Here is a 72089-nt window from a genome sequence, read left to right as displayed (position 1 = left end):
AAAATGAATTTAAGAATACTAATATAAATACATACGTAATGGGGGGTTCAAGAAGTTATTTGATTTGATCACTTTGCTGTGTTGCCTGGGAAAATCACTAGACAAATGAAAACCCCACACACATAAGGTAAAAGGACACAGGTTTAAGGTTTCTCATTACTGTGCTTGTCATTGTGTATCTTAAAACCTTCAAGTGCCCTCATATCCATCTGAAGAATAGAGGAGAAAAGTCAATCATACATCGTCTAGGTTTAAGTTGTGTTTTTCTTTGAGCCTCTCCCTGTTTGAAGCACTAGAAATTTAAATCATGTTTTAAATCCATGCGATTAAAATAAACACTGTATTAGACTAAAAAGTGTGTCAGATATGTAAGTGATTGTTTTGCTTTTCTGTTGCCATTTCTATATAAGCATCTGAGTTTCAGAAACCAAGAAGGAATATTCTGACAAGAATAAACAGCAGGGCAGTTGAAGGTGGTTAAAGGTGTGTATGTATGACAAACAAAGACCTGCAACTACAGTGATGCATGGTGATGAAACTGTGAATCTGAGTATTGCATCTTTCAACTAGGGCATGTTATTTAGGGGGAAATAGATGATACCATGACAACTGCCAAGATAAAGTTAGTGCAGCTATGTGGATTAAACAAGCCTAGTTCAACAGGAGTTCAATCAACAAAAGACAACGACCCTACAGAATATTTGTTTTTGTTTTCCAACAGAAGATTTTTTATTCTCTTTTTAGGTTTACTTATATTTTATGTTGGGAATCCTCAATTTTGAAAAAAAAAAAACCTCCAAGAAAAAAACAAAAAGACATATCTGTTCTTTTGATTCGCTAGGTCCAACATCATCATGTATTCAGTTACATTTCTCAAAATGTTTGGCATTACAAGCCTTGTTCTTAAAGTTGCAATTTAAAAAACATTAAACGTTTACTGTGAATGCACTTACACACGACACAAAGGGGACATTGGATTTTGTTTTACTTTAGAGAAAGCCAGGTCCAGCCAAGGGAAGTTAAAAAGGGCCTTGGCGAATCCAATCAGAGAGATTGTTACAGCCACATTATTTATTTATTTATCTATTTCTGTCTCTTTGGTTTTATTTCTCACGTTTCTTGGTTTGGAATCAATCCTGAGTTATGTTATTCTTCTTTTACCAACACAAGGAGCTATGTAGTACTTATGCATGATTAAAGGGATTTTTAAAGCAGTACTGTTGAAATTAATCTTACTTAATCACGTGTATTTCAAAGCACTACAGTGTAGGTCAGAGTATGCAGTAAAATGTCTATTCGTATTAAATATGAGTCTTCGAATGGGCTTAGAACACTTTTGGCATTGCACCAATCAGTCCAGTGTGAAATAATCATATATTTGCCAATAGATTGACAAGTCATATTATTTGATAAATAATTCCACTTTGGCTCATTTTAATTAATTGCTAGACAGATATTTTTTGAGAAACAAAATGTAGCTTTTAGAATGTAACAATAGGACAAATGTACTTCATTTTCTGTTAAATTTGTCTCATATCAGTACTACAAAAATTACAAAGTCTGATTCCACTGGTATAAGCAATTGTTCAACACAATACTCCTCCGGCTTTTTTTGTTCATTTGTTTTTCAAAAACATAAATAAATATTAATTTGCAAAAGGTTACCTGATTTGTTATTTTTATATTTAAACGAGGAGATAAAACTGCAGACCATACACAAATACAGTGCTCTCAGCTGATCAGAAAACTGGTCAGAATTGTAATTTAGGAAGAGAGAGATTAGATAGAGAAATTAAATGACTGCTGGGATTAGGCAGTAACCTCTCCCGCTCCTGGGTCTCCCACAAGACCGTGCACTACAGAGTCACAGGAAGGAAACGATTTAGGAAATGTTAGGAGAATCTTCAAGAAGGTGTTGAAGTGAGCTGCAGTGATGAGGCAGATTTATCACCCACTGCCGCCACACCTTCCCTGGGGAGCCAGTGAGAGCTACATCCCAGGCCCAGCACAGGAAACGGACAAGTGCTGTAATTCAAGCCTGCATGTTGCTCTAATGTTATTCTACCTTTGCCATGTGGATTAAGAAACACAGAGTTCATTTCAGTGCAGCGAAAAGGATACAGTTACAGTGACATGCCAACACAAAAAGGAGTTTACTCCTTATATAAGATTATCTTGGATGCTAATTAGAAAAAGGTGGATGTTTGTTATCTGTAAGGAATTAAGGTGAGCCAGGCCTATAATTGAACTAAACTGGCTACAAATATTTCATATTGGGACATATTTATCTCAGAGATTTAGGGCTAGACCAAATCAAAACATTCACCTATCCGTGAAACAAAAAAACACAAATCTGTACCCTGTTGCAGTTTAATCTATTGTTAGAAGCCACTTTACACTATTTATAAATCTACAACTTTTTAATTTTCGATTAGTGGGTCATTTAAAAAAAAAAACAAATAGCCCTAAGCTTGTTTGGCAAGCACAGTGTTAGATCTAGTTCATGAGCAAGATGAAACAAATATTTAATACAATTTATTTGGCTGAACTTATATATCATATATATCATATGTTACCATCATCATCAGCCCAAATAGATCAATTGCTGGGTGAAGGCCTCCCAAAGATGTTTCCACTTCCAGCTTTGTACAGCTTCTCTTTTCTAGACTGGACTGGAATCTTTGTCACGCCTGCAAAGTTTATTATGCAATCTTCCCATCTTTTATGTAATTCTATATCCATTTGATAGCTTACTTTGTTCATCTTTGATTTGTTCTTCTTGCAATGTGTCTGGCCCATTGCCATTTTAACATTTTCACTGTTCGGTGAAGTCATATTTGTGATTGTTCTCGGATCCATTTATTATTGTTATTCCAAGCATATATCTTTCCATGCTTCTTTGTATCGTCCACAGTTTCTGTAACATTTTTGCATTTAGTTACCAGATTTCACAGCCAGAAGTGAGCACTCGTAGTATACATTGATCAAATATTTTTCTCTTCAGGTAAGTGGGTAATTTTCTCTCAAAAGCATGCTGTTTCCTCCGAATGCAATCCAACCAATTTTTACTCTTCTTTTGATTTATTCCATATCATCTACATCTGCACTGATTTGTTGTTCAAGATATACATAACTTTTGAAGTCCAGTATGTCTTGAATGCAATGTGTTAATATCTTTGTAAATACTTTGTATAAAATGCAAAGTAGACTAATGGGCCTATAGTTCTCCTTTCTTGTGAAGAAGAATGATGGTTGCATTGCTCCACTTATCTGGTATTTGTTTAATTTTGAGACACTGTAGAGGTGGGCTGGTGGATTATGGAGGTAGGTACAGAGAATCTCGGCTCCTCAACCAGGGCACAGTAGGTGGAAGAACGGGGCATGACAGATACACTGCCCCTGACCACCGACGGAGGACCCAGGAATGGGTGTGGTGGAGTCTAGCACCCCCAGAAGTCCCAGGGTATTGCCGAGTCAAGGATACATTAGAATACATGCCTTGTGTTCACCTCCCCTACAAAACAGCCCCCTCCCCTGATCGGACGAAAGCAATGGAAATTTACAGGGAGGACGCAACATGGTTTGTCAAGTCGACCCATTGAGCAGTATTTGTGATGGCAGCCTTTCTTTTCCTCTTGACCACAGCGGGTGAATTTCTGTAGCTGGGGCTGGACTGAGCCAACAGAATAATAACATTTAATAATAACAATAATAACAATAATAATAATAACTACAGCAATTACCTTACATTTTATGCTTATGGCTTGATTGGGATCAATAAAGGCCCTTACACGGCCAAAATGTTTCTTAGCTTCTTGTTTATAGAGCCAATCAACCACCTGATAAAAATGAATATTAGCTATATTAGTATTAGTATAGTATTTTATTTTCTATACATTTAATTACACTATAACTTGAAATTCGATTGCCAAGATTTCCAATATCAAATGGATCAAACTACCGTAGCGATATAATATAGTACTGTAATTATATATATTAGAGAGAGAGAGAGAGCGAGAGAGAGAGATGTGTTGATTGGACTATTAGATATAATTTTAGATTATTAGATTAAATGTGTTTGACCCAGCTTGGGCTCATTGCTTGATTAATGATCCAAGAACACAATCAGGATTTTGAATTCTGCCAGTAGCTCCAAGTGTTCTCTACAGCATAACTGTGTGTCATTTGCTTGAGCCTGACAATGGTCTTTCCTGTTTGTAATGCAATAATGACATATGAATCAAGTAAAAAATACTACTACTACTGTTAAATTTGGGTTCTCATCTCAAAAGAGATGACATCTCAAACATCTCAAGGTTTGTGCTTATAGGTCTTCTTATAGTGTCTGTTTACATTATTTTACACATTCTTTTGAGAAATTAATATGCTTTCTGCAAAAATAAATCAATAAATACATAATTTAGGAAGTCTGTTCCTTTTTCTCCCCCGCCTGAATATTTATTTTGGCAGTGCAGTAACTTAGCAGAATTGTTTATGGCCAGTTAAGTTTAATCTTCAAATACTTGTCTCTTTACGAGCCTTTGATTTTGCAGCTTTGGGTCAGTTTTTTCATGCACTTACAACTTCCACTCTTAATCTCCTGTGTTCTACATATTTTGTGTTGTTCTTGACATAAATCTATTTTTTAAATATGTTTTTCAAGGCAAATCCACCCATAAAATCCAAACAAATACTGTGGACAAGAACAATAAAACATGACACATGTACTGCTAGTTTCTACACTGTAATTAATATATTTCACTCACAAATATTTGTGTGGTTCACATTTCAAATACATTTGTATGCAGTAAATTATTGTGTAACAAAGTTTTCCTCCAAGCAAGTTTTGTCCCTTTATATTTTCTTTTGTGTTTTAAGCTATGACTAGCTATGTATACAATAAAATGCATGTGTTTTTAACAGTATGGCAATGCACTGTTTTGTAAATGTGAACGGCACATGAAAATACATTGTATTTTGAAACGGTCTAACTATATGAGACAACAAAGTTTTAGAGTAAAATGTAATTATCTAAATGTACAGATCACTTAATATTTAGGTATAGAGTTACCCAATTCAATAAGTACCATATTTCCAGCCCAGAAGAATCTGTCAATAAGAACTCAGAAGTAAACTTGTACGGTGTGTGTCCAAAAGCTATACCATATGCCAGGGCTCTGGTGTAGTCCCTCTAAAGTGATTGCGTATAACCGCTTAGGCCCACAATTAATTCACTGCTGCCTAGGAAACCAACCAAGCTGCACTCATCCCACAACTGCTGTTCGGGTGCAACATTACTTAACTATTGCCTTAGTGGAGTAAGGTCTTTATGCGGACAACACATTGTATTGTAATGATACGATTACGAAGGAAAGACCAGAGATACACCATATCAATCCGTTTAGCATGTTAAAAATTCCAGGCCATTTCAGTTACTGTATACTGTGGTGAGGTTGTGCATTGGGATCAAAGAACATAAAGGATTTCTTAGTTTCCTTTTTGACCCCTCTTGCGTGTGCTCCACCACATGTGTACCATGCATTTGTAAGACTTTGTTAAATAGCAAAACAAATAAACACTGTAAAGTAATCAAGAGATCATCCCATTAAAGATTCTGAGGTTTGCATATTATATGTTATCTGTTTTAGATTACACCCAGACAACATTTGATCCCTAATCTGAAAACTGATGAAGGGAAACTTTCATGAATATAGAACTGACACCTCATTAATGTCTTCAATGTATTGCAAAACAAATCAACAGACACATAAATACTTTGGTTATTTTTGGCCTGCGAAGAATAAATGAAACAGCCAAATTATTTCTGTCTGCATGCCAAAGGCCTACAGGCCTGAAACTAGTTGCTTCCAGGAAACCTCGAAGTTAGTTGAGATTTATGCTAATCCTATTGTCATCTATGGAAATATTTAAAATGACTGTTTGTACAAAAGTTGACATGGGCCCCTCCAAACATTTAAGTAATGCAAATGATAATGCTTGGTGTCTGTCTATAGGGTGAACTTTGTTGTCAGACCCCAAAGCCAAACACAGCTGAGAAGTAGATTCCACTGATGAATGAAGACTGTGAGTAAAGATCAACGATAACGCACCAGCAATGGAATTTCAAAACACCAACTCTCTGTGGCACATACACCTGATAAATGAAAAACCTTAACAAGCACCAAACATCTGCCAGTGTGAACTTATGACTGAGAGCTCAAAAATAGCACTAGCCTTCTCCACTTTGATATATACTGTTGACTTATTATTGTATCATTAATCATTTTACATGATAAAACTGTGGTCCTGTAGGAATCTCTTTCACTGCTATGTTTGCTTATAGTGATTTTTTCATCTGCTTTAGGGGCTAAAAGCAAGGTTCTTGAAGAACAATGTATGGTAAGTGAGGTATTACATTTGAACATTGATTCCAAAGCACAGCTACTGTCATGATTACACCACACTTCTGTTCATGACCAATAGATGTCACTCTCGCTCCAAATTTCCCTTATTCTCTACTGGGTTTCTGTTTACTTACTGATTACTGAATCATCACCTGCACCTGCTCCTCATTTTATGGCTCATTACTCCTGCATTTATACTGCTTTGTTCTTGTGCTCCTTGCAAAGTCTTGTTCCCAGCATTGTGACAATTCTGAGCACTCAATTCTAGCCTTACTGACCACTTGTGTATCTGACTCATGTTTCCCTTTTTTGACCTTCATTCTTGGATTTCCCTGACCAGCCCATTTACCCGATCCCTTTCCAACCTCGACTTTAGCCTTGCCCTCGTTGAAACTGTTTGCTGGCCTAGACCCCTCGTTAGTCCTGACCTGACCTTACGCTCTGCACCTGGGTCCACCTTCCCTGGTGTTTCCCGGCGTTACAGAAGACTTCACCGCTTTATGGATCCAGCAGAGCTCTCTCGTCTTCAAACCGCTGTGCTTAAGCAGGAGTCCATTCTTGGTTCACATGTAACGAGGTTTCAACAGATCGCTGAGACTCTTGACACACTGATGACTCTCCCACAGATTGCACCTGCTGCTGACTTGGTCCCTGCTATTGCTACGGCTGCTGCTCTCCCTGTCTCAAATCATATCCCGGTTAGCCTCCCCATTCCCGATAAATACGACGGGGCTCCGGAACATTGTGAGGGGTTTTTCCTGCAAATGCTCACTATATTTCTCCCACCACACTTACGCTTTCCCCAGTGAGTTTGCTAAAATTGCTTTTATCATCACCCTCCTCACTGGGAAGGTAATTCAGTGGGTGTCTGCAATATGGGTGCAACAAGGGGTAATCACTCAGTCCCTCTCCATTTTTCTAGACCATTTTAGGGAAGTGTTTAATCATCCTGAGGAAGGAAGGGAGGTTGGTGAGCAGCTACTCATTCTTCATCAGGGATCCTCATTCGCAGCAGAATACTCCCTTGAATTTAGGACCCTGGCTGCCAGCAGGAGGTGGAATGAGTGAGCTCTCAGCAGGGATGATGCACTTGGTTTAGAAGAGCTGATTCAGCTGGCTGTGCGCCTGGACAACCTGCTGAGGACTAGAAGGAAATATCCTACCCTCGATCATTCAAGCCAACCGAGTACATCCTCCTTAATATCCAGCTCCGTCCTTGAATCAGAACCCACTCAGACCAGCTGAACATGTCTCTCAGCAGAAGAAAGGCAGAGGAGGATACACCATCTCCTCTGCTTGTATTGTGGTCAAGGTGGACACTTTCTCGCTGCTTGCACTGTCTGACCCAGGTGCTCACAAGACCCCACTGTTGGTAATGGGTTGTGTCCCTTAATGACATGCTAACTGTGTCTCATTCGTGGTAAAATCACATGGGATTCTAAGAGTGTCTTCATTTCGGTGTTAGATTCCTCTGTTAGAAATTTTATTCACCGCTCGACAGTAAGACGGCTTGGGCTTCCCCTCCTCTAGTGATTTCCCACGCTCCAGGTCAGGGCTGTGAATAATCAACCTATTGGCGCTTATCCCGTATCACAAAGGACCATTCCCATTAGCCTGCAAATAGGTCTTCTTCATACAGAAGAGCTGTCATTTCTTGTTATAGACTCTCCCAGCATGGATATCATCCTGCGACTACCCTGGCTTGTACACCATGACCAGACTATTTCCTGGAAAGATGCAGAGATATATTCCTGGGGCCGTCAATGTTTCTCTCTATGTGTTTCCTTACCCTGCCTGGTGACCAATATTGAAAGCCCTCTTCTCTCCACACCTCCAGAGTTTCCGTCCGAATACAAAAACCTGGCAGCTGAATTCAGCAGGTCCCAGGCAGCTCAATTATCACCACACTGTTCCTGGGACTGTGCAATTGACTTACTTCCCAGCACTGCTCCTCCTCTGGGGCGCATATATCCCCTCTCGCAACCAGAGTCCAAAGCGATGGATGAGTACATTAAGGTAGCATTGGATCTCGACATCATTTGACCCTCTACTTCCCCAGCTTCTGCAAGTTTCTTTTTTGTGTCAAAAAAGGATGGAGGGCTTCACCCTTGTATTGATTACCGAGGACTTAATGAAATAATAGCCTTCGTCAATGAACTATTAAGGAGCTTTCTTAATATATTTGCCATTGTATACATTGACGACATCCTGATTTATTCCCCGATGCTTGCCAAGCACATCTCACATGTCCAACAAGTCCTACAGTGTCTCTTAAATAATGGTCTGTATGTGAAGGAGGAAAAATGTTAATTTCACCGACAATGCATAGCCTTTCTTGGATATGTCATTGATTCCCATGGAGTGTATATGGATCAAGATAAAGTGCATGCTGTCACTAACTGGCCTCAGCCTCATACTATCAAAGAACTGCAATGCTTTCTAGGATTTGCCAACTTCTACAGGCGTTTCATTCGTAACTTCAGTTCCATTGCCTCATCACTCATCTCCCTTCTTAATGGTTCCGTATGCACTCTGTCCTGGTCAGCATCAGCTACAGATGCCTTCCATTGCCTTAAAATGCTTTTCATCACAGCTCCTGTGTTGAAGCACCCTGATTCCTCTTTACCATTCGTAATTGAAGTGGATGCCTCAGAGTCCGGAGTGGGCGCTGTGCTTTCCCAGTGTCATGGCCAGCCGCCCAAACTCTATCCATGCTCTTTCTTCTCAAAGAAGTTCTCTCTCACGGAGTGCAATATGATATAGGAAATTGAGACCTCCTGGCCATCAAACTGGCATTTGAAAAATGGCGACATTGGCCAGAGGGTGCTAAACATCAATTTCTTGTATTGACAGATCACCGAAACCTAGAATATATCCAGTCAGCAAAAAGACTGAACCCACGTCAAGCACGCTGGGTGCTATTTGTTACCCACTTCTACTTTTCTATTACATATCGCCCAGACTCTAAGAATACCAAAGCAGATGCCCTCTATCGTCAATTCGATGCAGATACTGTTCCACTCTCCTCAGATCCCATTCTCCCTCGTACAAGTATCCTGGCTCCCATTAGATGGGATATTCTGGACCAGATAGGACAAGCTCTCGCCTCTGACCCAGCTCCTCCCAACTGCCCAACTGACCGCACATTTGTTCCCTCCTCTGTTTGCTCCCATCTGATTCACTGGCAACATGCATCCCCAGCTTCGGGACATCCCGGTGTTCGTCGCACCCTAACTCTCATTCAGAAAAAGTTTTGGTGGCCCACCATCATTCCAGATGTCACACGATTTGTCAAAGCCTGCCAGTCATGTGCCCAGTCTAAATCATCTCACCAGCCACCGGCTGGTCTCCTGGAACCACTACCCATTCCTCAGCGACCCTGGTCCCATATTACAATAGACTTTATTACCGACCTCCCAAATTCAAACGGCTATTCCAAAATCCTGGTAGCTGTAGACAGGTTCTCCAAGTCCTGCAGGCTCCTTCCTTTGAAAGGGCTTCCCTCAGCACTTGAACCGCTGAATTCCTGTTCTCTCAGGTGTTCCGAGTATATGGATTGCCAGAGGATATTGTTTCCGACAGGGGTCCCCAGTTCACATCTCGGGTCTGGTCCGCCTTCCTACAGTCCCTTAACATCAATGTTATTCTGTCGTCAGGATATCACCCACAGACCAATGGCCAGACTGAGCGACTTAATCAGGAGATTGGCCGTTTCCTACAAACATACTGCAGTCATCACCAACAGGACTGGAGCAGATATCTCCCTTGGGCAGAGTATGCCCAAAACTCGCATGCGTGACAGCTAGCTGCGTCAACCTGCTCTCTGCTATCGATGTTATCAATGTCGTTGAGGAAGATAGGACACAGGTGATCTTCAAAATGTACATTGATGAGACATCCTCCTCCTCTCCTCTTGTAGCACTGTGAGTCCCAATTTGAAACAGACAGTGGGCAGACACAGCTCTCAGGTCTCTACACACAGAGGAGGCACTCAGCCATCCACATCACTGGTATACAGAAAACAGAGGCTTCCTGCACTGCTCCATTACATACCACAGCTAGTAATGTCATACCCCAGACTCCTGCAGTCCTGCACAACATCCTCTGTAGCAGATTTCATCTAAAACAATTATTGAGGAGTAATATAGCAGCAAGAAACATATATCAGTTTAACCAGTATATCACAGTTGCTGCCAAACATCCTAACATACTTTTAACACTTTGACAATAATAGGAATGCACAATGGTCATTATAAATGGTCTATTGTATTATTATTATTATTATTTTTTTTTTATTATTATTATTTTTTTTTTCTTAGCAGACACCCATGTCCAGGGTGACTTATATAATACTTCATTAAGAAACACTGAAAGTACATTTTTCATTTTAGATTTTTCCATATATAGTACAAGCCCAACTGTTGAATATGTACAAGCTCTGAAGACATCTGAAAGTAATAGAACATAAGGAAAACCCATAGAGAAAATGATTAAAGAACAATTCAGGACATGCCATTACCAAAATACAAATAAACACCACAATATATTTCAGGGAAACATTTATAAATATTTATTTATGGGTACATTTTCCTACAGTATTTTTAATTGATGTTAAAACAGGTTATAGTTAAACAGATAGTTTCAGTGGTTAAGGGAGAGCATCAGAACCTTAAGTGAATGGTACTCCAAGATCCAAAGTTACAATGAGCAGCATTTTGGCAGCTGTTGTGGTCAGGCACCAGCAGGTTTCAATCTGTGGACATGTGGGTGATCCCGGTGCACAAACAGCCCCATAAAGGCATACATATGTGCTCTGTACTTTGTACACAGTAGCAATAGCTACTCCAGAGAATTAGACACAGTAAAATGAAGATAAAGTCATCACAAAAAAACTATAAAAATGTCATCCAGATCACCAAAAGGCCCTGACACCATATGAATCCAAAATGTATCACTTCCGGAAACATTATATATGAAAGGGGTGATACCCTGATCTGCATAAAACATGAGCAAAAATAGCATATGGTCCATCTTTGGTGTCAGCCTTAATCCAAATTAAACAAATCTTAAAATCTGAATTATAAATCCAATAAATCATGATGAAGACTTATCCCTTGGTATTACAAGTCCACAAAGTATAACATTAGGACCATATTTGTATAGCTAAATGATGTGGCTTACTCATCTCCAATAAGAGAAGAGGCCACCCTTTATTAAGTATGTGTTGATTTGGATGTGTGAACTTATGTCCTTTTTGCAAAAAAACTTTGTGTAATATTACTTTATAAGTTCAAATAACTTTGGCTGTGGCTTTCGTCGGTTTAGATTTTATTACATGGTAGGCATTAAAATTGTAATATTCATAGAATTTTCATGGATTTAAATTAAATTCCACTAGCTTTTTTGTATTTCATATTTCATATTTTAAATCTACATTCCTAGGACCTACCAAAAGAATGGTCACCTTTTATCTACTTATGTTTTATTAATTCACAGAATTAATTTGTGTATCACCTTTGATTAGTTTCCTTGTGTTATTACATGTATTGTAGCTCTTAAATGTTTGTATGTTTTACACTTTTCAGAGATTGTGGTCGGGGTGGTGGTAATTAATATTAATAAACATTTCCTGTGGAGGGACAGAAACTTGAAGACAAAAAAACTCTCTATATATTTTTTTGTTTTTGATGTAGTTGAATTACTGTATGATAGTCTTCTGTTGGATACAAAAAAATAAAAAATAAGCTTGTGATCTCAAAATATTTTTTTCACTTATAAAACAACAAACACAACCTTGAACTTGAGTTGAATGCTAAAAACATCTAAGCAGCATTTTGTTTTAAACTTCCTTCATTATCCACTGTTAACATATCAAATGTCCACCTCATACATCAGAAGACATTCACACTCTCAAAAGTTATAGTATAATATATTTTAGATTTGAAGCCAGCCCCCAGACCCAGAACTAGTGAATTCTGGAAGGTGATCAAAATAGAACCTTATCAAACTGAGCTAAACATATTGCAGTTTTAGCATCTTGAATGAAGGACTGCAAATAAACACTTAAATGTCGTGTTAATTTTATTTATACACTCGGAGGTGGTTAACATAATGGGGACACCATGGATACATGAATACATAATTATATTTTATATCCTGTGGAGCAATAGCACATGTACCATATACTCTTCTTCTATCAGATTTCAGACCTTGTGTTTATAAATGTGGACAGTCAGCTTCTGTCTGGTTCACATGGCTGTTATCCGAGTGAGTTCAGGCTCTGAACCTTGCCTGTTGCAACTTCTAACATGCAATCTTAAAGGAGCAATGGTTTCATGGGAACTACCAAAGTAAAATGCCAGTCTTACATATCCAGTGCTACCATTTCTTTTGAAAAAGGAGAAATGTGGAATATGGAACTTTTGACTATTGTTGCTGTGGTGTAACATCTGAGAGCTGCAATTGTGAGGATGGTCGCATTCTGCTTTCCGTGATTCCTTCACTAAATTAGTTTTGGTTCTGTTGATTCCTGTAGCTTAAGTACAGCATATAGGAACATGTCTGCTGAGCTAACGGACAGTGAACTTTTAAAGCTCTATTGTTCCTGATATTGGATACTTCCTTGCTTAATGAGTTGTTGTTTCATTCAAGAAGTGACCTCAGTGTCGATGACTGCTTTTATTTTATGATGTAGAAATGCTTGTGTTTGTGTGTTTTAGAAGTTAATACTTTCTCGTGACAGTTGTCTGAAATATAAAATGGCCCCATTACATGGAGAAATTGAATAAACTGTTGTTTTTATTTCCATTTAGAAGTCACAAGGAGCGCTGCATCTTTTCAAAATGACATTTGTAGAATCTTATTTATGTTAGAACAATAACAAAGTAGATATTGGGAAATGGTAATGGGCATGGATTGCTCATAAAAACAGCATTGTTGAAGATTGCTTTGTATAACATCTCTGTTGCATACTGAAACAACTACATTTTATACTTTGCTTGCTTGGAAGCTAGCCATGGCACTTAATTCATCCAAACGAGGAGACATAAACTCTCCCCCTGACCCTTGTCCTTTACACAAAGCAGAGAGATCAGGATTACTTAAAGAAGCCTTAAACGATTTCTTTTTTAAGTAATTGGTTTGATAGGTTTGCTTATATGAAAGAAAAGGGTAAGATACTGCTTTTATTTGATCCTTATTTTCATTCCTGACTCAGGAAGCTAAGTCAATTATCTTAATCAGCCTGGATATTCTGGATTCAACCTCGGATCCATTATCACTTCATATGCATTAATTTAAATTCAGTAATTATACACATACACATTATAGTAATGTACTCTGTTATTGAATACGTTGGCGGGAAAATTATAGGTTGCATATCTGAAAAAGAAAACCCAATGGGGACAGTGGGACACATTACTTATGCAAGTGATTTAGTAAATAATTCAATAACAGAGCTGCTGATAGGCCCCTGTGTGCTGATACTCAGGCAAGCCCTCCCCCTTATGTTTTATATGACCCAGTGTACATGTTCACTTCCTCGTTTGCCTGAACCCACGTTCACGAGTGATCTTGCAGCTTAAGGTGTTAGGTCCCTATTTCAGAATTTGCAACCTATCATATAACGTTATGACACAACACATCTTTGAAATACTGACGGAGCATACATGCTGAGTTTTTACATCTGCCATTATTTGTTGAGTTTTAAATGTAAAAGTTGCTTATATGATCTGGAACCATGCATAAAACTGTGGTTTTAGGTTGTGTGTTTGTTATGGTTTATGTGAATATTTCTAAACAGCAAGAGATTTAATGTGTGCAGTTAAAAGTTACTTTATCATAAATAGTCTTACTTTTTTCCTTCAGCTTAAAAATAGAATTGATTATCAGCATGTATCAATAATAATAGCCTAGTCATCCAATCTATATTCAGTGTATCTGGGCATCTCTCTCTCTCTCTCTCTCTTTCTCTCTCTCTCTCTCCAGTCTTTCCACCCATAACAGACAGAAAAGGTTTGTGGCAGCAATCTTTCAGCTCTCATAACCTTTCCTGCAAACTATGTAAAATCTCAAGGTGGAGCTGTGTCCCACTTGTAGAGAGTTTGTGATGATTCCTTTGCTTGAATAAAGCCAACAGGGATGTATGTCCGCAGTGTTAGTGGAGCATAACTCTTCTGGCTGGGCAGATACGGCTGTTTCACTGGCTGAATAATGTAATGAACTCCCCTGCAGTGTAGTAATAGATCAGTGTGCTGTCACTTGGTTAACAGAGCCCCTGGTTTTCTGGCTACACATAGCGGACATGTGCCTTGAAACCTGACAATCTATGTTCCGTTCCCACTACATATAAAGCTTACTGCACCCAGTGCATTAAAACAGTTCCTTACAATCAGTTTTATTTTTTTAACCCTGCTACACTAAGTTTTAATAACAAGCTGGTGACACAGGTTAACATGAATCTTTATATGTGAGTAATGATTTTAACCTTTACTTGTACTTTCGATTTAGTAATAATTGATACTAATTCTCCAAGGTTAATCCTAAATTATATGTGGATGACAAAGATAAAGGAAACACATGGACATCTCAAATGTATAAAGTGCAGGGTAAAATAAGTCAAAAGTAAAGATAAATCATAAGTAAAGTTGGAGTAGTACATCAGTGCATCCTGATGAATATCTTTAATAGATTGAAGTGATGATTTGTGTCTGGTCTAATAAAAATGTTCTTGGAGAATCATATAGGTTTTACTCTATCTTTACTTAATTTTAAATTCTACCCAGTCCGAGTCGAGATTTTGAAGTGTGCAAGAAAGAAAATTTTGCAACTGATTAAAATGATCTCAAGTGGAAGTTTAAACATTTTAAATGTCTTTTTGCAGCCAGCAGTGACAAAGAAGCTGAAATTACAATTTTCCCACAGGGACCGTTAAGACAACAAACCCCTACCCACTTGTTTCTTCTTAAAACACTTTTAGTACTTTCCAGAAATAAAAAGCACAAGCACTGTATATTTTATTAGGCTATGTTAATTTACTGTTTCGAGTAATTAATGTAACCCTCGAGTGCAGATACAATAGCACAGATGCTCGTAGGTAAGAAAGAAAAATCCAAAGAACACATATTTTTTGAATTATGGGGTTTGCAATGCTTGATTGTTTTCCTTTTTAAGATCATTTCCCCCTATCTGTAAATTACATTGCAAATGCAATATTTGCATTGGGCCCACATCAGAAGTATTAATCACAGAAATTCGACAGTGTGTGGTGGAGCTATAGGACTGGTCTTCAGCTAGTGATACAAATACACATACCCACACATATATTAATTACTGAACTTGATACTTCACCAAGTTAAACAAAATAGTAAAAAAAAAATCCCAACATTCTTATTGCAAGATTACAGAGAAATAAGAGCCATATATTTACAGTGACACACACACACACACACACACACACACACACACACACACACGCAAACACACACACACATATATCCTCCTTGAGACTACAAATTTAAAGGAACCAGCAGCAGTGAAAGACCCAGCCAATCAGCAGCCTTTATTTCAGATTTTCACACGGCTTTTTGTCTCAATTTGTTCAAAAGCTGTCAGTGTCCCCCTAAGTTATAAGGGAAGGTGTACTATTACAAGCAATAGTAGTTTCAGAGGAGTAACCATGGGAGGTAAAATGTCAGTAAAAATTATCCACCACTATGTTGTCTTTGGAAATGGGTGATAAACTTTTGCCTAATCCAGTGGTTTATGTTTTCTTTTCTTAATAGGACTTCATTAAGATTTTTCAGGTGCCTCCTTAATTCAGCCAGTGTATATATATGATACTCATCTTTTAGATTTCTTTATGGCACTGTACCAAATTACAAAGTCAACTTTTTTTCTTTTGTTTTCTTTTTAAAAAGCAGAGAAGCTCTCATAGACACCTCCCAGTCAGGGAGTTATGTTTTTTCCAATTAACCTAGAAATTTGATGTAAAATGTGAGAATCAAACACACCACTGTTGACCAACTTTGAACTCAGCACATTGTTTAGTTTCATTTCAAGCAAATAGTAAATCATCATCATAATTTATATTTGTCTTGGTTATAACTCTGAAGGGAGGGATTGTTTCTGGGGTTTAGAAGAGTTTAACAAGAAAAAACAAGAGGATTACAGCAGTTAATAACAATTACAGCTATTTACTTAGTCAATTGAGTCTTACAATAGTCAAAATACAGCTGCACATGGATGAGCCGTGAGTTTCTGTGTCTGGTCTCACTCTATCTGTAGGTCTTGTGTTTTGTGAGTGGCATCATATATATTTTCTGTCAGATCCAAAGGCTTTTTAAGTTAGAGATGTGAAGTTAGTGCTAACAAAGCAACCAAATGTGACTGTTAAGCAGGAGAACTGCAGTTTATTCACCAGGGGAACTCTCTCTCTCTCTCTCTCTCTCTCTCTCTCTCTCTCTCTCTCCCTCTCCCTTGCTCTCTCGCTCTCCCTCACAGAGAGCTAAACAAAACAGTCATGAATCAGGATGACCTCTGTATACTATTTCAATGCTAAGTTAAAAGCAGACAGTTCTTTTCTGAAAAAATAAAGAATTCAACCACTCTCAATCCAACTGATTGTTTACAAAAGAGACCTGACTGGAAACAGAATCAGATAAAGGGTGTTTTAGTAAATACTGATGCTAGTAAACTCTCACTTTAATTTACTTTGTATTTTTATTCACCATCTATGGTACCAGGCTGGAACTTGAGCTAGGAAGAAAATACAAAATATGTTTTCCCAACTATGATACTTTTTTCAAGTGCAAATGAAGTAATCCAACTCTTAGACAAATGAAAATCTGCTACATTACCACTGGATAACAGAAGGACTGTTCTTTTTAAGACTCATATCCTTACCCCCAAAAGACACACGAAGAGTAGTTGCTTTCTTATAATTTTCTTATTAATTGTCAAGTAGGCAATAGATTGTCATAAAGGGACAGTCCTTAAAAGCTGAGAAATGATTTATAACCCAACAATAAAGTGGTTAATGATGTTTTATATCCCTTTCACCTTGAGGGTCAAGTATAAAAGACACAACTTTTTATCAGTGATATATTTAATAACTTCCTGTGGTACAAAGCTTTGGCACTGTAGTTCATAAAAGAGTTCATCTTATCCCTTTCAGACTTCAGACTACACGGGGTTACTAATGAGAGGCTTCAGTGTCCATGATGAACCTATTTTCCAAGAATATTTCTAAAAGGCCTGTAACCTTTGGCTGACACCCAAGGAGGCTATTAATTTAACCATGAGATGCACTCCAAAATGTTAAAAAGTCAGCAGAACATCTTTCTCCAACCAGCTCATAACCTCCGTCAGGAACTCCCTGAAACATGGAAAGAACAGATTGAGGGAAATCAAATATAATGGCTCACTTATCAACTTCCGATGGCTGGCATTGCTTCAGCCTCGGCTTGTCTCAACAATGCTGTCGGTACAGCGAATCCTGAATCCTCGTTTTAATGTCTATCTGCCCTATGTTCTATAAACATGTATCATCCATCACTAAATATTTATAAGCGAATTGCAAGGGTCGAGTTTCGTGCCAGGGGTATGGAGGATTAATTCCTTTCAAGGCTGTCCCGTGATGGATATTTCTATGACATAAACATCCGAGAGCAGCTCACACTATGCCCATAGCATATATAAATACAGTGCAAGCTTAAATCCAGTTGTACACTTTACAGATATTCACGGAGGTCATCACAAATCAGTGGACAGCTTTTTTAAAGTCTCTTTTCTTTTTGGAGCAGTTCACTTAAGAGTGAGGAGGAATGCTGCATGAGTGGAAGGATGATGTGGAGTCTTTGTAGGAAAACGAACAGAAAAACAAAGAACAACAACGCCTTTGTACTCAATATGTATTCAGTTTTAAACTCTTTAACATCCAACAAATTGGGTTAGTTTCTCATCCACAAACACAGAGTTCATGAAATAGAGAATGCTGTTTTGACTACTTAAGTGCGGCAGTGTTTTATCATGACTGCAATGTCAACGGGGAAGCATTTGAAATTCAAGGGTAAACTCCCATGTTCACAAGTTGAGTGCTTCAGGCCTTTACAACCTGGTTTTATCATCTTAATTGTTCAATCTTAAAAGGTTGATCCGTATTTCAGTCGCACTTAAAACTTTATGAATGCATTAAGATTTAAAATGTGAACTACAAAAAAGGTAAGCTTTATTTCCTTGAGTAAGCATGTATAAAACTTACCTCAAGTATGTGAATCATTTTTGTTCAGCAGCCACTGTACAAGCTTTCCAAACTTAGCAAAGGATATCACAACATAAAAAAGGGACAGCAACAACTAGGTTGGGGGGGAAGACAAGTGAAGGAAAATGAAGAAGTCACCTAAATAGGATCTTTATTTTCTTTTTAAACATACAGTCAACCTCTTGAGCAGCCAGCAGTTGAGCTGCTGATAGCTTACACTCTCAACCCATGCTTAGCAGTGTAAAAACCCAGCACAGAGTCTGCTATGCTGTCAATAGAAAAGACTTATGGCTTTGCGTTTAATACCCTGACCCTCACACCCATCTACTAAGCTTTAAGAGTGTAACCAGGCATATAATTGCTGTGAGATTCCATGTCATGAAGAATCATCTAATCAGCAATGGCCTGCCACACCCCCCTGCCAGAAAAATAAACAACTCATCAATATTATGTTAGTACTGATTGCCAAAACCTTAAGATAGGCCCTTCTAAGTCCATCCATCTTCAGTTGCAAGTTCCAAACTCTTCTTTCGTTTTACTTACAGTGTCATACAGTAAAATAAAATAAGTCCCAGTCAAGCAGAAAGAAACAAATTTAATTTAAATACTTGCAATGTAATTTCTTATACTTCATTCAGGACACTTGAACTTGCTTGAAAGTGCTTTATATACATGTATAACGTATCATGTATTCAATGTATGCACTGTTAAAACTGAATAAAGAGATTAAGTTACATAAATCAGGCTTTTAAACTATACTATACTATAACAACACATAAAGACACGTAGAACCGCGATTTTAGAACTAGCTGGACCTTTTCTTTAATGCATGTCTTTAATTGCATGGAAGAAAATGCAGAAAGATTGCATTTAAAATATATATTATTCTATTTACCAAAATATTCATCTCATTGCAAGCTGTTTTCAGACTAAGCTGCTGACATATACTCTACTCATTGTAATTCATGATATTACCACTCATATGCTGTAATGACAAAAAGCATAAGAATTGCTGGTATAAACACTGACAATTTCCCACATCTTTGTTTATAGTAGGGTCTGTGATTTCTAAACTCTTAAAAATGGTTTCTCAATGCTCATAAATCTTTGTCCTTTTAATCCATTGCCTCAGTATAAACTGGGGGAGAGGCTGCAGGTGTGCTTGCAAAAATGGGCTTGCTAGCTATAAAAATGTTTTAATGAATTGGCCTGCAACAATAGCTCAGATTTTTCCTTCTGAATCATAACCAAGTGCCAGCACACACACATGCAGATGTATTTCTTCTGCTTCATGGTGTGAATCTGTGAAGTGTGCCTTTCAAATGGGGAACTGAATTATCAAAGAAATAACTGAACATATACAAACAAACATATACATACCTTAATTTGCCATTACAAACAAACAATGAAAATCCCCATACAACATACTATACAATGAAGCTCATAAGTGTGCAGTTTTTACAAGAAAAACAAGTATTATTTTGTGATTTATCAGGATGTTTTGACCAACAAAAATGCTTTGTATGCTTTTTTTGTTAAATATTCAAACATTCATTAGTTGCCATATTATTGTCAACCTCTGGCTTCTTTAATATATAATCATATAATAAGTAATTTTTCAAACTGTTTTTCCAAATTCATGAGACAACATGAATACAGAGAGTATCAGTTGAAGTAGGTATTAATTCATATTCTTGGGATAATTGCGGTTGAATACGATCTTGTTGTGCAGGTCAAATTACTGATGTGCCATTTAATCATCTGATTGACTTTCTATTAATCATAATTCATAAGGTAACGCCAGCCAGTCAACATCACTCTCAATATGCTGTGCAGCACATGCAGATGTTTCTGTGTGGATCATATGACGGATTTGGTGAAGCGCACCAAGATGTCCACCAATATAGGATCATCTGTACAAGATCTTGGATGAAGCATGGGATCCCATTCCACAATGTCGATGGTTTCGCAGAAAAGGGTGTAAATATATTGATATTGTGATATAGTGATATTGGTTTATATTGTGTATTGATTTGGTTATTTGAATTAGATTTTTTTTTATGTGCATTGGCATTGAACAAAAAAATGTAGTCGGCTCATGCATTAGAGTGGACAGATGCAACATGTTTTAAGATGTTGTGCAGCTCAACTGAATCCCTTGCTTGATATCCATGGAGCAATTTAAGTATTAGAATGCTCTGATTAAATTCCTTGCATCATTTACATTCTGTAGAATTGAAACATTCACTTTCTCTTTTAGGAACTAAACATTCAATGCAAGCAGCTGTGTGTACTGCACTGAAGACGGTGCAGAGTTGCCAATAAGAGGGTGAGAGGGTCACTAAGTGGCCTCAGGCTAAAACCGGCTAGTCAAGGGGGAATGTCCTCATAACTGTGAAACACAAAGGGCTAATAAATAACAAAATAGCAAGTAAACTCTGACTACATTAAATACTAAATAACAGATCTCTGATGTGGACCCAATATAAACAGTAAAATGAGGCCCTGGTGTGGCAGCCCAGTTTAAAGGCAAAACCGAGGTCAACAAGCCAGATCAGAGAAGAGATATAGGCCTGCATTGAAAGGTATGGCAATGAATCCAATGAAGGAAAGCCTTTAATACAAAATGTCATCTTGATGTTACACTTCCAAAAATCGAACAATAAAGTGTCCAGATCTGTCAATTAAATCCCTGTGTTCTTAGAGATGCTAAACTTCAAGTATTTTTCTGTGTGTCCAACAAATGTAAATCAGTTGCTTGTGAACAGCTTCTATAACCCCAAACATTTCATGGAAAACATTGCTTTGCATCTAAATTTTCACGGACTCTTGCAGTAAAATAACAAAACGTTTTTCAAATACAAAATGTAATATAAAGTTAAGAGCAACTTGGAAGCAGATCTGATTTCTATCTAAGTTATGTAAGTGAGAATGATATCATTGTAATGTATATATATTACACAATATATAACACATCCTGAATTTATTGTAGACTTTATTTATTATAGAATACCATCTGTACCAACTGTTTATATATTTAGTTTTAAAACACTAGAAGCATTCGGTATATTATAATATCTTGTATATGTTGTATATCTTTCTAATATTCACTTAGTTCATCATCACTTTTAAGGTAAACATAATTAGAAAAACAGATATTATTGAGTTCATATTTCAAATAAATTACAGTATAACAATTTGAGTAATAACCATCTTCAAAGTTTGTTCTTGTATGAGTGAAAATATTATTTATCTGCCTTAATAATCTCTGAATTATAAATCCTTTCTTATGTTGAAATGTATATTATTTGATCAATTCATGAACAATTCTCCCAGTCTATTTCACAAACAAGGTGTAATATATGTTTCATATTTTTTTGCCAAATTAAATGTCTTGTTGATCCATATTTTTTATCAAATGTAGCACCAAGCTCAATAAAAAAGGGGCAATATGGTGAGAGGAGAAAGGCTGAAAGAAGAAGATTAAAATGTTAGCAGCTATGAGGTCTGGAATGTCTCTATTTCTTTCTTCGATTGTGTAACCCACTTTAAATCTCACTCTTCCCAGTAAACAACATGAAACATCTCAACTGGCCTATCAATGGTGAATTTATTTTATTTACGGAAAAAAATATTTCAGTAAGACAAGCCCTTGAGAAAAAAAACATCTTGTTGCCAAGGATGTCCAAACAATGAATCATTTTGAAGTTATTTTTCTTTTTTCTTGTTTTTGTTTTATTTTTGTTTTGTTTTTCATTTTCGGGAAGCAGCCAACTTCTCAAGAGAGAGAGGCTTTATAGTGAAACAAAACAGGTCAGAAAGGGAAAAGTCGAACGAGAAAATTCAACTGAAGGGCACAGGCTACAGCCAACAGTCAGCCTACATCATTGCATGCTTATATTTCTATCAATGGAGGAAAAAATAAAATGTACTGTAATGTTAAGCTACTGTCTTCATATGTCATCAGCCCTTACAGTAAACAGATCCTTGAATACACTGCAACAATATTAGTCACTAAAAGTCTGAGGAAATAGTTGTCATTGGATATTACTTTTAACATGCATTAGGTTTTTGAATTTAAACTGTATGACAATGTAAAGATTGCCTTAAATCAGGAATGACAGCATCTGTGTTAAGCAGACTGGAATAGTCATTCTGCACTGACATTCTATTACACAATTATTATTATTATGATTATTATTATTATTATTATTATTATTATTATTATTATTATTATTATTATTATTATTATTATTATTATTATACAACGACAGGAGAAAAAACAGGGTAGAATAACACAGTAGCCTCCAAAGAGTGACACTAAAATCAGCACAAAGTTTGGCAGTCTTATAAAAACTAATTTATGAGTGGTACTGAGTAAATGTATGAAATATTGTATTTTAGGAATGAAGGTTCTTCTTTATTCAATCATTTCCCCAAATCAGGTTGTGCAGATACTGTAGAGAAAATTGTGATTCTGAGAATATACAGTACACCCTTAAATAAGTATGGCGATGTGCATTTTGTAGGAAAGCTTCCTCATGATAAAGTAGCAGAATATATAATTATATGAAGATAAAGTGCTTGTGCAAGTTCTTATTTGAATAATATGAATATGAACACATTACACATTATTGTGCCATGTGAACATTTGCAACTTAATTTATGTAGGTGCTAGATCAGAAAGCTGATTACATAAAGTAATTCGATTCAAGAGATTTAAGATCTTAAGAAGCAATTATGGGATGCAAAATATACAAACCAAAGCACACAATTTAGTGTTCAATAACGAATATATTTGACCCTATTAAACAAATGATTTTGGAAAAATGCATCAGCAAATTTAAGTGTCTCTTTTACAACTACTACTAATGCTGTTACTACTACTACCAGTAATGCAGTCTATTGTAACAATAGCCTACTATTTTCTGTGATTTTAAATATTGTTTTGAGAAGGGGGACGGGTGTATTCACCAAGAATTTTAATCCAAAGCACTATTACCAGTACTTAATAATAATAATAATTAATACAAAAATACGCTGCAAAATAAATAAAAAATGACTCCTTAATACAAAGCACACTAATTCAAACTGTATGTGCTGTGATGTACATGTGCTAGCTTCATACCATTTTATACAGTTTAGAAAAAGTGTCAGTAAAAGTGAATATCTGTAAACCCCTTGTTGAATATAGGCCATACAATCATTGTCATATCAGTCACACTTCATTAGATTAGCCTATCTTTCTCTGCAGGAAACAAAATAATAATTTACTGAAATTGTATCTGCATGAGTAAACAATGCAAGCGGTGATGAATGAGAAATCTTGGAAAACGAAAAACACTGTATGACTTGTTTATTTGCTAAATCGGGAATATGTATATGGTATTCTGCTTATGTATATCAACTGTCTTTGCAGGAGACCCACAAAATGTTTGAAATTGACTTTTCCAGGTAGTAAGGTCTGTATGCAGTAGCAAAAATAACTGAATGAAATACTGTATATTTGTTGACAAGTTTAGCAGCTGTAAACTCTCATAGACTATTACCACTTAAAAATGTTATATGTGCTACTTGGAATCAACTGTTAACTCAGAAACCACAAACAATGCACAGAGAGGCCAGATGCTTCTATGTAGGATGAAGCTGTTTATCTGAACCACTGTCATTGTGACAAGGGGGAAATAAATAGTCTTGGATATTAATGTAAACTTTTGAGGTGCATTCTGGCACACTGGGGGCGCTTCTGATTCCTATGGCCTTGTGGAAAATTAAACTCGACCACAAATGTCTTATTTTTCAAAGCCAGAAGACTTTTAAATCAAATCAAATGTCAAATCAAGTTGGATCCATGTGTTTCTCAACTTGCAAAGTCACTAGTTATTTCACTTTGACAAACACTGATCCACAGTTATTTATGTACATTTATACGTGTGTGTGTATTATTATATATTATATATATTATCCTGCATTTTGCTGGATTACTCTCTCTTTTTTAAAATCTTGCACAATTAGAATAATACTTCTATATTTCATAATATTTACTAGGAACTGGCTTTCATGACTACCAGGAAATTTGGAATTTGGACAGCTTTTCACCATTTAGTGAAAGATGGCCATGAGAAATTCACAACATAACTTCTGGGAAAGCAATTCGACTGATCTGTATCTTACAACAAGGTGTGTAGTGGGAGCAGCCAATCAGTCTGTCTTCAGATCATGTTTCATTATTCACCATGCCCAGTGAATCATAATTTTTCAATTATCCTCCACGCCATACAGTATTGTATATGTGGCATATGGGTTGAACAGTAAAAACATCACACTCCCACGAAACTTCCATAAAGATGAGATTTCTTGAATTAAAATTCTCCTCTCCGGTTCCTAAGTGATGTGCTGTATTGTTTCATTCATACCAGCAGGTGGCAATATAGCTACCTAGACTACCCTGGACGTAAGATAGGGTCTGTCAATGCTACAGAAGAAAGGAAAACACAGCAAACACCAGTTTAAGAGAGTGTAGTATTTTCAATATAAGAAGTCTCTTTTATCTGTTACAGATTCTCTAATAAATGATTGAATCACAAGTCACCATAATGCTCCTGCTACACTGAAACTTGCAAGATGTAGTGTCTTCACCAAGGTTGAGCTGTTCCATAGCGGAACAACCACACACTCCCTCTACATACCACATAACCTCTGGCTAGGCATCAGGTTGGTTCATGCTAATCAGAGGACTTTGTGGAAAAGCAGCGGTACACAGATAAAGTGATGGACTCTACTCCCACCAATACAGTGAAACATGTTTTTTCTCAAATTAAACTGAAAAACATTGTTCAGGAGACCTATATTAAATAGTTTTTTGTACATGTCCATGTATATTATTGATTTTATTGTTTTAATACAATACCATGTGATGCTGTCACAATACACTACTATAATTTGCCAAGATTTCTATACACTGTTATCATTTGCTGTATATTACTGTATTCTTTACCGTACAATGTGATGTTTATACAGAATGTTACAGTAAATACATTTCTAGGAAAACCAATGTATGTTATGAAAGAGAGCATTGAGCAGCAATGTTAACATTTTAATATTATTATTATTACAGTAAGCCAGCTGTTTTCAACATATATTTTGGAAAAACTATTGGGCTTGCTGGCTGGCAAATGAACAAATTTATGGGATATCAATCATTCATAACATTATAATGTAATGTAAAATATAATGTCTTCCCTAGCGCCATAGACTGATATAATGGCTCAGTGGGAATGACACTCATTCCATCAACCTAAAAGCTAATTTGATCATTAATATGAAAAATGTGTCTTTTGAAAAGGAACTTCCTTTAAGAAATATTTGATAGTGCATATTCATGAATCTTATAGCCAGCAAGTAGTGAAAAAGTGTCTAAACTAGTCAAACCCTACTGGATTTGCAGTATGATTGATGATGGATCATTTTCTATCTGCCAACACATAAAGTTGAGGCCGAATGATAATAACCCACTTGAGCTCAATGTGGAAGTACTATTCACTCCCTTCCAAATCAGCAAAAAAGGCAGCATCTATTCTAAAAACAAACAAGGAAAAAACAAACAAAAGAGCTTCTTGAGAGCGTGTGCTGTGTCTTGGTCAATGAAACCAATAGATTGTTAATTTTGCTCAGCTCAATAAACAATAATACAAATAGTCTCTTCTCTGCCTTTTGTTCTGATTCATTCTCAATTCTTATTCAATCTTTTCAGCAACTATGGTTTAAAATCTCCTTGGTATGCAATAAACGCACTGTGTACTTCCCTTACACATTACAGTTTTGTGTTTTGTTTTCTTGACTGTAAATTATAAAGGAAAACCCCATATGGTAATTAATCAATGCAATTGGAACATATGCTGTTTTTTCAGAGTGATGCTGTATTATTACGCACCATAGACCATAATTTGTGTTTTGGTATGCTATACTCAAGGTGCTGTAAATGTTTTGACTTTGGCACTCTGCTAAACTAAGTAAGCCCTGAAATGTTAGTCCTTCATTCAACTGTATCATGAATCAGGCTGTTGAAACACCTAACAGTAACTTCCCAGTAATTTGTTATTTAATCTGTTTATTTTATTTCACAACAGAGGAATGAATGAATAAATAAATAAATAAATAAATAACAGAAGAACAAGCAGAACGTCACAAAAATACATATAATTGCGAAAAAGGACTTGCCCGAGTCCTCCGGCTCCACTGGGGGGCGCTAGTGTTTTTCTCCCAGCTCTGAATCTCTATTTCAAACACATTTCCTGGTACTGCTCCTCACAACAGGAAGCAGCTCGATTACGTCTTTGTGTGTTGCCGAAGATGGCTTTTGTTTTATGTGTAGAAGCTGTACCCTTTTAGGAAAATGTTTGTGTAGATCCTTCCACAACAAAAGCCTCTGAAACCAGGTTAAAGCGATAATGCACCTCTTTGACTAGGCCTGTGTGCTGGTAATTGCAGCGCAATGTGTAAAGCGCGGCGGTAGTTCAATAGCTGTTCAGTTCATTCTCTCAAGTTTAATGCAGAGGTAAGAAAACCATCCCTTAGTGAAATGGAGATGATTTGATGTGGTTACTATACTATACTATCTTAAGGGGGAAAACATCAACAACATAAACGGTGTATGTGATTAGATTGGTAGGGAATTGTATTCCATCTCCGGCCAGGTAAATATCACCTGCGAGAAGTCAATGTTGATCATGGTATATTGTGATTATGTAGTTAGTTAACCCACATAATACATATATCGTATATTGTGGGGTTTGTGTGGCTTTTGCAAATGAAATAACAACCGCATTTGGTCATAGCTGCAATATTAATAACCAACAATACCGCAGCAGGTTTAGGTGTGCAAAAGCTTGCTGATGGTTGTGTTACACTGACTAGTTATGTATCTTTAGCCAGAGGATTGTTGAAATCGCTTTGCAATGGTTTCCAGTTGAAACCCCCCGATTTCATTGTTTGGTTGGGTTAGTTGGCAATAGTGTAACCTTGGGGATCGTGCAAGGTGAAGTAGTTAGCAAGCACCCAGGGCTGCTGGGTTCACTGCCGATGCATTGCGAGTTTACTTTGCAACAGTACATTGATGTCCAACCGCAGCACATCTGTTTCATTTTTCAGTCTTATTTGGGCGCCAAGACGGACCAACGCCGTAGAAAGGAGGCATGAAGTAGGTGTGCTGGGTGCCGGGACACGGATTGTAGCTTCATCGGCCCTGTATTGTGTGTGGATGAATGTGTCTGTTTCTCTGATCTGAACTGCAAGCGCCATCACCACTGCGCCACCAGCCTCGAGAAGCGCCGGTTGCAGTTTAAGCACAATCATCCAGGAGCTGAGCTGAGCTGAGCTGAAGACAACACGGGTAAAACAGCTTCAGCTGGCACAAAATTGCATCAGTGATAAGTAAATTGCAGGCTGTTTCCAGTATACAAGTCCCTTTTCCATAAGTTCTCCTTAAGGTTTGTCATGTTTTGAATTCCTTCCATGAATAAGTGAATCCATTATAGTCCAGGCCTTTCAGATAATGTGCTGTAAGTGACATGCCCCATTATACAGTAGTAATCCAGGGATGTGGGCATGACAAGGGGGTGTGATGAGACAAACTTCTGACAATGGATGTTTGCCCCTGCAGGATATCGTGGCGAGTCGTGGCATGCATCTCTGAAGAGCCGAGCATCACCTTTCCTAATGGAACCTGACAATGATGTTGCTCTGGACATTATCATTACCAACGTGGTGGCTGTGTTTAGGACAAGGTGCCATTTAAACCTCCGAACAATTGCGCTGGAGGGAACCAATGTCATTTACAAACCAGAGGTAGGGGTAAGTGTCTCGCTTCCTGACATTGTAGCCTGGTCATGAAGTTAAGCTATTATTAAATATATGTTGACCCAACAGGCTTGTTTTCTGATCTCCCTTAAGAGTTTCCTTTTGTATAATTCAACTCTTGTTGCACTTGTTGTTTTTAATAGTACTGTGCCAATCACTTAACAGGAAAAAAAAAAAGCTAGTGAAATGTGCCTTAGCAGGTTGCATTAGTGTTATCTGCAGTACCAAAGTACCCTCACACATTCATTAAATTCTTCTACAAAAGCTGAAGCTCTTTTCATGGAGAACTGAGCATTTTCTTAACTGTCCGTATGGATCCAGGCCGACGTTTCGACTGAGGTACTCCTTGCGTTTCATGTGATGCATCAATGCAAATCCAGTACTGATCGGTCAAAGGTTAAATGTTCCTCAGAGTAGAAGCCTGGTCTATTCCAAGGCTCGTGCATTGTTTCTGGACATGGAAACAGCCAATGTACAAGATTACATTTTAAATTCTCATGTACAATTCTCTTTAGAGCTACCAGTAGCAAAAATATTAAAATAACATTTTTTTAAATGACAGATATCTTAATTTCATATTCTTATTAATATAGTTAATCAGAATAAACACAATTGAGTACATGAGCCTACAATGCAGCAAGCTTTCTTCCAATAAAAACCTGCACAAATAGAGAAACTAGGGCTTCAGTACTTGCATTCGCCACTCGAGGTCACACTTCCCAACGATAATACTGATGCATCAAGTAATGGGCTCTGTATGTATGCATGAATGAATTTTTATTTAAAAAATCTAAAGTGTATTACTTGACTAATAAATATATATATATATATATATATATACGATGTAGTATTTTAATAGCAAGGGATCAAAAGTACTTGAATGACTTCTAAAATAAGTCTAAAGAAAGTGATTCTACTGGAAAATAAGTCCTAAAGTTGTCAATTTCACCAAGAGAACATTAAATGGTATAGTTGTAGTATCCAGTATGTACTGCATGTTGTCAAGTCTCCAACACAGTTTAAAATAAAGGTGCATTTCATGGTGGTAAGAGAAAAGTACAGCTCTGGGATAATACCGGACTAAAACAAGATGGTTCAGTTTCAAAACTTGACTAAAAAGCTCATCAGCAGGCAAAATTTAGTAGACCATGTGTAGACCATCGGCTATATGTAGAGTAACTTGAAGTCTACAGACTACTTTGCACTGGATTTTGTGCCTTCATCTATATTAATTCAATCTATTATTTTCAGATAATCCAATGTGGAAAATTATATGTATTGCCAGTTATAGTTGTAATTTTTGTTTCTGAAACCACAACCATTAAAAATAAATAATAGAAATTGGTAGTTTGGACTTTTCCAAGAGTACAGCTTATCTGTGAAAAGTTACCCTGAGTGTGCCTCATAAAATACTTTGAATATTATTTTCTAACCTGACATTTCTGGGACAGCTTTCAAGAGCTCAGTTGTTCTGAGTTTTATATTTATGTATGCAAAGGCATTTGAGTTTTGTCCGTTGTGTTTTTCCTTTCCATCTGCATTTAGCCTAACAACAAATAGAAAGGAAATCACGCACTGAAACAACCCTGTAGTTTCTGCAATCAGTCTTAATTTTTGGAATTCACATCATGTATTATTGACTCCCTGAAGAATTCCACGAAAACATATTGGCAGTTCTACAGTATGTCAGAAGCATATTTAAACACTTTTCTGCTTTTTTTCACCAACCCCTTTACAATGAATAAGGGTGAAGTTGTTAATGGGGTAGAACCAAGTACTTCTAGTTACATTTTTAAATACATTTTCAGTTGTTTGTAATTTTAAATTTAACAGTTTTCATAATTTATAAAAAAACATTGTTTGCCTTATGTTCTAAACAGATATGGTTGGGGAGACAACCTTTATTTGTTTCTAGTACTTTATAATGAGACAGTTACATTTAATTCCCATCCTTGATTATAACTGCATTATCTGTTTCACTTAACTATACTGTATATATGTATATTCCTAAATATGTTTTTCTTCTCAACAGAAAGTTCTAATGAAGCTAAGAAAGCCCAGAATTACAGCTTCAATATGGTCCTCAGGAAAAATAATTTGCACAGGAGCTACTAGGTAATAGGTTATTTTATGAGCACTATATGATATGAAATAAGCTTATTGAATTCTTCCATTGTACATTTTGAATGTTTATTCTTTCTTTGTCATGTGTGTTCTATCTACCCTGGCTTACAGTATTTATAAACACAATATCAGTTACCATATTCATGGCTAATTGCTTAACCGCTGAACACTGTGAAACCTCTACACCCCCTACCCAGAAAGGGGAAAACATTTGAATGGCAAATGTTAGGTGTAGCTCAAGCAAATATTATGAAAACCTGTATTAAGGCTCCATCCTGGCTTGCCCAAGCTGCATTAGATAATGAATTTTCACTGGTATTTTACTATTTTAAGGTCAATAGGAAGATGGAGATATTAACCCTGAAATAAAAATGTGAAATGTGGTATTCTGTTAACTTAGATACTTGTTTTGCCTTTCTGACAAATATGTAGATAAAACTAAACAAGAAAATGCAAGGCAGAAGGTAGTGCAGTCTTACTGGCATTTGATTTCACTTTCTAATATATTAAAAAATATTTAATATGTATAATTTATTAATTTGCAGTGAAGAAGAAGCTAAAATTGGTGCCAGAAGATTAGCGCGTTGCCTACAAAAACTAGGTTTTAAGGTAGGTCACATTCTTCCCTTAAAGTGCTAAATGATCTAAACTGATTACTCAAATTGTGAAAGTCAATCTCCTGCCTTTAAAGATGCTAGAGTTATAGAGTAACAATGTGCCAGAGTCCACCACTGATTTAATCCATTTCTTAAATTAATGATGTTTCATCAGCTTTACTTGGGGGTAGCCTTGCACTTACATTTTGCACAACTGAAATAGTGTAGTTGTTTTTTTCTTATAGACTACTGTACCTCTAGATTTCTACTCCAGATTAAAACATACATGCATCAATATATTTAAAGTTAGTTTAGCCTCCTTGCATTTTAATATATCATATGATAAGCATATTGAAGAAAATAATGCAAATCATTGTATTGTGCAACAATATTGTTGGTTTCATTTGATAAAATAAGAGCTTTTTTGTTTTTTTATATTTCTCATTAGGTGAAATTCACAGAATTTAAGGTTGTCAATGTTCTGGCTGTATGCACAATGCCCTTTGAAATCCGACTTCCAGAGTTTACAAAGAAAAATAGACCCATTGCCAGGTAACGTTTGGAATTGTTCTCATTCTTATTGTCAAACATTTTGAGTGGAATTTAAATTAGTAAATAATTATCTGTGTATTTCAGCTATGAACCAGAATTGCACCCTGCAGCATCATATAGGATTAAAAATCTCAAAGCTACACTACAGATCTTCTCCACAGGCAGCGTCACAGTAACGGGTAATGTGCTTTCCATTGTGGGTACATATTTGTGCTGGGATTAACTAACTGTACTATTAAGATATTGTATAGAATTTATAAATATTAGGAACCTCATGATAGTGAAAGATCTGCCAATGCAGAATATTTATAAACTTGATTATCAAACTGAACTTGACACTTTTGGTTGTAATGCAGAATATTGAAAGGTAACCTGAATAGTAATAAAACTACATTTTACAGAAATCTGATATTTTTTGCCACTTTGTCATGTTTCAGAAAATATATTTGACACAACACCCTGTTTATTAAGCAAGTCTGACCAAAACTTTTTTAATCTTTTGACAATAGATGAAACCAATAAAATCCACTTCATGATGGTATATAACTTTACAAATGTAGAGGAAATTCACCTTCATTTGAAATGTGGTGATTCATTTAGTTCGATCAAATTTCACAATGTGTCAAACTGAGTCATCTGAGATTCATCTGAGAATTGATTGAACATCGGCTGTTTAAATCTTTAACTGCTGCTGTTTATTTCAGCTTCAGAAAATAATCACTTAAAGACTTGGCTATGACTTTTTTTTTTTTTCCATAGGATAAATCCAAATGTACTCTTTAATGTTTAACAGGGTGTTGTGCATTGCCGCCCGATAAGAGTGTTGCTCACGTGCCTCTTGGCCTAAGAATATCCTTCCTGATTCAGATATAAGGCATATTTTCATTAGTTATTGATTGATATTTAGGGATCATACTGTAGTAATTGCTTAACTTTTTTTTTCTTTTTTCCTCCCAGCTCCAAATGTACAGTTGGTCGCCACTGCTGTTGAACAGGCCTATCCTCTGTTGTTTGAAAGCAGAAAAACAATCCGATAAAATTGAGAAATGTTGGTTTTAAAATGAAAGCACCTTATTCATCGATACATTTTCAGAATTAAAGTCAGGCTCATACCTTAAAATGTCAAGTGTCAGTAAGGCACATTGTTTTTACCCGATTTTCAATAATACCTTTCATTAAGAATACTCTATTGTTCAGTGTTAACATGATACAGAGCTCCTGCTTACAAGATGTTGTCCTTCAAGTAATGTTTGTTCAGTAAGACTGAAATGTAATATAGTGCACTTCTCGGTCAAAACAGCCACATTCTGTATGTGAGCATGTGGATTTAATTTTAAGTCTTCAGATTTTGATGCATGAACACCAAAGAAAAACATGTTTTTAAATCACATTCTTAAACTCTCTGAGTACAGAGAAGCAATACACCAACAGACCTACATATTTGAAGCAAGAATTTTAACTAGTATTTTTCAAATAAATCTGAGACATCTCTCCCTTGCATTTAAACGATGCTATCACTCAAAAACAAAAAAGAGTTACACTTAATGTTTATGCAAGATCAGTGTGAATAGTCTTTATGGTATAGTTATCAAAATAAAACCTGACTGAATAACTGAGTATTTCCATGAGTAACTGTTGCTAACCTGTTATCAGCATCTTGACATGAACATTTGAGTTGCATTATGAAGGAAATGTTTTCAGTATGTTTATGACTTTTGTATTTTGTACAATAAAATGGAAGATAAAATATTGTTATGGAAGTACATTTTTATATCATTTCACGTTCCTCAATTTCCCTCTAATCAAATATATCATATCTACCATCCTACATATACGGTGCCTTGCAAAAGTATTTTAAGTTTTCACATCGACACAATCTGCTCCCAACTGGTGAAGCTAAAAAAAGTACTGATATGTAAATAAGTTAGACTTTCAAAGGAAATTAGAACATTCTCAATTACATAAATATTCAGCTTCTTTGCTATAGCAACCCTTAATCAGTTCAGGTGCAAAAGATTTGTTTGAAAGGTTGCACAATTAGCGTTATGGTTTCGGTATAAACAAAGTGGTTTAACTTGACTTCAGAGTTAATTTAAGCCACAACTTGCATAGTAATATGACAAACCAACCATGAAGACGAGTAGTTTTCTAAACAAGTCAAGGAAAAAGTGGTAGAGAAACACCAATTAGGAGAATATTAAAATACAATGTCAAAGTCACTGAATACAGTGTGCACTATCAGTAAGACGTGTGTTCACATCACCCAATAACTACCCAGATCAGGCTGCCTTTCCAAACTGAGCAGTCAGGCAAGTAGGAAACTTCAGGGATGCCACTGTGCAGTCATCAGAAAGTTCTATGAGATGGGAGTCTGTTCATACATCCATATTATCCCATTCCCAAAAAGAAGTGGGATTAATAACTGAATTGCAGGAGTAAACTGCCCCATTCCAACTATCCACTTTGAATAAACAATAAATACTGTTGTCTAATGTGCACCCCTAGTGTCCGTTGTTTTGAAACCCACCTCCTCTGTAGTTCCAGCCTCTGTAGCAGCTCATTCCCGTTAGCGGGGGGGGGGGATTGGGGGGTGCCACGAGCGACGAACCAGCCCATTCTACAAGGCTGTCGTTCAGTGAAAAAAGCCAAAAGCTTTATTTAACCAATGGCTCACAGTAAATGCTAGATTGGGGCTGTAAACTACTGAAACTGGCCTGTGTGAGTGAGTGGCAAGACAGCAGACATATCTGCAAAAGTCATATCTCATATGAGGTTTGTGACAAAGGGTGTAAATCATGCAGACATTGCAGAAGGTTCTGTAGTAACGAGACAAATTCAAATATAATATCTGGCATAAACCCAACATGGCACATCACCCAGTCAACACCATCCTACCTTTCAAGCATGGTGGTGGCAGCATCATGTTATGGGGCTGCTTCTCATCAGCAGGGACTGGGAATCTTATTAGGATTGAGGGGGATATGGGTGGTGTAGACAACAGGTGAATCCTAGAGGAAACCCTGCTTGAGTCAGCCAAGAATGTTGAAAAATAAAATTTCAGCAGGACAATAACACAGCCACACTGGAATGGTTTAAATGCATGGCATGAAGTTTGCAGTTCATTAACCACCCACAACAAACTTGTCAGAACTGGAGGAATTATGCAAGGAGGGATGGGTAAACATTACATCTTTCCAAAAAGACTTGCAGCAGGCAAAGTTGCATCTGCCAAGTACTGATATATATACCCCCAAAATAAACAACCCAAAATGTCAGATATGTATTTATTGCAGGATGGAGTGTCACCATTGGCATTTATACTAGATTGAGTAATTTCATTTCATTGTAGTCTATGGGGATATCTGATACAGTGCAACAAGGAATTCTTTCAAAAATTATGCTAAATCCCTTTGGAAATAAATCTGACACATCTTCCATTCACAGCAGCTGCTACACTGTGTCATTTGTGTGATGACCCTCTCCCTGAGTCTGGCTGGTCTAAAATGGTCTACCTAAGCTACTCAAACATTTACTCACACCACCATTGATTTCACACATAAACAATACACAATATGCATTGCACACTCAACATTTCTTCCTAGGGGAACATAAAAAACAACAACTAATAAACAGTATATAACCATTAGGTTGGTACATTGTTAGAGACAAGAAAGGATGAATCTCCCTTCACAGGTCAGCTTATTTTAAACATGAACGAATACAAATTTCTGTCTTCACACACACACACATATATCTATATATCTATATATCTATATATATATATTTAAGTGAAATTTCCCAAAACAAATTGAGGTAAAAGTGGTTAATCAATTATCACATTTAATCTTTGAGGTTTCAGTTTTAGGCTTTGTCCAATAGCATCTGTCTTCAGAGTTGTTCCTGAAAAACAAAACAAAAAACGCCTGAATACACTATGGTGGAACTTAATTTAAACACCAATAATACATCTCAGGAATAACTGTTCATTAAAATAATAAATGTGTACATTCCATAAAGTTTTTTATTATCTTATCATACAAAAGTATTTAATCAGTGAATTCCCTATAACCGAATTATTTACTGTGGGGTTTTAAATTCAGTCTGTTCATCATATTAATGGCTTAATTACTGAGTATTTCTGTAAGTACTTTGGTAATTTCAACCTCAATGAATCAGTGTGAAGATGTGAAAATGCATGATCACATCTGCCAGCAACTGACAAATGATAAGGACATGAGTAAATTAAGTGGCACAATTGCAGACAATTGCAGGTTGTCAATAATGTCTATTTTTAGTCAAATTGACAGTCTGGCTTATTAATTCATTATTTGATGGAGAGGGAACTTTGTTCTTAAATAAGAAGCTGAAATATCTTGGATTTTCTATCCTTTGTGTCAAAAGTGTATTAGTGTTTAGTGTTTTTATTAGCTCTGATACACAGTTTAAAAAGCCAAGTCCCTAGTGATATTCTACTGGAAATCAGAATTCTTGTCTATGAAATAAAATGTATTAACCATCATGTTTTTCCAGCTTGATTATTTTGCAAAAAGAACCTTCTTTTGCCTTTGGGAAAACTATGGTCAAACTTCCCATTCCATACTAAATTAGTAACATGTTGAACTACTTGACAACTTGCCCACAGGAAAAATCAGGCCTACTATGTTGTAAAAACAGAAGTCTTACTTTTTGGCAAGTTTCTTTGATATTTCTTCCAGCGATTGTCCCTTCGTCTCTGGTATGCACAAAACCACAAAAACCAGAAGTGCAAAGCTCATCGCTGCATACGTGAATATTACATTTGCGAGTCCAATTTTTTCTGAAAAGAAAAACAAATTACAGAAGCAGGGCCAAATTTTAAATGTTAAATTTTCTTCACAGTAAAATTTGATGGGAAAACTATAATGGACAACATAATTTATACATATCTTCTAAAATACAAGGACTGTGAATATAAAGACAATTCTAAAAGTAACAGTTCAAAGATGAAGCATTATGTTGTTGCATTACATTCCTTTGATTAGTCTGCCAAAGTATAGAATTGCAATTTCCACAAAATTATTATTATTACTAATGTTTAAAATGTTGATGTGAAGCCCAAATGTAATTAACAAAATACATATTCAAACAGGTTGCCTGAAAGAGCTCAAACAGCTAAGTGACATGGAATGAACATGGTAGACAAAATACAAACAATTAGCATGTTTTTCCTATCTAATTATTATTATTACACATAATTACATGATTTAATTGATTTAATTATACCAAGTGTATATTGTTTTTCTGCTTGGTAATGTAAGCCTTTTTGTATATGTGGCTAAACATATACAACTATACTATACACACTACATGCCAAAAGCTATAAATATGTACAGGCATAAGGGGATCTGGATGATAAAGTTGTTGGTTCTTCCCTCTCCTCCCTGGATTATGATTATGATGAGTATTTTTGTGGCCAAACAGGCACCTCTCTAAAAATAAATTATAGACACTACTGATACAATTTTATCTGGTTATATTAATGTTAAAGTAAGATTTTTTTTTTTTTTGTGGCTTAAAGTGAACATTATTTGTTGAAATGGCCTAGTTTTTGGCGACACTGTAGAACATGTAATTTAGATGTAAAATTCCTTACCTGTTACAGTCAGAAATGTCATTGAAATGATCAGGTTGATACCCCAGTTTATTACAGCAGTTGCAGACATTGCCTTGCCTCTGATCCCCATTGGAAATATTTCACTCAGAACCACCCACACCACTTGAAAATAAACAAAGAACAAGTGAGATTATACGAGCCGGAAACTTGAATAAACGACAACATTGTGACCTACATCTATAGCATGGTAAAATGGATTCCCATTCATTTCAATTGAGTTTCATGATCTACTTTAAATAGCTCGGCTAACCAGACATCAGATTTGGGAAAGTAGGTCACTGTGAATTTCAATACCACTCCCACGATGTGTACTGTGAACTACATTCATGGAAGGTTTTCTCAAATGATTAAATACAGCTGAGTCAGCACTCATTTCAAAAGAGCACACCACTCAGTATGTGAGTCAAAAGAAAAATATTTTTAAAACACTTACTTGGACCAAGACTTATGGAAAATGCAGCAATGTAAACCAGCAGACTGACTAGGGAGAGCCACTTTAAAGTACCAGACACTTTTTTAATTTGTAAACCTGTGTTAGGAATCTTAGCAGGACTTTCTCCTGTTGTATTACTCCATCCATCATCATGCATCATCAGCCTGTTGCCTGAGGTGGGGTTTCTGAGTTCAGGTGTTGCGTTTACAGTCATTTTAAAGACCCCTTCTCCATTGATTGCAAAGTCTGTAGTTGCATTGTATATCCAGTGGGTTTGGTTTACACTGGCGTGATTCTGGCAGATGCTGATACAGTTCGTGTGGCTTTGGAAAGTCACGACCCCCAGAGTCGCCAGTGAAACTGTCATGGCAATGGACCCAATGCACAGGAACGTTTTGCTTCCCACGCGATCCACCAGCAAGACCGCCGGGATAGTGCTGGCCACTTTCACTGCTCCAATACCCGTAGATGCGAGAGTAGCTGCCTCGTTGCTGTGAAAGCCAACCGATTTCAGGATAGTGGATGCATAAAACAGCACATTGGGCTGCCCAGTAACTTGCTGAAAGAAGACCAGTAATACTCCGATCAGTAGCCTAGTCCTTATGTTGTCCTTCGACCTGAACAAGTCCGAAAAGCTGTATTGGCTTTCCTCTTTCAGAGCCGTCTGAATGCTCTTCAGTTCGTCCTCCACCGCAGAAGAAGCTCGCAGTCTTTTCAAAACATCACTAGCAGCTTCACTTTGACCCGTCTTGATCAAGAAACGGGGACTCACAGGCAGGAAAAACATGGTTATGGCTTGTAAAACTGCTGGTGGGATCACAATACAAAACATATATTTCCAGCCATTGGAAACAGAAGCAAAAGCATAACTGAAAACAAAACCTAAGAGGACCCCAATAACGACCATCAGTTCATACAGGGACACTAAAAGCCCCCTTTTATTTTGTGGGGCGATTTCTGCAAGGTAGAGGCATGATGCAATCCCTGATAGTGCTATGGCTATTCCCACCATGACGCGACCAATGATGAGTGCTATGTAGGAGACGACGCATGTCATGATTATGTTTCCAAGTATGATAATGAAGGCAGTTACAATAATAGAAAACTTTCTCCCATATGTGTCCAGTAAGAATCCCCCGCCAAGTGAAAGTAATAGGGCACCAAATAAAAGAGCACTAACCACCATTTCTTGTCTCTGACATGTGAGGGATAATACTTCCTGTAACTGCAGCAAAGCCCCAGATATCACTCCCATTTCATAGCCGAATATGAATCCACTGATAGCAGCAACTACTGAGGCCAGAAGGATGAGCGTGCCACATCCTATAAAAAAAAAAAAAAAAAGTTAAATGAAAGACATGAAATATTAAGAAAGATCCTTCCTGCAGCTGTGTCCTTTCGGCAACCTTCCCCAGTCTAGAGCCAAAATGTTCAGATGTTGTCATGAATTAGTGGAAAATGCACAACCAAATGAGCAATGCTACTACAAGCATTCTTAAAGGATTGTGTTAGCTTTTCTTCACCAGGAGAAAGATATGTTTATGTTTTTTGAGGGAACAAAAGAGTGCTTCTCCCCATCTTGTAGAAAGCTGTACAATTTGTTCTGCACAACTAAAAACATGTGGGAGTTCATGGGGAGTCTTCTCTGGAAAGTTGTTTTTAACTCTTGTGACCAGGATTATTTCCTGTGGGGGTACAAATCAGCTCAGACCACTTTCCCAGCAATCTGCAGTCTATCATGTTCCTGTGTCCCAATGTTATTCATGTTTAGTCCCCCCCCATCCCAATTACTTTGAAGACTTAAGACACTAATATAAACATATGCAGTACAGTATAATGTTTATTGAAAGGTTATATAAAGGACACTACTGATCATTCCAGGATTACCTATTATTCCATGATTTCCTTTTGTCCATTAGGTTACACTAACACATTTTGAATTTACATTCATTATATATATAGGTAAGGCAGGGGGAGGAAATTACCGGGGGAACAGCTGAGCCGAATAAAACAAGAGGGCAACAGTACAGGTACTAAGGAGGTCTGGTGGACATGGTAAGGGAAATTAGGTTGTTGTCAGTATTCATGGTCATCTTCTAGTTCAGGTCTGTATTCAAACTGGGTCCTCAACACACAAGAAAGGGTTCAAATCCAGTAAATCAGAAAATACTTCAATCCAAATCTAAGCTCAACAGCACTCCGAACGCTGCAGTGCAATGTGTCTGAGGGTGTGTTGTTCGTTTATACAGTCCCTGGGCAATAAAGCAGCAGGTGTGCTCGCCTGTCTTTGCTAACAGGTGTCTGGTCAAACTCTGTTCCCCTGGGGGGTTTCTGTGGTTGCTTCTTATGTAGTGTACTTCACCCCATACTGTGTCACAATATAAATATAAATATATTTGCAAATCCAGCAAGACAAAATGTAGATGTGGAAAAGAGAAAAAACTATAGGGTTTTTTTTTTTTATGGATTACAATTGCAGCCAGATTTTATTTAAAATTAAAAACAGTCGAGCAAATATTGCACTGCTGTAAAAAGATGTGAAAGTTGTTTTGTAAAATTGCTCAAGCTAAGCTAGGGGAGACTTAACTTGAGGGCTTAAAAATATTGAATAGAATAATTAATGCTAATCACAGCAGTTATTTCAAGCTTAGTTTATCCAGACGAATGTGGGGACAAATGGAAAACTAGTTAGAGCAGAATGTCACAAGAAAATGTCCATTAACAAAGACGGGCTTATGTGTGGAATAACCAAGTAATTGTTTTCAGTCGATACATTATTATTATTATTATTATTATTATTATTATTATTATTATTATTATTATTATTTATTTGTTGGCAGAAGTCCTTATCCAGGGTGACTTACAAAATATAAGTGCAATACAAATTGCATCCTTTAACAAATTACCAATGTATGCCTAGATTGTGTATATTTGTGTGTGTTTTGACTGTTAGATACACCAGTATCATATGATGAACTCCACTACTGAAATGTAATTAAAGCAGCCATAAGTCCACTATATTACTAGGTCACATCTCCGTGCATTTTAAATGACCCCCAACCTCTTTAAGTATATATTAATCAGGCCATTAATACGATTCTAATCCCAACACAGGGGTTGAAAGGATTATTTAATAAACTCCAAGTCAGCATTGAAAATCCAAACTATACTGCTGAGCCAGAATATATTTTGAATGCTATTTGCTACCAGATAGTTAATGGAAAATTGCAGGACTTACCTTTCTTCTTGGCTTCCAGACATTTCTGGGGAAAAATCTCCAAAGTGCGATCTTTCGCAATAGGCTGGTATTCATAATTCACCTTACCACAGCCATCAGGGTCCATTCTTTTCTGCTAAAATAGTTGTTGAAAGGAAACAATAAACAAATGATCACATTCACTATAGATAACACCTTTAACAGCTAATCTAGAATGCCAGATTTATAAGACATGCTAAATTGACTATCCATTTCAAAGTCAAATTTAATAATGGATATGCTTTTTAACATTTTACCTGAATTGCTTTCAGAGGATTATTACCCGTATAAGTGCATTCTCAGAAAAAAGGGTGCACACAATTTCTAAAACCTGAACTACAAAATAAAAGCCTGAATAAATATGTGACAGGTAAGCCTGGCAATTGCTTGGGTAATTTGCTGCAGGTTATTTTAAACACGGTGCCTGAAAATGGATTTTAGAGTGAGTTACCATGGCAGAGGAAACACGATAATCAAAACATGTGAGAGTCTGTCAGAATATTCTGTATCGCCGAGGTTAAAATACATAGATGTGGTGATACATTTCGAATGCACAACAGTGAGATATATAAAGGTACTTTGCAAGGATACAATATATTGCATTATTCAACTTTATGCAGCAAGCTCAGGCAGACACTAGTTCCTCACATTAAAATGATCCTAAATACATAGACTTTTGTCACCCAACAGGTGTGATTGCTAAAAATAAACAAATTTACAATTATGAAAATTTAGCTTACTTTTGACAGGTGGGTTGACATTTTGATATAATCTGAGATATTGCTGTATATCAGTTAAACTTTCCAAGTGTCTCTCATGTAGCCTCATCCTGAAAAATATTACTGCCGTAGACAGATTTTCACTGATGGAACTGCAGTGCTTTAATAAATGTATCCAATGCCTTCTGGTGGAAATGTAACTAAACCTATTATACATAAGAAAGGAATAGATATCTCTTTATCGTAGACCTGTCATGTACATTTGTTCATATCTTAACTTCACAAGCAACAAACTGGAGAGCTTAATGAAGTTATATTAAAATATAATTTTCAAAACTGGCCACCAAATAAAAACCTAAATATCAAAATGCAGCTAAGGGATGAAGTGAAGCAATACAACGTGCAGCCAAGTTCTCCTTATTTGCATAGTTTCTGTGAACAACTTGTATGGGCTTTACAAGGCCTTTTGGTAAATGTTACTCACACACATGCTTTCTATTTACTGTCAGAGAGAGAGAGAGAGAGAGAGAGAGAGAGACGCTTATAACGTTTTACTTTCATTTTACCCTCTCCCTAGATACCCCCACAAAATCTTGTTTTACTAAGCAACTTTAATTTACATACATAACAACACTTTATCGTTTACTATCAAAGTGTATGGTTATAGCCTACATCATTTTCTCTCACATTGTCTTTACTAGTAATAACGTTCATGTTACACGTATTAAACGTGTCCATTGGCGTCATTTGCATAATTAACCGATCCCTTTAAACTGAATCCTGATTCTCACAATAATGAAGTACCGTGGATGTAGGCAAAACTATTTTCCACGTTAATTAAATGTTGATTAGCCATTAGCTGAACAACGTCATATACATTTTAAACAACTCATTCTTGATAACGTAACTGTTGAATGTATAGTTTTCTACAGGGTGCAAAAAGAAATGCAATTTGCATCCAAAGAGATTAACGTTTGCGATAATACAAAAGTGCGCATCTCTCGCAGGGTATTATTATCATATTCATATTGTCAGTGTGGGGAGGAGATGCTTTTCCATTTCCAAAAATAATACTATACATATAACAGACCTAACCTCACGTCATTTCAAACAATACAAGCAGTGCTCTACCATTACATCTCTGCCACTGATGTGTGATCTTGAACTGCTTCAGACCTCTATTTAATGTAACCATCCACTGTTTACAGTGCTTTGATTAATTACATTGCATTTGTGCCAAAGATGGGTTTAGCAAATCAATCGCAGTAACTGAAAACGATGCCACTTATCGCGCCACTGACGCGAGACAAACTATTAGCAACTGCAGGACTTTTTCTTACCTAAGACTTGTCTGTCGTTTGCAACACTAATAGTTACTTGTTAAGCATCGTCATCGCAGTTTAGACTTGTTGCACCTTCTTCTGCAGAACTTTTAGTTGTCCTTCAAAGCACATACAGGTTCCTTGTTTTTTAAGAGCTGTGCCGCAGACTCTCCGCCCACAGTATTACTGCACGTATAACAGTGCAACCTTGTTACATTCAGATTATTCAGTACTAATGCCAACCTTTAGTCGGCTCCAAAAACAGCCGACGTGACATTAGTTTAAATATGAACACAAATAAAATAACAAAAATGCTATACAGCGGCAAGACAGCTTCTAATTTTAGTTGCATCTATGGACAGAAGATTAGGTCTATATATGGTATGTAGGCCTTAGATTTTATGTTGACCCCAACACCATCCCCTTTCTTCATATTACCTTAACTCATATATACGTCTTAGATGTAATTTGATAGAGGCCGTTTTGTCCTATCTCCATATTAAAGCCTCAGATGTCAGTAAGATTACAGATGTCAGATTAATGACAATTCCAAAATGTATACTCATTGTACTTACATCATTTTTAAGAGACAAACTGAACGGTAATATATGTTTATAATTCCTTATCTTAAACAGTATTCAAAAGTGTCTGTATTTGTCAGGAATAAAGTCTAAATATAATCTTAGAAATTGAAAATTGAAATACTAAATTCCAAGCCATAGATTTCATACATAATACGATTTACCTCTTAGACAACCTGCAAATTAACATAAAGTACCTCATTTCCAAAGCAGGCCTTACATTAATCCACAGAATGTATCTCCATGGAAATGTTTTATGTACACATCAGGGCTCCACTTGAATTGGCTTGAACTCTTGTTAAACTGGTCACCAAGGGCACCAAGTCTTCCTTGGTCATTGTATCTCAAGTAAAGTTGTTGTATTGATTGTATAGGTATATTGAAAGCACTTACATACAGTACTTGCTCACAGAATTGTTTCAAGTTAGTCAATCTCTGTAGGAGAGAGATGTGAATCTATCTTTTACATAACCCTCAAACTTGTACTGTTATTCAAGCTAGGACATTTCTGCCACTTTTAAAATGGTTGTATGTCTCCAATTTCTGTATTAAAAAAGTCTAAAATATACACCGATCAGCCATAACATTATGACCACTGACAGGTGAAGTGAATAACACTGATATGATAATCGTGTTATCATGGCACCTGTCAGTGGGTGGGATATATTAGGCAGCAAGTGAACATTTTGTCCTCAAAGTTGGTGTGTTAGGAGCAGGAAAAAATGTCAAGCGTAAGGATCTGAGCGACTTTGACAAGGGCCAGATTGTGATGGTTAGACAACTCAGTCAGAGCATCTCCAAAACTGCAGCTCTTGTGGGGTGTTCCCGGTCTGCAGTGGTCAGTACCTATCAAAAGTGGTCCAAGGATGGAAAAGCAGTGAACCGGCGACAGGGTCATGGGTGGCCAAGGCTCATTGATGCACGTGGGGAGTGAAGGCTGTCCCGTGTGGTCTGATCCAACAGACGAGCTACTGTAGCTCAAATTGCTGAAAAAGTTCATGCTGGTTCTGATAGAAAGGTGTCAGAACACACAGTGCATCGCAGTTTGTTGCGTATGGGGCTGCGTAGCCGCAAACCAGTCAGGGTGCCCATGCTGACCCCTGTCCACTGCCGAAAGCGCCTACAATGGGCACGTGAGCATCAGAACTGGACCACGGAGCAATGGAAGAAGGTGGCCTGGTCTGATGAATCACGAGTTCAAGGTGTTGACTTGGCCTCCAAATTCCCCAGATCTCAATCCAAACGAGCATCTGTGGGATGTGCTGGACAAACAAGTCCGATCCATGGAGGCTCCACCTCGCAACTTACAGGACTTAAAGGATCTGCTGCTAACGCCTTGGTGCCAGATACCACAGCACACCTTCAGAGGTCTAGTGGAGTCCATGCCTCGACAGGTCAGGGCTGTTTTGGTGGCAAAAGGGGGACCTACACAATATTATGCAGGTGGTCAGAATGTTATGGCTGATCGTTGTATATTCCCTCAAACAAATTAATCCTAAATAAAAGCAATTCTTTAAAGTGAAGACAGAACAGAAGATGTTGTTGCTTTGTAATGTAATACAGAAACAAGGTGTGTGAAAGTGGAAACAAGTTAAGGATTAACCAATTTAGATAATAAACAGTTTTTTTGGCATGACTTTTGTGTATTGTGCCCTGCACCTCCCCCACAGCTCCCTACCACTGTCTGTGACTTTCTTACTTTCATCTCTCAATCTTGACAGGTATGCCAGCTGTGGGTTTTTTGTTTTGATTTGTTTTGTTTTTAGTAGTGAATACAAGTTGAATTTGGAGCCTATGTTGCAAGCAATGTTCTCTTTCAATTCAAAGGCAGTTTTCATTAGGGGAAATGCCCCCTACTCGTACGAGGTTCTGAGACTTGATGTCAAGCTTCCATTCAGTGGGGTGATGTAGAAACATTCCTGTCTTTCCTGCTTCTTTACTGAACCCCACTGAAGTAACTTATTTTGGTACTGAACTTGGCCCAGGGCTCCTGTTGTCTTCTTCACCATTTCGTGCAGATCCTGTCAGAGTTGTTGTTGCTAACTTTCAGCTGAAAGCATAGCATTAGACATATTTGTCTGTTCTGTCTTAAATTTGATTTGTGTTAGTTTTGTTTACTGCAATGATTATCTTTCTGTTAAGACAGTGCCATATTGTGTTCATACTGGAGAATATATTATACTAACATTCTGTGTTCCTTATTTTTTCTTGTTAAAAAAATGTATAATACTATATTATTTGGTTGTGTCTGCTCTCTCTGGTTGTGTCTGCTCTATCTGTTAAAGTGCTTGGCTCCTCACATACCCTTACAGTGCTCAGTACTACATAGCACTCCAGCACACACATTACTGAAGCTCATTAATGCTTAGCAGCACATATATTTATACATCCTTGTGCTTATACTGCACCGCAGCACAATCACTTGGTGTGTCATGCCAGTAGTGCCATACATTTCTGTTATGAATAAGAAAAAGTAAATTCTGAGATGGATTGAAAGTCATATTCCCCTCTCTGTCTCTGTGTTTGTCCTCTGAATGGAGCCCGCATGTCTGTCAGGCTAGGCGATAAAACCCTCAGGCAAACCCTTTTGTTATCTTTAAGTACCAGCTTATGTAAATATAAAGGACACCAGGACACCTCATCTCAGCAGGGCTGCCTCCAGAATGGTCTCATAAACAGGTAGATCAGCCAGCACCCATTGACTTGATACCAGACCAGTCAGCAATGATGGGCTATACATTGCCTTAGATTACTGTCCGTGAGTTTGAACAGTTCAATCACCATGGACAAGGAAAGTATGAAAAGAGCTAGCACGTTCAGTTTGAAAAAAGAGATTTAGGAAAAGGTCTACACACACACAAATTCAATAGCAATTTGCTCTCGATAAAACCGTAGCTTCTAACTTCACACTTCCTCTGAAGGCTGCTGTACCTCCAAGAAAGCCCCCAATGAAGTCAAACCACTGTAGAAGCTGTTAGGACCATCCCAATCCAAACAAAGACAATCCAGCAGCAAGTCTCGAGTTACAGCCAACATACAGATAATTTATACAAGGTCCTTTTAATTGCAAATGCATTCTTCAAACAGTCCTCTGATAAATGGACACCTAACAGTTTAAAATATTCACTCACCACCTATGAAAGACACAGAGGACATTCAAACCTTAAACTAGCCTAGAACTAGGAACTTATCACAACTTCTTAGAAGGAGTAAATTGATAAGAATTTTAAATATTTGTCGTCTTATGAAGTCGAGACATAAGCATAAACAAAGCAGCAGGGTGGAGTAGTGGTTATGGGCTCTAGACTCCTGAGTCTAGGTTGTGAGGGTTCAGTCTCAGGTGGGAGCTGCTGTTGTTATACCCTTGAGCAAGGCACTGTTCCTGGATTGCTCCAGTAAAATACAACAACAGCTCTATAAATGGGTAATTCTATGTAAAAAAAATATTTTTAGGTAATTAGGTAATGAGACTGATATAAAGATTTTAGACACAAAATATTAGCGCAATTAGATATTTGTATAAGTAACAATTTTAATATTAAGATTAATCTTCTTCTTAATGAATTATTGCAGTCACTAAGCCCCCCAAAATACACAAGGAATATACTATTAGTACTTTTCACCTCTTTGTATTACTAGTTTAGTTGTTGTTGACTAAGGAACTCCCTATTTTCAAATATAGTTAGTTTATTGCCACTTTGTGTTCACCAACACTATACACCTCTGCTGCTGTGGACCTGATTGATCCCGGATACTAACACTCCCAGTGTACATACATAGCAGGCGCTTGGTACGCCCAGCTCTTTCTCTCTTACTGATACTTGATCATTGGTATTTTGGTATTGCACAGCTCTGTCAACATGCCTGACTTCCAATGTTGATTCTCATGCCTGTGACCAGACCACAGTAGGTCTGCATTGCAGGAGTGGTCAGTCTGTGCAGTCTTTGTGCACCATTCCAAGTCCTCTCTGGACTGCAATTTGATGAAGGAAAGTCCCTTGTCTATACTTGAGGTTTTCCTGGCAACCATTTCTGCTGGCAATTGCTGGAACAAAATAGGTTATTTGATTTGAATGTATCATTCATGTATCCCTGAGTTGTAACATTGACTGGACTAGAGGCATGTGCCATACTGACCAGACTTATGTGTGTCATGGCGCTAAAACACTGAGTCAGGCCATGTCTAAACAGAAGCTGTCCCATCATTATATAGTTGACAAGATAATTCTGACTTGTATTTCTGCTGGCTGCTCCCCACCAGGTGAGGTCATGGGTCATTCTACCAGTGGTGTAGCAACATCCTGTGCCCTCTTTAGAAGTGCAGCCTTGTCTGACATTTGTGCTGTAGCTACCAGGGATATGCCACATACCTATATACAGGCCTATATCCCTTACTGATTATTGCTTTTCAAACTTCACTTTATTGTAAACGTTTTCATGAATTTCACAGGCATCACTGATGAACTGTTAATAAATATTATGAATCAGAACTAAAGAAGCCACATGGAATATTTGCGCATAATACAGCAAACATAGGAAGACATCATTTAGAGGATTATATTATATTATATTAGATTAGATTATAATTTGAAATAAATAGACCTAAAGAATAAAATGAATAAATTTTAAGATTACTTCTGCTGGAAGTAAGATAACATATAAAATCAGGATCATTTTAATTCCTTTAAGCAAAGTGATGGTTTCCTGTGCATTGCTTATTGCTTTAATTATATTATTTTGACTAGTGTATTTCTACCATTTTAGCCACCAGGGGGCAAAACAATACCGTGTAAAACGATCTTTCAAAAACCCATGAACAAACATTCAATAGAGGATTTTATGTATTTATTTCAAAAATGTATTAATATGGAAGTAGTGATACTAATAATCCTTTATGAAAGGTTTCTTCTTAAATTGCATATGGTTCCATTTTAATCATATCATAAAAATAAATTGATTTGGAAGCTGGTTGCTCTCAATTTGTTTTAAAAGTTGTGTATGCCTTGCCTTTATTGAAAACCATTAGGGTAGCCTGATAATATTTGCTTTAATTAATGAATCTGAGTGTGCTCTCAGTGTGTGAAAGGGGTTAACCAGAGTGGTTGGGTTCCTTCGAGCTCTTCTCATGTTTCTGTTATGTATTTGATATTTTGGGAACACTCTTCCGGATGCATTTGCATGCTGTTAAAGAATACAAACTAGGACAGCAGTGTCTATGGATGGCAATGTAAACAAACCTAGACTTCACTCCAATCCATGTGTTTTTTATATTTTTTATTAGAATGTCCAAGTGGCTTCAGTGGCTCTGGAGTTTAGAATCACCCTGAGCTCATCTGCCTCCTCCACCACGCCTGCTGTCCCCGCAACATGCCAGAGACGCGGCAGCGATGGTGGCGACCCCCCGCCTCAGTAGTGCCCATAGACCAAGCTCTCTCTCAGGTACATGACCTGCTCCTCGCCCAGGCGGATCTTGTCTTCCAGTTGGCGCTGCTCCACTCTAAGTGCGACCTTCGTCGCCACAAAGTGGCAATAGTCCTGCAGCTGCTCTGGAGTGAGGCACCGTGCCAGCACCTGACGCAGCACCTCCTCGCTCCGGTCGATGTGCTCCTTCAGCTCCCGAGCTTCACCCAGCTTTCCCAGGAGCTGCTCTCTCTTCTCCGTCAGAGCGATCTGAGGGAGGAATTGCAACAGAGAAGGTTATGACCAGCACTGCAGCACGGAGGCTCTCCCAACGGACAGACATCCCCAGCAAAGTAGCAGATGATAGGGACAGATCAGACTGCTTTTCACTCTGAGCTTCAGTCATGTGAAATTACACTAATGAGAGGGACACGATTACAGGTCGAAAGAAAGATTAAAGCAAAAAGTATCGTAAAATAATTCAATACACGCAAGTAATTCTATCACCATGCATGAATAGAGGGCAGCTGTTCTAGGACAGATAAAATATACATTAAGTCAAACACTATACCTTCTATATCAAAGGAAGTGGAATCTGTTGGGCAGCAAAAACTTACATTTACCCTTAAATGCCTCTCTGAATAGTTTTACTCTAACTCTCATCTTTTAGTCATTCCGACGGTTTTTATTTAATAAGGGGGGGTGGACAAAAATTTACTTCTCAAAGTGTGTTTTTGCTTTTTCCTGCTACACAATTCAAGTTACACAAACTCTTTTCAGAGAAGTCAGCTGCTGACAGGTGACATTTTATGTTGTGAAAAGCTTCAACCACACATTCAGAAATAGGATTAAAACTTTTAAATGGAAAAATGGTTTTGACTTCATATACAACTCCAAAAACAACAACAAGATATGAATTGAAAGAGGGACAGAAAACACAATGATAAACTATGTCTTGTGTGCATAGACAAAATCTGTTTGGACAAAGGGTGTGTTGCAGGGACACGGGAGGGGCAATGAATGGTCCTCCTTACTCTCTCAGGTTTGCTGGCCTCAGGGCTCAAGCTGTCCAGAGCGCTCTCCACCCGGACCAAGCGGCTGGACAATAAGTACAGTAGAATGGCTACCATGTCCAGATCTCCAATAACTGTGTGGAATTTTTCCACCTCCTTGGGACGGCACACAGCCTGCACCAGCGACTCCACTTCTGCGCCCAGAGCCCAGTTGACAGAGATGCTCCTCTGCAGGTCATTCTGGGCATCTTGGAGCACAGAGAGCTTCCTGCACTCACTTTCAATCAGCTGTGTCTGTAAAGGGAGGGAGACAAATAAAGCACTTTCAACACTGATCGCTTGGTCTCGCCTCAGTGTCCAATGGCCCTTTGACTTGCTAGGTGGGTCATTGACACTATGATGACAAATGGTGCCAAGTGAATCAAGCAGAAATCCAGTTTACAAGGCAGAGAAAAAACAATAACAAAATTAACCAATGCTCTTTAATTATTTCCCTTCTTACTTGTTGCATGACTGTTACTTCAGCAAACCAAAAAAAGGACAACAGTGATCTTAAAGCATGCAAACGGGGACACTACCTTCTTCACTGACAGATCCTCCTCATCACTTATCCCTGGTAGCTCCTTCATCTTGCCATGCAGCCCGGTAGCAGGGGTGCTGTTGTAGGCCGAGTTGGACAAGCCTGGGCCTTGAGTGATGGAGGAGCCCTGTCTTGAGCGACTGTGGAGGCAAGAAGACACGAACCAGGGTCAGAAGGGAACCTGTGGAGCTCAAACTAAGTCCTTGAGATCTACCTGTTGATTTTCACAGCCAGAGCCAGGTGAAAATTTCGCACCTGCCTAGAAGAATTGATGCTGTTTTGAAGGGAAAGGGTGGTTACACTAAATATGGATTTGATTTAGATTTTTCTTCTGTTCACTCACTTTGCAATTAGTGCAAATTTAATATAATATATTAACGTCTATAATATATTACCTGCCTAAAACGTTTGCACAGTATTGTATATCGAAGGGTCATGTATTTAAGATGCATGATTCCAGGTCTAAGTGTAAAAAAAGAAACAGGGCAAGCATTCTTTATCTTCAGCACTGGAATTTGGATGTTTCCTGTCATTTCAGATTTGAAGCAAAGAAAAGCATCTCTGGATTTTGTTTTCCCAAATGACCAGTAATCATGTGTTTGAATGACAATATGTCTGGACTTATGTGTGTGCTAAGAAGAGACAAAGAGGAAACGCCTTACCTTTCCACCAGACTGAGTTTCTTCTTAGGCTCTGTCTGTTGCAGCTCTCTCACAGGATGCGCCTGCAACAAATACCAAGTTAATCAAGAGAAAACACGGATGCCTTTTATCAATAACTAGACTAAAGCTAGACTGATATCATTCAGCAATTAAAAAAAAAAAAAAAAATCTCTCAGTGAACCCTCCCAGGTTTACCTTAGATTCAGTAGGTGTTTTGCGCCTGGAAGGCATGCTGGGCCGGCTCTTGCTGGCCTCCTCAAAGAACTTTCTCCGTTCTGCAAAGGAGGGGATGTCACAGTCCATGCTTTTTCCACACAGCGACTCGCACTCTGGACGCTCACTGGCCTCTTTCACCACTTCCTCCCCATACAGGAGTCTGGAGGAGCCATTGGTTTTCCTCAGCTGCTCCCTCTTGCGCTGGAACTCGTGGGGCAGGTTGGGGGCAAACTGCTCGCTAGGCCTCTTTGATTTGGATAAGCAGTGCTGCCAGGAAGAACCAGGCTTGGCAGTGGCCTGGGGCTTGTGTCTTTCATTCTCCCTCCTCTGCTGCAGCTGTGTGTCCATGATGGAGGCTAAAGTCATACCTGCCTCTTTCTGGTCCAGGACAGGCTGGGAGCAAGTCAGGCACACTAATTGACCTTCCCCAGGTATAGCCTTAAAGAACATTTAAATAAAGGCAAGTGAGATTCAATTCAGGTATTTTTAATGCACTAATTTGCAGTACTTTTGAAATTAGTGTTTGTGTTTAAATACCACACTGTATGTGAGCATTATTATTATTATTATTATTATTATTATTATTATTATTATTATTCCTCTTCATTTTTGTCAGCAGTAGATTAGATTAATTGGTGAGATATAAATGTCATATTGTCACTATTAACATCACACATCTACAGAGATACACTAATACACACTAATACAAATACGTTCCACAATAAAAAGTCTTGACTGCCTTCATATATATAGTTATATTACTAAATATAAACATGAAAAAATACTCACAATTGTGCACAAATAACACAATGCCATACACCTTAATGGACTGGAAAATGAAAAACAAGCCAAAGGCAGTCAATCTGGATCGCTAGATGGGTCATGGTGTCTCCAGCCCTACACATCATTTGGCCACAAAGTCAAGTTCATGAACAAAGTGAAATACTTACTGTTCTCTGAATGCAACACCACACTGCAACGGTCTCAGAAGATAGCCAGGCAAAGTATATATTGCACTAGTCAGCTCCCACGATTAGTAGAGCTTCAATTATGAATATCCACAATTTATATGAGTGGATTCCAAACACAAATGGCTTACCAGTACAGAAGCTAAGATACCTCAAGGAGAACAGTAGCCAATATGAGCCCGAATGGCACTCTGGTGCATAACGCTAGCTGTAGTTTCTAGGGCAACCTGAGATGAAAGGATGACTGTCCTGAAGGATGACCCTACACGTCACAAATATGTCACACGTCACAAAGGATCACAACTACAAGCCTATACATATGTTTTTCTTTCATCATGGCCATTACAGGATGTGGCGAATGTGTCGTGCAATAACGACATAAATACACACGTTGTTAAACAATGCCAGTCAAAATGAAATACCATGTAGGACGGAGATTGGATCCGATCAGAATCCTACTGGGAGTATAGGTGTGGCTGGAAGCATTAACATTATTTATCAATCGATCAATCTAACTGGATATTAAAAAAAAAAAAAACACAAACAATAATAGTTCAATGCATTTGTTACGTGCTTTTTTGAGTCATACAAACACACACATATATACACAGATTACGACGGACTGCTCACATGCCTGCGGGGTTCACATGCACGCCATCTAGGGCCATCTAGGACCTTGAGTTGCCTCCTCCATTCACGGACCCATAACTAGTAGTAACATGTCTTTAAACTGCCGGAATGAGAAGTACAGAACTGCTGGTCAATAGTATTCGCTTGTTCGCTGAACCCCCACTATTTTTTTAACTAATTCGCTTTATTTCCCATTATCGGGTGACACGGTCTCGTCGGCGATGCTGCTCCTCCCATCCGTTTCATTAGGGAACACGATGGGGACTGGCTAATGGCAATGCGTATTTGCAATGCTAATGTCTATTTTCAGTTCTCCTACTTGCCAATGCTAATGCTAAATGCTTAATTAATGTTGAAAGGTAGAGAAAGCAGACCAGCGGCGCTGCGTAGCGTGTTTATTACTATCGTTCTCAGCACGTCGTTCCATACGTTATACAACACTAACTTCCTCAGATGGAAACATCGCGGACATTTTGCACAAAAGAAACATTTTCTCCACGACACATGTCCAGCTGTATAAATAGGCACATATGTAAGTCGCCTTGAATAAGAACATAGACAATTACATGTGGAAATGTTATTACACCTTGTAAGTAAAGTAATATGAAATACCTATAAAACATTGAATCACATAATTATGGCAAAATTTATTTATCCAATATAAATTGTTCACATCATTTGTGTATAATGAAGACTTGTTCACAGAATTATAATTGTATAAACAATGTTTAAAAAGTGTGAATGAACAAGTTTATACCGTCCTGATTTAACCTGTGTGTGTGTATTTGAAATATACATTTCAGATCATGAGATAGATCAGTGGTTCTCAACACTGGTCTTGGAGGACCTCTTACCCTGCTGTTTTTTGTTCCAGCTGAGCTCTACATTACTTAATTTAACTAACCGTTTGCTAACATTTTACATTTTAAATTGTATAAAGGATCAAAAGTTGGTTCCTTTATATTATACGTTCCTTATACAATACTTAAACACCCTTCTTTTTAAAATAGTTAAAAGGCTCTGATTTAGGAAATTATTAGGGTTCAATAAAGTAACTGTAAGCTCAGTTGGAACAAAAACCAGCAGGGTAGAGTGTTCTCCAGGACCAGGGTTGACAACCACTGAGATAGATTAAAACTTTTCCAGAAAAGGTGATTGAAAATACATGATTCTGTCAACTACTAGTTGATTTACTAGTTATTAATGTATTATTAAGTAATTGAGAGCTGAGTTGGATGAAAACATCAGACACAGGGAGGCCTCAGGGCCAGGGTTGAGAAGCACTGGGTAAAAGAATATACTTAAAATACACATGAGGTCAAAACAGTATAATTGTGTACAGTGTTGACCCACCTTGGTGATGGAGGGTTGCAGTGTCTGCTGGTTTTTGTTCCACCCAAGTCCCCAGTGACTTAATTGGTCTAATTATGTAAATAACTGGATACATGTAACACCTATCCAGGTCCCAAAATATTTTATTTAAGCAACTGTACCTGAAATGAAAGGCACAGTTTATACATCCACTATTAAATACCTTGTTAAATATGTCAATATGAATAATTAATTAGATCAATAAAGTAATGGAGAGCTCTCACAGTCCTGCAGGTTTTGTAAGTATCTTTATATTTCCATCTGTTACAACCTACAAACAACTGAGGTGGAACAAAAGTCAGAACACCAGGACAAGATTTTCCCACCATTGAGCTGCCTGTCTGGCAAGCTTGTTCCAGACCCCCACAACTCTTTATGTAAATAGGTTTGTAACATTTGAAGTAGTAGTGCTCTTTCCTGGACAAAATACAGAAATATATAAAAACTGGTGGTGAGGATTGCTCACAGTGCCTGCTTGGATTCATAGTTCCATTCCATGCAAGAAATCTAAGCCCGTAGCCTGTGTAAAGAGTTTGTAGAAATGTAAGACATCACATTACTACAAACTTGATTTCACACCTAGATTTCACACATGGTGGATTTCTCTTGGATATACAAACTCAAATACATATATTAAATCACCAAATGAGACTGGAAAAAATCCAAATCAGATCAGAAGTGTGAAAAGGACCTTTTTTTTTTTAATCTTACCACCTAAATGTCAGATGCAACTGCTTGCTCCTTGGTGTCACCCTTAATTAAATCCACTCTTAAGTAGCTCTCTTTGCCAAGGTCACAGTGAAGTACACAGAAAATTCAAACACCCTGCACCTAGATACATTTTCTTTTAATCCAGGACAACACAGTTGTTACTTATTGACATACAACTGTACTCATATGGATTCTTTTAGTCACCATTATGGACTGTCAACGTTTGATTGCCTTCGTCTTTTTGGACCAAAAATAATTAAATTTCGAAGCTAAATTTCAGCAGTTAAGGCTTTCATTGCCAATAACATTATATGCAATACATTTTAGGTTTCTGTATGAAGAAAAGTAATTTGTCTTGACTTACATCTGCTAAATGAGTTAATAACATTATGGGTAGTTTCGTAAAGAGTTGAACTAATCAGAAGTACAGTAAAAAGGATTAATAAAGTATATACTTTTTAAACCCATCCCAAATTAACCACTTTCACCAATTTACACTTGAATGTTCTACTGAGAGAACTGGTAAAAAGCAGCTTCATTCTTTACCCAATAAACAAAAACGCAAAGAATAAAATAAGACAACATTTATTGCAAACCAAACATGGTCACAAATGATACATTAAAAAATAAAATGACAGTACATTTAATATAAACAGTTACTTTTAAGCATACCTTTTCATTTTAAATACATGTTAAAACTAGTACAGTGATTCAAATGTACAAAGGAACGTAAATACAGGTACACACTAGTGTTACATGGAATGCCAAGTTTAGACAAACCATAATGTCCACCTTTACAATATTTATACATAAAGGCAATGGAAGACAAGATAAGATGGGGCATTTTTAAAGAATTATTTGGTCCAGGAACACATTTACATTATTCATAGCAGCAATGCTTTTCCAAGCATTCATAGATTAAACAGAAGCTGTCCCATCATTATGTAGTTGACACAATAATTATTACTTGTTGACTGCCCCCCACCAGGTGGGGTCATGGCTCATTGTACCAGTGGTGTAGCAACATACTGTGCCCTCTTCAGAAGTGCAGCCTTGTCCGACATTTGTGCTGTAGCTACCAGAGATATGCCACATACCTTCATACAGGCCTAGATGCTCAATGTGCTGGGACCTACTGCCTGATCCATTGGCATGAGTTAAATCTCATGCAGTCTTGAGACCCTGATGTTTAAGAGTGATCCCCTACAGTGATTTCATCTTACTGTGCTGGATACTTTAATTAATGTTTTTATCTGAGCCTCCTTTTGTATATATCATGGCAACTTAGCACCATGGCACAGTGCAGTCTGTACTTCCCTGCTGGGTTGGCACAATGGTCATGCCCTCCAGCAGCCATACGTCCTCCCTCACAATATCTTGGGTACGCTTATCCCATACTGATTATTGCTTTTCAAACTTTGCTTTATTGTAAAAGTTTTCATGAATTTCACAGCCATAACAGATTATTCTTGCATAACATTGTTTAAGTGTATATCTCACTGATGAACTGTTAATATATATTATGAATCAGAACTAAAGAAGCCACATGGAATATTTGCGCTTAATACAGAATAATGGGGATAGCAGCAAACATAGGAAGACATAATTTAGAAGATTAGATTAGATTATAATTTGAAATAAATAGACCTCAAGAATAAAATGAATAAACTTTAAGATTACTTCTGCTGGAAGTAAGATCATTTTAATTCCTTTAAGCAAAGTGGTAATTTCCTGTGCATTGCCTATTCCTTTAATTATATTATTTTGACTAGTGTATTTCTACCACCAGGGGGCAAAACGATAGGTTGTGTATGCAACCCCGGTTATCTGAAAAAGGAAGCACTGCCCACTCACTCTATCAAAGCTGCCATTGGCCCCTGTGCTCGTCACTCAGAACAGGTCCCTTCCCACTTCCTGTTCTATAAAACGTGACGTCAGCGCAGGTTCGACCTCTTTTGATGGGAGCCAGGACTCCCGCGCGACCTTGCAACCCTTGGGCAGTGCTTCCTTTTTCAGATAACTGAGGTTGCATACACAAACTATCGCTATCTTTCAACACGGAAGCACTGCCCAAGGGGGAGGGGTTACTGTATAACCAAGCCGTTGCAAGGGAGGAGGCAGCGAGCTGATAAGGGAGCCTGCCCAGAGGTGACTGCTTGGGGCCTTGGCAACACAACTCCAGACAGTAACCTCAGAGGCCCCGTAGGGCCGCTCCTGAGCCGCCCAGGAGCAAGGACTATAGAAAACAACAGAATACATAGCTGGCTAGTCAACAGAGTAGCCAAGCTGAACAAGAATATACAATATGTACATATCGCGTGACAGTAAGACAGCACAGGAGCATCCAACTCAACTGAATAGTACAGAATGGAAGAGCTCCATTGTGCTGACAATTAGATTTTGTACAAACAAACTATATACACCACAGGACACAGGCTCATGCGCCACACGTGGGACATCATAGCGGTGGCCGCTTGCTCCACTAGCACAGCTAGAAGCAAGGCCACACCAGCTTGACCATGTCGTGACAAACTAACTATATATATCATGGGGCACAGGAGCTGGCTCATGCACCACACGTGGAACACAGGAGCTGTTGACACCTGCAGAATAGCGCAGCTAGAGCAGGGCAACTACAGCTCTTACTGTGTGAATAAATGAACTATGTACACAGCAGGGCACTGGTGAAACTCAAGCGCCCTCCGCTGGAGGTCAACAGCATCAACAGGGCTGTCAATAAATCCAGGAGCCGCTTGTGTCGGTGCTCGACTGGAAGTCATAGTCCGGTGGAAGGGAAAAACACGGTTCACTAGCTCCCTCAGGATACACTTACAGGGACAGACTGGGAGAGGAAAAAGGCAGGAGCCAGAGCCCGTGGGCTGCTGGGGCCCAACTGCAGCCAACACCGAGTTCCCAATGGAAGGGACCGGTCCCGTCACATCCAACTTGTAGAACTGGGCAAAAGTAAGCGGCGAGGCCCAAGCTGCAGCCCCACAAATGTCTGCCAAGGGGGCACCTTGAAAAAGGGCCCAAGATGTGGCAACGCCTCGAGTCGAGTGGGCCACCAGGTGTTCAGGCATCGGGGTCCCGGAGGACTCGTAGGCCATGGTAATGGTATCCACAATCCAATGTGAGAGGCACTGCTTTGAAAGTGCCTGGCCCTGTGTCTGTGTTCCATAAGACACAAACAGTTGGTCTGAGCGCCGAATGTCCTTAGTGCGTTCCAAATAGCACCTGAGGGCCCGCACAGGGCAGAGCAGGTGAAGCCGACTCTCTTGCTCAGAAGCGAAGGGAGGAGGATGAAAAGCCATCAACTCAATAGGCCTGTTGACATGGAATGGAGACAGCACCTTCGGGAGGAACGCAGGGTTAGGCTGTAGCATGACCCTAAAGCCATCTCCCGCAAAACGGATACAAGATGGGTGTATGGACAGGGCGTGTAACTCGCTCACGCGTTTTGCAGAGGTAATTGCCAACTGCAACTGCAACTGCCAACTCTCGCCAACTGAATATTGGCTACTACCACATCTGATAGACCGCAGGCAATCAGTCACTCCCACGCAGGGGCCAGGCCCAGAGCTGGAGGAGGCCCGAATTGGGGTGCCAAATCGTGGCCTGCACCTGCACCTGGGAACAAGTCCGCTCTCACTGGGAGCTGCCAAGGCTCTCTGTGGAGGAGGGCGATCAGGTCTGCGAACCAGAATCTGTGAGGCCACCGAGGGGCTATCAGCAGAACTGTTGCTCGTTCTCTCCTGACCTTCTCCAGGACCACCGGGAGAAGGGGGAACGGTGGGAACGCATAAAGGAGACACCCCGGCCACATGTGGGCTAGCACGTCGATCCCTAGGGTTCCTGAGCGGTCTTGGATGGAGAACCATAGTGGGCAGTGTGTGGACTCTGCCGAGGCAAAGAGATTCACGTCCGCTCTGCTGAACCGGCTCCATAGTTGCTGTATCACAGACGGGTGGAGGTGCTATTCCGAGACCGGGGGGCCTCCCCGAGAGAGGAGGTCCGCTGCCGTGTTGGCCAGGCCTGGGAGGTGAACTGCTCTGATGGATTGGAACCATGGCTACACCCACAGATGCAGACGGCACGCTAGACAGTACAGTCTGTGCGACCGGAGACCCCCATGCCTGTTGATATAGGCGACCACCGGTGTGTTGTCTGTCTAAACCAGCACATGTCTGTCCCGCAGGATGCATCCTGAGAGACCTGAACCACCACTGCAGCGGCTTCAACTGAAGGAGGCCTAGGGGGAGGGTCTGTGATGCAGCCTCTAGGAGGCCCAGCAGCCTCTGGCAAAGGGACACCCTGACACGAGCTCTCAGTCAGAACAAAGTGAGAGTGAGTGAGAACAAACCAGCCAGTCGTCTAGATAGTTGAGGACATGGACCCCCTGACAACGCAAGGGGGTTAACACGACGTCCATGCACTTGGAGAAAGTTTGAGAGTTTGAGAGAATTTGAGAGTTTCTGAGGGGTGTAAGGGTGGGCCAGAGGCTGCTGGAACGCCTCAGTGGTAGGGCCTTGGTGGTGAAGGGGCCGGGTCCCCTCCTACCACGAGCCGCCGTGGGCTGCTGGGGGCCAGGGCGGCGAGCCTGGGGGGGTGCCTGCCTGCCAGTGAGACGCTGTGGCTGTGGTCCGGCCTGTGGCCTGGGCTGTGGCCTGGGAGCCGCGGTTGGGGGCTTCCCCGCTGGTGAGCTGCCGTAGACGGCCTGCGTTGCTGGGCCTGAGGTGCAACGGGGTACTTCCAGGCCAGCTGCAGGGACTGCTCCCTCTCCAGCAGGCTCTCGGTGTTTCGGAGGCGAGCCGCTAGGGCTCCAGCCTTATCACGACACTGCCTGTTGGGACGCATGGCTCCGCGGATAGCGGAGGTAGGGAGACCAGCGCGGCTATGGTTCACACGCGGTAACTCCACCAAGCCCGCTTCTGCCGCACCCTGGGTCCTGGCATAAGCCTCCCTTCTCGCACTATATAAACACGACTATTATTTTTAAACTGTGCTATTTGTGGCCGAAACTGAAAACCGAAGCGCACCGGAGACCCAGAGCGCGGGAGGAACAGAGTCAGATTAGCTATCAATAATAACTAATAGTACAAATAGACACAGAAATTAAATGGTGGTGACAGCACAGCCGTGAAGCCAGCCAACCCAATAGCAATAATAATTATTGTAAGCAATAATAATACGGTCTAATGCATGGACAAGACACAGAGAGCTCACGTTCTCAGTCCAGGTGAAGTGGCAAAAGAGGACGAACCTACGCTGATATCACGTTTTATGGAACAGGATGTGGGAAGGGACCTGTTCTGAGTGAGGTTACTGTCTAGAGTTGTGTTGCCGAGGCCCCTAGCGGTCACCTTGGGGCAGGCTCCCTTATCAGCTCACAGCCTCCTCCCTTGTGAAACCAAATGCACAGCCGGACCTCCAGTGTGCAGACGGGACAGAATCGGGATTAGCTATCAATAATAACTAAACACACACAAGACAAAGACGATGTGTACCGAAAACGGTGGTGAACAACACTATGAAGTGACCCAGCCAGACGAAATACGCAGTTTGAATGTTTATTACAAACACAGACACAGAGAGCTGACATTCCTGAGTCCAGAGAAGAGGCAAAAGAGGACGAACCGGGGGGCGCTGTTGAGCATGGTTTCGGTGTAGACATGTGAAGAGAGCTCCTGCGATATTTCTTTTTTTTTTTTTCAGCAAACAGGTTATTTTCTTATATTTATTTTAAGTGATAAGCTGCAGTATATTATACGTGTATTATTGTTTTAAAAACATGTCTAAACAAAAGAGCAAGAAGGGGCCAGCGACGGAGGCGACTCAACCCAAGTTGGATTCAGGCCTGACGGGGGTGGCAATCCCTCACCAGAGAGTGGCGGAGACCTGGCCTTTCTTGTCGCTTTTAACCCAGTGAAGGTTCAGCTGCGACAGGCCGGTGTGAAATACAGCCTTTTACACCCGGCTCGATTGTTGCTCACTCATAATAACAGTCGGTTGATTTTCACCACACCACAAGAGGTCGCCGCCTACTACAAGGAAAACATCGCTCCACACTGAACTCAGTTTTGGCTCCTTCATCTGGTTACCTTGCTGCAGTCATCTGGATAACCTTCAACTATCCTGACTCATAGTGCACACAAGTTGAACACTGAGATAAATACCGTGTTTGTTATACTGTGCATCTACACTGTTCATTATATATATATATATATATATATATATATATATATATAGTTCAGTATCATGTTGACTCCTGTGTATACTGTTTATAATTATGACTTCTCAAGTTCGGATTGCACTCGACTGATATAATTGCCCCACAGCCTTTCTTATAGTCTGACTTTGGGGTTAAGTTCAGTCATCCTTGTAAAATTATTATTCCCTCCCCCCCCCTTTTTTTTACTGCAGTATTAATCTAATATAAACCTTGTTTACTTTGTTAGTTTCAGTGATTATGCAGGAGTAGGAGTGTTATATCATAGTTTACACTTGTTCCCCCATATGCTATGCTTAGTATGTGGTTGCTCTTACTTTGGGAATGCATTCATCTCATTTGGGGAGGTGATAGGGGGGGTGGGGGGGTTGTTGTTTCCTCTTTCTGTCTTCTGACTTTCTTTCTGTTTTTCTTCCATGAGTCATGTGTGGTCTCTCTTATAAAGTCTGGATTGGGCACTATTTCTGTACCTATCTTTTCATAAAAATGTTGGTTATTTGTGTTGGATGTAACCTTTCTAAACCCTTTTTTTTACTATGATGTTCAATAACAAGGATAACCATATTGCAGACTGCCCAGTAAACTTTATTAGCTGGAATGTTAAGGGGCTTAAAGTCGGAATAGCATATTTGCAGGAGTCACATCTTCGCACTTCAGATCACTTTCAGAGGCGTAAGGGGTGGGTGGGGAAGTTTTTTCACTCCCATTTTCACAGTAAAGTAATATCAGACCCAAATGGCAGGTATGTGATAGTTAAAGGCAAACTTTTTAATACACCACTCGTGTTGGCCAATGTTTATGCCCCAAACTTTGATGATAGCAACTTCATGACTAATCTTTTTTTCTTATTACCTGACTTACATTCACATCATTTGATTTTGGGAGGTGACTTCAATTGTGCTCTGAACCCTACTTTGAATCGTTCTGCTCCAAAATCTGAACGGCCTTCAAAATCTGCTTTAGCTATTAGCTCTTTTTTACAAACCTATAAAATGTCTGACCTTTGGTATTTTTAATATCCCTCTGCCAAACAGTATTCTTTTTTTTTCTCCAGTGCATCATACATATGCCCGTTTGATTACTTTTTTTAGACAATAAACTACTCTCTTCTGTTAACTCTTGCATTTATGATAGCATAGTAATATCTGATCACGCCCTTGTTGTATTGACACTTAGCTTCTATAATCAGTCTCCACCTCGGGGTCCTTGGCGCTTTAATCCCCTACTATTGTCTGATAACAATTTTGTTAAGTTTATTATTTCGCAGATAGGTCTGTTCCTAGATACCAACACTACCCCAGGCATCTCCAATTCCACACTATGGGAGACCCTGAAAGTTTACCTGCGCGGACAAATAATTTCATATGCTGCTCAAATTAATAAACAGCAATCACAGCGTCTGGCAGAGCTGTCTGATCTAATCTTAGATTTGGACAGACAATATGCTATGGCTCCCACACCTGACCTCTATAAGGATTGATTAACTCTGCAGACTGAATTCAACCTCTTGTCTACCAAGCAGGCAGAACATCTACTGTATAAGTCCCGCCATACTATGTATGAATATGGGGACAAAGCAAGCAAAATCCTGGATCATCAATTGCGTCAGTCTGCAGCTGCCAATTTAATTACCGAGATTTGCATTCTGGCTCAACCACTGTGGATCAGCAAGAAATAAATAATGAATTTGGGACCTTTTATTCCACTCTATACACTTTTGATTTCCCTTCTGATCCCCTTCTGTACAATTCTTTTTTTGATAACTTCCTGTAATTAATCCGCAGATTAGAGCAGTCTCTTTCACTTGAAGAAATTAAGGGGGCAATTCAGTCAATGCAGAGTGGTAAGTCCCCAGGTCCGGACGGGTTTCCAGTGGAATTTTCCAGTGGAATTTTATAAAAAATTCAGTCCTCAACTTGCCCCTTTGCTGAGTTCTGCATTTTTAGAATCCTTCTCTTCTTTGTCCCTACCTCCAACCCTGCGTCAAGCATCTATTTCATTGTTATTAAAAAAGGACAAGGACCCCTTGGACTGTGCTTCGTATCGTCCCATCTCCCTTCTTAACGCAGATGTAAAGATCCTTGCCAAGACTTTGGCCCATCGGCTTGAGGCAGTCATACCTTCAATAATCTCGCTTGACCAAACAGGGTTTATACAAGGCAGACACTCCTTTTTTAACATTAGACGATTACTTAATATTATCTATACTAAGTCAACTTCACGGCTGCCAGAGGTTTTGATCTCATTGGATGCTGAAAAAGCCTTTGACCGTGTTGAATGGGATTACCTTTTTGTGGCGCTACAAAGATTCGGTTTCGGTTTGCATTTTATCTCTTGGATTAAATTATTATATTCATCTCCTGAGGCATCTGTCCACACGGGTAACACTTTTTCACGTTACTTCACAACACACCGTGTCACCAGGCAGGGTTGCCCCCTTTCCCCGCTTCTCTTTGTTATTGCTATTGAGCCCCTTTCAATTTCTCTTCGCGGCTGTCAGGATGTGCAGGGGGTGGTTCGAGGTGGGCTGGAACGTAAGGTTTCTCTTTATGCTGATGATCTTCTTCTTTATCTGACAGATCCGGCCTCTTCACTTCCCCTTGCCATTTCAATTCTTGAACAATTTGGTACATTTTCTGGCTATAAACTCAACCTCAATAAAAGTGAGATATTCCCCATTAACTCAGCAGCCCAAAATGTTCCTTTTGACAACTTTCCCTTTAGAGTTTTAGATATTTAGGGATCAATGTTACTCATTCCCATACCAATCTTTTTAAATCAAACTTTCTCCCCTTACTAGAATGCACAAAACAGGATTTTGCTCATTGGAGTACTTTACCTCTGTCTTTGGCTGGGTGCATTAATTCTGTTAAGATGAATTCTATTCCAAATTTGTATATTTATTTCAATGCATTCCAGTCTTTATCACCAAATCGTTTTTTTAATCTCTTGACCAGATTATATTATCTTTCATTTGGAATAAAAAGTCTCCAAGAATACGCAAAGCCTTTCTCCAAAGACCAAAATCATTAGGGGGCCTTGCATTACCAAATGTTTTGTTTTACTACTGGGTGACTAACATTTGCATAATCTCATACTGGATGCAGTCCCATGTTCAACATGACTGTCCATCTTGGCTGCAGATGGAAGCATCCTCTTGTCATTTATCCTCTTTACCTGCCTTAGTGTACTCTTCTCTTCCTCTCTCAATTTCCAGATTTAGTACTAACCCCCTAATTAAGTGGTCACTTAGGATTTGGGCACAATTTAGAGATCATTTTAGATTTCAATCCTTAAGTATATATGCCCCTCTTAATGTAAATCATGTTTCCTCCTTCAGTAGCAGACCAGGCATTTCGCATTTGTTGTGAGAAGGGTATTGTATCTTTCAGAGACTTGTACAGTGATAACTGCTTTGCTTCTTTTGAACAGCTGTCTGAGAAATTCAAAATGCCAAAATCACACTTTTTCAGTTACCTACAGGTTCGGAATTTCATGCGAAACAAAGTACCAAATTTTCCAGTCCTCCCCCTTGAGTCAGCCATTGACTTTTTTTTTTAATTAACTCCAAATCGTAAAGGTATAATATCCCAAGTATACACCTCCATACTGTCTCTAGAGTCTCCCTCTTTGGAGACTTTAAAAATGCTATGGGAGCAGGATCTAGGGTTTGAATTTTCAGAGGAAATCTGGAAATCCATTCCTCCTCTCTGTGTGCAAGGCTCGGTCTTATACAATTTAATATCCTCCACCGCATTCATTTTTCTAAGGCTAAAATAGTTAAAATCTTTCCAAATTTAGATCCAACCTGTGAGAAACGCAGACAGGCCCCTACCACTTTAATTCCTAAATTAGTTCTATTCTCGAACTCTGTCTTTGAATCTCTTTCACAAATCTCAAATACACCCCTTGAGCCTTCACCTCTTATTGCCATCTTTGGTGTGGTTCCCAGTCATGTAACCCTGCCCAATACACAGTTAGGCACATTGGCCTTCTGCACTTCTGCAAGATGCCTGATTTTATTCCATTGGAAGCAGTCTGCCCCACCCACTTTCACTCACTGGGTAAGAGATGTGATGAATTTTCTTCACCTGGAGAAGATCAAGTTTACACTCCTTGGCTCCACTGAAAGGTTTTACACTGCTTGGCAACCCTTTTTAACTTATTTTGACAGAGTGCAGCTCAAATCCACTGTCTAAATTATTGTACCTTTATTTGTCACATATGACATTTCTTCTTTAATTTCTTACTTTTCTTATCTTTCTTATTCTCTGTCTTCTATTCGTTTCCTTCTGTTCAATATAATACGTGAGTGATGTAATGTTAATTTGATCTTACTGTCTACATGCATGTGTTTTGTAGATACCTTGTGTCAATTCTGTTGCAAAACCAATAAACAAATTAAAATAAAGGTTTGATTGAAAAAAAAAAGAGGATGAACCTGTGCTGATGTCACGTTTGATAGAACAGGAAGTGGGAAGGGACCTGTTCTGAGTGACGAGCACAGGGGCCAATGGCAGCTTTGATAGAGTGACGTTTCAATCAGGTTCCTACAGCAGTGTGCAGAAACCCCTCCCCCTTGGGCAGTGCTTAAGACTTGAAAGATAACAATACCATGTAAAACGATCTTTCAAAAGCCCATGAACAAACATTCAGTAATAGAGGATTTTATTTATTTATTTAAAAAATGGTAATCACTGGAGTCAAAATGTCTGCAGTTTGTATTAATATGTAAGTAGTGATATTAATAATACTTTATGAAAGGTTTCTTCTTAAGAGTGGATTTAATTAAGGGTGACACCAAGGAGCAAGCAGTTGCATCTGACATTTAGGTGGTAAGATTAAAAAAAAAAGGTCCTTTTCACACTTCTGATCTGATTTGGATTTTTTCCAGTCTCATTTGGTGATTTAATATATGTATTTGAGTTTGTACATACAAGAGAAATCCACCATGTGTGAAATCTAGGTGTGAAATCAAGTTTGTAGTAATGTGATGTCTTACATTTCTACAAACTCTTTACACAGGCTACGGGCTTAGATTTCTTGCATGGAATGGAACTATGAATCCAAGCAGGCACTGTGAGCAATCCTCACCACCAGTTTTTATATATTTCTGTATTTCGTCCAGGAAAGAGCACTACTACTTCAAATGTTACAAACCTATTTACATAAAGAGTTGTGGGGGTCTGGAACAAGCTTGCCAGACAGGCAGCTCAATGGTGGGAAAATCTTGTCCTGGTGTTCTGACTTTTGTTCCACCTCAGTTGTTTGTAGGTTGAAACAGATGGAAATATAAAGATACTTACAAAACCTGCAGGACTGTGAGAGCTCTCCATTACTTTATTGATCTAATTAATTATTCATATTGACATATTTAACAAGGTATTTAATAGTGGATGTATAAACTGTGCCTTTCATTTCAGGTACAGTTGCTTAAATAAAATATTTTGGGACCTGGATAGGTGTTACATGTATCCAGTTATTTACATAATTAGACCAATTAAGTCACTGGGGACTTGGGTGGAACAAAAACCAGCAGACACTGCAGCCCTCCATCACCAAGGTGGGTCAACACTGTACACAATTATACTGTTTTGACCTCATGTGTATTTTAAGTATATTCTTTTACCCAGTGCTTCTCAACCCTGGCCCTGAGGCCTCCCTGTGTCTGATGTTCTCATCCAACTCAGCTCTGTTGACGCTGGGGCCTAACATGTGCTGGTGGTGTGGAGCCCCCAGCAGCCGGGGAAGAGGGGCCAGTAACCCCCGGGGAATGTGTGCCTTCTGCCAGGGGAGGAACCGGCGGCCATGGGCTGTTTCGCCACAGAGAAGTCAGGGCCGATGGCCTCAGCTGTGCTGATGCTTGTCCTTGATAAGGGGCAAGCCAGTCACGGTGCAGGACCACTCTTCGTCCTCTGGGTGGTAGCTGGACCCGATACACTACCTCTCCGACTCTCTCCAGGACTCGACATGGCCCCAGCCAATGGCTATCCAATTTGGGGCACCGACCTTTCTTCCGTTGCAGGCTGTAGACCCACACCAGCTCACCCACCTCAAAGTGACTCCCTTTTGTCTGAACATCATAGTTCCGCTTTTGCCTGGAGCCAGCAGCCAGCAGCTGTTCCCGAGCAAAAGCGTGAGCCGTCTCCAGCCGGTCTTGTAGCCGTCGCCCATACTCTCGGCCCGGGGGATCCACTGATGCATTTGGTGGCCTGCCAAACACCATCTCTGCCGGGGTGCGGAGTTCTCTCCCCAACATGAGCAGGGCCTGGGTGCATGAGGTAGAATCTTGTACGGCTGAGTGACTTGCTAGGAGGACCAGGGATGTGTGTCCCAGTCACATTGATGGCTGGCGGTGGTGATAGCCAGCTGTGCCGCCAGGGTGTGGTTAAACCGTTCCACAAGGCCATCACTTTGGGGGTGCAGGGGTGTGGTCCTGGTCTTGTGGATGCCCAGCCGGTGGCACATGGCTGAGAACACCTGCGACTCAAAGTTGCGACCTTGATCGCTGTGGATCTCCATAGGAATCCCGAAACGAGTGAAGAAGCCCTCAATCAAGGCCTCCACAACGGTCTCAGCCTCCTGGTCTGGCAGAGCATAGGCTTCTGGCCACTTTGTAAAATAATCAAGGGCCACTAGCACAAACCGATTTCCCCGGTCAGACCTAGGAAAGGGCCCTAGGATGGCCTGTGGGTCCTTTCCGTGCAGTACAGTTGTCGCAGCGGCGGCAAAAGTCTGCCACATCTCCTTTACACTGCCCCCAATAGAAGCACTGACGCAGGCGGCGCAGAGTTTTTGTGGCCCCAAAATGTCCAGCCCCTGGGGCGCCATGATGAGCTTTCAATACTGTCCCTCTTAAGGTCCTTGGGACCAGCACCTGCCACCTCACTGCAGCCCCACTGCAGAACTCCATCTCGAAGGGACAGATTCTCCCACTGTGACCACAACCCTTTTGTGGCTGGAGAGTAAAGGGCTATTTCTTCCCATGGTGGGCGCTGTTGTTCCTTCAGCCCCTGAAGTAATGGTTGTAGATCCATGTCCTCCTCCTGATGGCACCTCCACTCCTCAGCGTCAACCTCAGTCAGTTCCCTGAAAACGATTACTTTGGCATGGCATACTTCAACCCTTGGGATATCAACATCTCCAGGAGATCTCAACTCTTCCTCCCGAGCCTCTTTCTTTTCACAATAGCTATAGCCCTCTCTACTACAAGGTTGGCGGGATAGAGCATCTGCGTTTGTGTGATGGCTTCCCGCCCGATGCAGGAGTTTGAAATTGAAAGCCTGCAGCTGTTCAATCCAGCAGGCGACCTCTCCTTCTGGTTCTTTGAAAGTCATGAGCCACTGCAGGGCAGCATGGTCTGTCCTCACAATGAAGGGCAGGCCACAGAGATAGTACCTGAAGTGCCGGACTGCAGCAACCACAGCTAGGAGCTCCCTGTGGGTGACACAATAGCGGCGTTCAACTTTGTTGAAAGTCTTGCTAAAGTAGGCCAACACCCTTTCTCCTTCGGGCCCAGCCTGCGCCAACACAGCTCTAATCCCTTCATTACTGGCGTGTCGGTGTTCAGAATAAATGGCAGGTTGGGGTCTGGTGGAGAGAGTACTGGAGACTGTGACAGGGCCTGCTGTAAAGTGTTAAAGGCTCCTTGTTGTTCTTCTGTCCACATGAAAGGCTCATTTTTGTGTAGGAGCTTGTACAAGGGAGCCGCTATACTGGAGAAGCCCTTCACGAACCGTCTGTAGTAGGAGGCAAGGCCCAGGAACCCCTGAAGCTGCCATTGGTCAGTGGGCATGGGCCATTCTTGAATCGCTGTCACTTTGTCAGTCACAGTGCTTATTCCCTCTCCACCAATCCAGTGACCTAAAAACGTCACCTCTCTCTGCATAAACCGGCACTTATCCGGGTGAAGCTTCAATCCAGCTGCAGCCACTCTCTCCAGCACCCTCCTGAGTGCACACAAGGCCGACTGGAATGATACACCATGCACCAGGAGGTCATCAAGGTAAACCAGGCACTCTTGCCGTGGGATGCCAACCAGGACCTTCTCCATTAGCCGCTCAAACGTTGCTGGGGCATTACAGAGTCCGAATGGCATGACACGGAACTGCCATAGACCTCTGCCTGTAGAAAACGCTGTTTTGGGCTTGGCAGCAGGTGACAGGGGCACCTGCCAGTATCCACTCTTTCAGGTCGAGTGAAGGGAACCAGGATGATCCTGCCACGAGGTCCAGTGTTTCATCAATGCGGGGGAGGGGGTATGAGTCTTTCTTTGTCACCTCATTTAGTCTCCTGTAATCGATACAAAATCTCCACCCACCGTCCTTCTTGGGGACCATCACTATCGGCGATGCCCAGGGGCTGTCTGATGGTTCAATCATTTCCCCCAACACTTTTTCTGCAGCCTCCTGGCGTGCCAGGGGCAGGCGGCGGGGGCACTGCTTGATGGGTGTCGCCTCCCCTGTGTCGATATGGTGTTGCACCAGAGGTGTCTGGCCAACTCCTTCCGGCCTGGCAGCAAAACTGTTCCTGTACTCCAGTAGCAATGCCCGTAGCTCTTCCTGTTGCTCCAGGTCAAGGCCCTCACAGTTGCGGTGCCAGGCTGTGTCCACAGCTACAAGGGTTGCTTCCTCTTCCGGCGGTTGCCCCCGTTTAATTGAAGTAGCTTGTTGCCGGTCCAGGGTGGGGGATGGAATATCCAGCACTTCCTGTGCTATGGCCTGCTGATGACAGGTGGGCAGTGTTAACAGCTATGTTATCTACCTTGCTGGGCCTACCGGAAAAAACCTGTTGGTCGCATTCTGTACTTGACAGGTGGAGGGGCCGTGGCCCTGATTAGGCTGCCCCAAGGGTATGGCTAGTCCCCCGGGGTGAGTCATGGCCACGGTGATGCCCCCTTTAAAATATAGAGTGCTAGTTCGAAGATCTAGTTGGCAGCCAGTGGATTTCAGGAAGTCGAGTCCCAAGATGCAAGGATCTTGCACAGCTGCAACTCAGACAGGGTGGTGTACAGTCCCTCTTATTGGTGCTCGCTCACCCGTGACAGTGCGGAGTTGCATCGTTGTAGGGTCTAAGCGGACCCACTCAGGAACTACATCATGTCTCACCAATGTCACAGTGGACCCAGTGTCAACCAGGGCGGTGCAGGGGACCCCTTCCACTTGAACTGGAACATGGCAAAAGTCCCCCACCGAGGTCCGTCCTACAACAATGATGGAAGAACGTGGCCAGCTACTTCTGGGGGGAGTGGAGCCTCCCTGCTCAGTCTGTGCTGTTGGACTCCTTCAACTGATGTCGCTGCCTGGCAGACAGGTTGGGGGCCCACGCTGTCCCGCTTACGCGGGCCCCTGGTAGTTTCCCGAAAGCTGTGGTGACTGGCGTGAGGGCTGTGTGGCATTGGCAGGGCACTGGTGTAATTGGTGGCCTGGTTGGCCACACCCCCAGCATGACCGTGTGTGAGGGCAATTTTGATGTGAGGTCTGAATTTTCACAGCACGGAGAAGTTCAGTGACCTCGGAGAGCCAGGCTGGTTTGGCTGAGTCCTCCCGGTTCCCTTCTCCTTGCATCTCAGCCGAACGGACAGTTGGTCTACCTTCTCGCCGTTTGCCCCAGTCTACACTGGCCCAGACCACCTCCCTCTCAGTAGTGACCTCCAACGCCTCTTGTAAAGTCCATGGTCATGCCAGTTGTGTCTCAACACGCAGCTCAGTAGGATTTAAAGCCTGGATGAACTGATCCCGTGCTAACTCACTCTGAACAGAGGGGGGCATGTGTGCATAAGCATGCCTGGTCAGGCCTTCAATTGCAGTGGCCAGCACTCTCAGAGGTTCTTCATGCCCTCTGTTCCTGTTGCGCAGTTCATTTTGGAGTAGCCCTGGCTGTAAACTATGGCCAAAGTGCCTCTGTAATGCGTCTGTTAATGCCCCATAGTCTTTCCTTTGATCTGGTGTTAACAGCACTAAACAGGATAAAGCATCATCAGTCGAACACATTGCTAACTGTAGAGCTTTCATCTCTTCAGTCCATCCCCCTGATTGTGCTAACAGTTCGAACTGAGCATGAAAAGCATCCCAATCCGCCTTACCAGAATATTTGGGTGTCTTAATGTGAGCTGCACTTTGTTTGTGAACGTCATCAAGGGCGCAGCCATCTTTGTTTAAATTCCATAGCGGAAATCCTCTGTCGCGGCTCTCCGACGTCATCACTTCCGCGCCGTCTGGAGTCCACACGTGCGCACTCACCCCCGCCGTCATCCTCGGCTGCGCCATCTTCTCGTGCAGCCAGCCTTTCATTTTCTCAGACGGCCGCTTAAGCTCCGCGGTCGCTCTGCCTTGCAGTCTTTCCTCACCTTTTTTGCAAACGAAATCTCCGTCTCTGTCTCTTCTTCTTTCACTCGCCATGGCGCGGCTTCCATCTCGCACCTCTGATCAACAGTGTAACGACCCACAAAATAAAGTAACAGAGACTTACGTACCGGTTGCGAATACACGGTTTATTATTTGCACGTGTAAATAACACAGACTACTGTTGGCCGGACAGCAAGTAGGAACAGTGA

General features: G+C 39.6%; 2 protein-coding genes across 5 annotated transcripts; one reads left to right on the top strand and one right to left on the bottom strand.

Moving 5' to 3' along the window:
- Positions 1-26958: 26958 nt before the first annotated feature.
- Positions 26959-33544, top strand: tbpl1 (TBP-like 1). 3 transcript variants are annotated; one of them, XM_066700192.1, is made up of 8 exons: positions 26959-27220; positions 27814-28151; positions 28325-28515; positions 30554-30636; positions 31191-31254; positions 31690-31793; positions 31878-31972; positions 32751-33544. In XM_066700192.1, exons 3-8 carry the CDS (start codon positions 28381-28383, stop codon positions 32828-32830), a joined length of 561 nt encoding a protein of 186 aa, XP_066556289.1. In that variant the 5' UTR covers positions 26959-27220; positions 27814-28151; positions 28325-28380; the 3' UTR covers positions 32831-33544. The 3 variants fall into 3 exon arrangements, with proteins under 3 accessions (XP_066556289.1, XP_066556293.1, XP_066556284.1); XM_066700196.1 differs by having other exon boundaries at positions 26962-27220; positions 27814-28054; positions 28325-28509; XM_066700187.1 differs by having other exon boundaries at positions 26962-27220; positions 27814-28054.
- Positions 33545-35063: 1519 nt separating this feature from the next.
- slc2a12 (solute carrier family 2 member 12) lies at positions 35064-43369 on the bottom strand. 2 transcript variants are annotated; one of them, XM_066700170.1, is made up of 6 exons: positions 43195-43369; positions 41118-41232; positions 37880-39202; positions 37426-37548; positions 36477-36609; positions 35064-35693 (listed from the first exon to the last, which is right to left on the bottom strand). In XM_066700170.1, the coding sequence occupies exons 2-6, from the start codon at positions 41221-41223 to the stop codon at positions 35621-35623; spliced, it is 1758 nt and encodes a 585-aa protein (XP_066556267.1). In that variant the 5' UTR covers positions 41224-41232; positions 43195-43369; the 3' UTR covers positions 35064-35620. The 2 variants fall into 2 exon arrangements, with proteins under 2 accessions (XP_066556267.1, XP_066556275.1); XM_066700178.1 differs by having other exon boundaries at positions 41118-41229.
- Between the last annotated feature and the right edge of the window lie 28720 nt (positions 43370-72089).

This window comes from Amia ocellicauda, chromosome 1 (genome assembly GCF_036373705.1).
Source record: "Amia ocellicauda isolate fAmiCal2 chromosome 1, fAmiCal2.hap1, whole genome shotgun sequence".
NCBI classification, from domain to species: Eukaryota; Metazoa; Chordata; class Actinopteri; order Amiiformes; family Amiidae; genus Amia; species Amia ocellicauda.
Note: the sequence above shows the minus strand (reverse complement) of the source record. Positions and strands in the feature narration are given on the sequence as shown.

Bases quoted from the DNA above. Each gene is read 5' to 3' on its own strand.
- tbpl1 (XM_066700192.1), top strand. From the start codon at position 28,381: ATGGAACCTGACAATGATGTTGCTCTGGACATTATCATTACCAACGTG. The intron at 28,516-30,553 runs GTAAGTGTCTCG...TCTTCTCAACAG, and splicing joins TTTACAAACCAGAGGTAGGG to AAAGTTCTAATGAAGCTAAG. The intron at 31,794-31,877 runs GTAACGTTTGGA...TGTGTATTTCAG, and splicing joins AAAAATAGACCCATTGCCAG to CTATGAACCAGAATTGCACC.
- slc2a12 (XM_066700170.1), bottom strand. From the start codon at position 41,223: ATGGACCCTGATGGCTGTGGTAAGGTGAATTATGAATACCAGCCTATT. The intron at 37,549-37,879 runs GTAAGTGTTTTA...TTTATTTTCAAG, and splicing joins TTCCATAAGTCTTGGTCCAA to TGGTGTGGGTGGTTCTGAGT. The intron at 36,610-37,425 runs GTAAGGAATTTT...TTTTCTTTTCAG, and splicing joins GACATTTCTGACTGTAACAG to AAAAAATTGGACTCGCAAAT.